We start from the raw sequence: 69,940 nt of genomic DNA, 5'->3' as shown, positions 1-69,940 counted from the left end.
TTCTTTCACAGGAAAAAAAAACAACATAGTTGCTTGGTTACTCTGGGAGCTTAGATAGGATTTGTAGAACAGAAATCTCAATAGCAACAGTGGATTGTAACCACTCCACAGCTTCCTCCTATTAGGTGTTCAAAGATGAACAGCTTCCGGAAACACGTACAGACTTGTGGGGAGATCTGAAAGACCAAAGAGGAAAATATCTCCTCATCATTTTTGTGAGTGACTGTTTCTTCTTCCTATACAGAGCTCTGTAGTTTCAAGTTTAAGATTTTTTCCTTTTTCTTTTTTTTTTTTTGAGATGGAGTCTCGATTTGTCGCCCAGGCTGGAATGCAGTGGCGAGACCTCAGCTCACTTCAAGCTCCGCCTCCCAGGTTCACGCCTTTCCGCCTCAGCCTCCCGAGTCGCTGGGACTACAGGCGCCCGCCACTACGCCCGGCTAATTTTTTGTATTTTTAGTAGAGACGGAGTTTCACCATGTTAGCCAGGATGGTCTCCATTTCCTGACCTTGTGATCTGCCTGCCTTGGCTTCCCAGAGTGCTGGGATTACAGGCGTGAGCCACTGTGCCTGGCCCTCAAGTTTAAGATTTTGTCTTAAGACAGGAGAACTTATTTTTCTGGATTCACTTAATTTTGGTACTGGAAGACTTTTGATGCCACCAGACCATTTGGAGATCTCTGTAAAACATTACTTGATAGTTCCAATGCAGTGATTTCCTTCAAAGTTTCCTTGAATTAGATCTTCAGGCAACAAGGTTCCTGGAATTTTTCAGATCTCTGGTTTTAATGGTCTTAGGAGTACCTGGGTTTCAGGGCATCTTTAATATAGCTAGGTCTGTGCTTTGCTGCTTACTGTGATAGGGTGTATCACTATTGGATGCGGTTGAGTTAGCTGGGCCACCTATTCACACTTTCTTCTCCAATATCAGGCTTAGAAACTTCCTGATACAGTTTGGTTATAATTGTATCAGATGGATTTTAAAATTTTGTACTTATTTTTATGTTATTTATATATTATTTTTTGAGACAGAGTCTCGTTCTGTTGTCCAGGCTGGAGTGCAGTGGTGAGATCTCAGCTCACTGCAGCCTCCGCCTCCTGGGTTCATGCAGTTCTCCTGCCTCAGCCTTTCAAGTAGCTGAGAATACAGGCCACCACACCTGACTAATTTTTGAATTTTTAGTGCAGACAGGGTTTCACTATGTTGGCCAGGCTGGTCTCGAACTCCTAACCTCAGGTGATCTGCCTGCCTCGGCCTCCCAAAGTATTGGGATTACAGGTGTGAGCCACCATGCCCAGCCTGGATTTTTAAATTTTTTGATCAGTTACACAACTCGTCTGGGCAGTCATTTGAATTGTACATGTGACACCTCAGTTTTCAATTTTCACCACTTGGTCTGAATAAAAACCACCTAAGGAGGGAAACAGACAATGGGATGTCCAAATGCTCTTGTAAGCCTGTGGAAGTTTTTGTCTCATTCTAGTGTCAGGAATCTGTGGATGGAATTATCTGGACTACTAGAATTGTTCCTTAATATTACCTCAGAATGTCTAGAGGCCCCTCCCCCGAACAAGTGCCTATGAGCTCCAGCAGCTCTCTGCTTCCTCTTCACTTTGGGCCTTTCTGCTTGCCATCTCCAGGTGGTTTTGCCATTTCTAAGGATTACCTCAGCCTCTGCTTTTATTTTTATTTTTTATGTAAAAATTTTAAAAAATATTTATTCATTCTTTTAGAGATAGGGTCTCGTTTTGTTGCTCAGGCCAGAGTGCAGTGGCATGATTGTGGCTCACTGTAGCCTTGACCTCCTGAGCTCAAGCCATCCTTCCACCTCAGTCTCTCAAAGTATTAGGATTACAGGAGGGAGCCACCATTCCTGGCCCAGCCTCTGCTTTTAAAGGGCTCTTAGGCCACATGCTAGTTTTTAGTTTTTTAGCTTACTGTACCCAAAGTGGAGATGAGAGATCACAGGACAACTCTAGTGCCTTATGGCTAGGCCGAAAGAAACACGTAGTTTTTCCCAGGTAGTAGATAAGGCTCTGGCCATGGGAGTGTTGAGGACAGAGTTGTGGTAATTCTTTTTTCTTTTTGAGACGGAGTTTCACCCTTTTTGCCCAGGCTGGAGTGCAGTGACGTGATCTTGACTCACTGCAACCGCTGCCTCCTGGGTTCAAGTGATTCTCCTGCCTCAGCCTCCTGAGTAGCTGGGATTACAGGCACATGCCACCACAGCCGGCTAGTTTTGTATTTTTAGTAAAGATGGGGTTTCACTGTGTTGGTCAGGCTGGTCTTGAACTCCTGACCTCAGATGGTCCGCCTGTCTCGGCCTCCCAAAGTGCTGAGATTATCGGCGTGAGCCACTGTGCCTGGCCTCATTTTGTTCTTTTATCATCTCTGCCAGGTTCTAGGTTTGCATGGCATTGTGTTTTGCTTGAGATGAAAGATAATATTCTATAGGGAAATAAACCTCTGGTTATTTCTAGGTTTGAATAGTCATAATTCCTTATTCTGTAGCTGTTTATGTCTTACAAGGCACTTCTGTCTTTTCTCTTGAACCTCTTAACTTTGAGGTAGGTAGGATAGATTTGTCGGAGGAAATAAGTGGTAAGTTTCTTTTTATTTTTTTTTGAGACGGAGTTTTGCTCTTGTCACCCAGGCTGGAGTACGGTGGCATGATCTTGGCTTACTACAACCTCCTTCTCTTTCTCCTGGGTTCAAGTGGTTCTCCTTCCTCAGCCTCCTGAGTAGCTGGGATTACAGGTGACTGCCACCACACCCGGGTAATTTTTGTATTTTTAGTAGAGACGTGGTTTCACCATGTTGGCCAGGCTGGTCTTGAACTCCTGACCTTGGGTGATCCACCCATCTGGGCTTCCTAAAGTGTTGGGATTACACGCATGAGCCACTGTGCTTGGCCAGTTTCTTTTCTTTTTTTTTCTTTTTCTTTTTTTTTTTTGAAATGGAGTCTTGCGGTGTCACCCAGGCTGGAGTACGGTGGTGCCATCTTGGCTCACTGCAACCTCCCAGGTTCAAGTGATTCTCCTGCCTCAGCCTCCCGAGTAGTTGGGATTATAGGTGTGCACCACCACACCTGGCTAATTTTTGTATTTTTAGGAGAGACGGGGTTTCACCACATTGGTCATGCTGGTCTTGAACTCCTGATCTCATGAGCCACCGCACCTGCCTAAATGGTAAGTTTCCTAAGATAACAAGTCAGTGATACCTGTATCTGGAACTGAGACCATTGAATTCTTTTTTTTTTTTTTTTTGAGACGGAGTCTCGCTGTGTCGCCCAGGCTGGAGTGCAGTGGCGCGATCTCGGCTCACTGCAAGCTCCGCCTCCCGGGTTCACGCCATTCTCCCGCCTCAGCCTCCGAGTAGCTGGGACTACAGGCGCCCGCCACCACGCCCGGCTAGTTTTTTGTATTTTTAGTAGAGACGGGGTTTCACCATGTTAGCCAGGATGGTCTCGATCTCCTGACCTCGTGATCCACCCGCCTCGGCCTCCCAAAGTGCTGGGATTACAGGCTTGAGCCACCGCGCCCGGCCTCTTAATTAAGGATCCCTTTTGTGCTGTGCCACGCTTCTGACTTCTACTTATTGATTGTATTTTTTTCCCATTATCCTGAGGTTTGTGTCATTGTCTTCAAATCCAGGGAAATGTCTTGTTCTGTAGGAGCAGCTAGATGGGCATCCCAGTACGAAAGTTTCTAAAAATGAGGACCCTTGTTTGGAGATTATTAAGAATGTTTCTTATCTTAGTATTGTCATCCAGGTAGCTCTTTGTTTCTTAAACTGATGTGACAGATAGCATCCTGGTACTTGGACGCTATCTGAGAGTAGCCACAGGTAGAGAATGGAGCTAAGCTCAGAACCCTATTTCCTAGGGGCAGGCTTCTCTCATTCAGATTCTGCCTGTGCTATTGTGCTTTGTGAGTGTGGACTTGAGAATTTCTCTCCACTCCTTCACTACCTGAAGTTTTATCCTTCTGTGTGGTGGATAAGTATATAATTTTGAGACCAACATCCTGTCTTCTCCTACCCTACCACAGCTTACTCAGATCATAATGAGAGCTGCAGGGTTAACCTGCTTAGCAGAGCCTGTTAGCTGCAGTAATTGCAGCTTCATGCCTTATAGGTGAGAAACCAGATATTTCCTGTAAGCAGTCTGCTCTGTGAACAGAAGCCGAAGGTATAAGGTATACCTCTGTCCCTTAAAGAGGAAACAGTGGAGGATGTAATGTGGTCTGGGACAGGGGGATTGGGCATGAACTCAGCCACTAGGCTTAGTTTCTATTCCCATACCTCGTTGGCTTACACAGGGTCCATGTTCTCTGCTTCTAAGCTTTAAGTTTTAGTCATTTGACACGGTCCTGCCTTATACCTTGACGTTTCAGGATTAGATTGTGTAGCAAAGGGGCACTGGAAGAGCTGTGATTCTGGTCCTGACTCTAACACACTTTGAGTGGGGCAAGCCATGTAAAAACTCTGAGCATGTATGTGTGTCCATCTGTTAAATGGAGATAACGATTCTTTGCCCTGCCTACCTCACAGGATTGTGAGGCCCAAATGAGGTCCTCCCGTACCTGAGAGTGCCTTGAAAACTTGGGAAGTACTGTGAAAAAGCAGAGAGATCATATTGGAACAATGTTGTGAACTGCTTGCTTGTTGCAGTCTAACTCTCTTGCCTTAATTGGACATGGGCTGAGAGATGGGTCATACCAAAACGTGAGTGGTGGTTTCCAGTGTTTGAGAGTTAGGCTTCAACAGTGAGCTAGGCTTCAAAGCTGTTTGGTGAGCTTGGGTTGAGAACATTGAAGAATTGAGTGATCTAGGAACCCTTTCTGCATTTTGTTCTGCTGGTTTGTACTTACAGGAGATGTGAAGATTTTTATCCTGTGTTGCAGTTCATCTCTGCTCCTCCTCTCACCAGGAAGTTGGGTGAGGTGGCAGGGTTTGTAAAGGGGAGAATGGGAAGAAGGCTGTAGGCAAAGATGACTGTTTGGGACAGTCAGAAGCTTTGTTATATGGGAGCTACATTTTATGACACACTCCTGGAGAGGAGGGTTTGGAGGCCCTGGAGGTAGCTGGCAACAGCTGGGTGCTGTTGTGTGTCCAGTTTGGGACCCATCAGGTAGCATGCCCTGCCCCCCTAATTGCTAACCCTCTGTCTGCTGCTTTATCAGACTACGCGTTTGTTCACATGGAGAAGGAAGCAGATGCCAAAGCCGCAATCGCGCAGCTCAACGGCAAAGAAGTGAAGGGCAAGCGCATCAACGTGGAACTCTCCACCAAGGGTCAGAAGAAGGGGCCTGGCCTGGCTGTCCAGTCTGGGGACAAGACCAAGAAACCAGGGGCTGGGGATACGGCCTTCCCTGGAACTGGTGGCTTCTCTGCCACCTTCGACTACCAGCAGGCTTTTGGCAACAGCACTGGTGGCTTTGATGGGCAAGCCCGTCAGCCCACACCACCCTTCTTTGGTCGCGACCGCAGCCCTCTGCGCCGTTCACCTCCCCGAGCCTCTTATGTGGCTCCTCTGACGGCCCAGCCAGCTACCTACCGGGCCCAGCCGTCAGTGTCACTGGGAGCTGCCTACAGGGCCCAGCCTTCTGCCTCTTTGGGTGTTGGCTATCGGACTCAGCCCATGACAGCCCAGGCAGCCTCTTACCGCGCTCAGCCCTCTGTCTCCCTTGGGGCCCCATACAGGGGCCAGCTGGCTAGTCCTAGCTCCCAGTCTGCTGCAGCTTCTTCACTTGGCCCCTATGGTGGAGCCCAGCCCTCGGCCTCGGCCCTTTCCTCCTATGGGGGTCAGGCAGCTGCGGCTTCTTCGCTCAACTCCTATGGGGCTCAGGGTTCCTCCCTTGCCTCCTATGGTAACCAGCCATCCTCTTACGGCGCCCAGGCTGCCTCTTCCTATGGGGTTCGTGCAGCTGCTTCTTCCTACAACACCCAGGGAGCAGCTTCCTCCTTAGGCTCCTACGGGGCTCAGGCAGCCTCCTATGGGGCCCAGTCTGCAGCCTCCTCACTAGCTTATGGAGCCCAGGCAGCTTCTTACAATGCCCAGCCCTCGGCCTCTTACAATGCCCAGTCTGCCCCATATGCTGCACAGCAGGCTGCTTCCTACTCTTCCCAACCTGCTGCCTATGTGGCGCAGCCAGCCACAGCTGCTGCCTATGCCAGCCAGCCAGCAGCCTACGCCGCACAAGCCACTACCCCAATGGCTGGCTCTTATGGGGCCCAGCCGGTTGTCCAGACCCAGCTGAATAGTTACGGGGCCCAAGCATCAATGGGCCTCTCAGGCTCCTATGGGGCTCAGTCGGCTGCTGCGGCCACTGGCTCCTATGGTGCCGCAGCAGCCTACGGGGCCCAACCTTCTGCCACCCTGGCAGCTCCTTACCGCACTCAGTCGTCAGCCTCATTGGCTGCTTCCTATGCTGCCCAGCAGCATCCCCAGGCTGCTGCCTCCTACCGCGGCCAGCCAGGCAATGCCTACGATGGGGCAGGTCAGCCGTCTGCAGCCTACCTGTCCATGTCCCAGGGGGCCGTTGCCAACGCCAACAGCACCCCGCCGCCCTATGAGCGTACCCGCCTCTCCCCACCCCGGGCCAGCTACGACGATCCCTACAAAAAGGCTGTCGCCATGTCGAAAAGGTACTGTATGCCCCCCCGCCTCTGCCCCCAGCTGGGGCTTAGGGCAAGGGGCTGAGGTTGGCATGGGAGGGAAACTGGAGGCATCGGCCCCTCCCTTGGTCTTCTCTTCTCTATTTTCGTGGGATGTCCAGAGGCCGAGGGGAGCAGTGTCAATGAACTTCTCTGGTCACCAGAGTTCAGGTGGAGCATAGTGCTCAGCCTGGGGTGGTAACTGCTAGTCAGACCAGGCACACTGTCACCTGTCTAGGCTAGCCCAAGTGTCATTGGAGCTACTGCCTGCAGGACTGTGGCCCATATCTTTTCCCACTGTCTCAAGGATCCTTAAGCCTATTACGTGGTTGTCCTGGCTTTGGCAGGGATGGGGGTTAAAGAGTAGTCCCTTTGGCACTCACTGGCTAAAGGCAAGTTTATGAGGTGCGTCCACTCTGGGAAGTTGGGGACCTTGCTTTCATCCGCCGTTCTGTTGATAAACAACCAAGGTCTTTCTCTGCAGGGCCCAGGGGTGGAGATAGTTTGCTGTGGTGTGGGAATGTAGACCAAAATCCACCTTGGCCAGTTCAGAGGGGAGGACTTCAGTGGAGGCTTTGGTTTCCCACTGAGTTGAAGCCAGGCTTGATTTTTTTGGCCTGGATAGGGTGATGAGCCTTCTGACTAAAGGAGACCAATCTCTTGGAGACCAGTGTGATCACACCCTCCCTTTCCCCATTGGCATCTCCCCAGTGCCCACCTGGAGTCCTCCCCTCAATTGTCTCATTCACCAACTGTCTTCTTCTCTCGACTAGGTATGGTTCCGACCGGCGTTTAGCCGAGCTCTCTGATTACCGCCGTTTATCAGAGTCGCAGCTTTCGTTCCGCCGCTCGCCGACAAAGTCCTCGCTGGATTACCGTCGCCTGCCCGATGCCCATTCTGATTACGCACGCTATTCGGGCTCCTATAATGATTACCTGCGGGCGGCTCAGATGCACTCTGGCTACCAGCGCCGCATGTAGGGCCATCCTGGGATGGGGCACCACAGGGCGGGAGGGAGAAAAGAGGTGGGTAGGGTTACAGATCCAGGTTATAACTACTCTGGCCCATACCTTTCCTGGTTGTGGTTTTTCATCCCCTCTACCATGTGGGCCTTCCCCAGGAGATGATCCTTTTGAGTGTTCGGCAGTAACCTACTTTGTTCCTTCGCCTCAGCAGCAAATCTTGCTACTGGCTCTAGATCTGCGGTTTTCCCTCTGCCCTGCCTCCCGTCTCCCCAGAATGGGAATTTCTTTTATGTTTTTATTTTTTTCCTGGCTCCTTTTTATTTTTGTGCGCGATATTTAAGGTCGTCTGGATGGGGAAGCAACCTGCAGCTGAGGTCGCCGGCGCCTTTTTCTTTTTAGATGGGAAGGAGGCCAGGAAAGGGTTAGCTTAACCATTTCCTATGTGCCAAGCTGTGCCAGCAGTCCAGGGTACCCTGACTGTCCCTCTGTAGACTGTTGAGACTGAGTTCCTGTTGGGACAGTCAGTTGGCATGTATCCAAGTCCCTGCTGACCGCTAATGTTCTAGCTGATGGTGAGCGGCACAGTCCCACTTCCCCATCTCCCCAAGTAGGTGGTGTTAGAAAACCTTAATTTTTTTTCCCTTTTGTATGGACTACAAATAAAACTTGGGGCAATTTGCAGTTTGGAAACCTGGTTGTCATTGTCTTGATTGCATTCAGTGTCAAAGCAGCCAATTTGACATCCAGGAATACATGATAGCTTAAGGGAAGGCAGTCAGAGAACCCAGGACTGGTGAGGAAAGGGGTTTGAATGTGGGAATTAGAAGGATTGCCCTGTGACCCAGAAGGATTTAGCTTATCGTCGTCCTGCTAGCCTGCCATCTTTCAGACTGGAGTCCAGAGCAAGTGGCCTGGTCCTCAGCCCTCAACTTGAGTTAGTCACACCAAAATGCAGTAAATAATGCCCATTTTCCTCTGCCTGTGCTTGATCATTTTCCCTCACTTTTCTCTAGTTCAGGAATAACCTGTGTTCCAATGGGATGGTTCTGGGGTTTGGCCTCTCAGGAAGTGGGGAGTGGGCTGCCGTGGTATTTACAGGCTAGTGGATCCTTTAGGCAGTAGGCTTAAATGAGTGCTGGGGCTGGAACCCAGAGAGGAACCAGTAGTGGAGTGGGGGTAATGGCATTGCCTGATACTGCCCTATGGTTGCAAGAAGGAAGGGCAGAGAAAACTTGAAGCAGGTATGGGGCATTCTGGTCGTATTTTGCCTGTTGAGCTGTTACCATGGAGCATCCTCCTGTGTCCTGCTAACCCCTGCCATTATAGTAACCGGAGACTCTTTTCCCTATTCCTATCTGTTAAGATTTTCAGATGTCCTCTCTCTGGGTTTATATTTGAAGGTATAGAATCTGGGAAGGGGTGGGGTGCAAGCATAACCAAGTAGGGATGCTAGGGTTGGGTGGGGAATTGAGGACTCTCTTTATACTTTTATTCTAGGGCTGGGGATTGAGGACCTGGGCAAAAAATAGGACATTTCCAACCAGGGACAAGATGGAGGCTTGGGCTTAATGCTGGGTAAACGGAAGACTGGTTGAGTGGGATAATGGGAGAACATACTGCTCCTTTGGGAAAAGGAGCTTTAAAGACTGGGTTTGGGAGCCTATTGGGGCAAAGCGACTTTGGGGAGGTGTGTGTGTCAGTCAGGTGGAGGTCAGGTGGGTTGTCTTACGCCTCCTCTACTGGCTTCATGTGAACTTGCCTGTGACAGTATCTTGCCCTAGATGTCCTCTTCCCTCTTGCCAATGTGCAAAAGCATTCAATCTTATGACTGTGAGTTCTTATTTGTGGATGCTAACTGGGGTAATCTCAGGGAGTACTGGGGGCCATGGCTCTTTGCCTTGCTTCTCTTTCTGCTCACTGCTTTGCTTTCAGGTGCTTAGCTGCTCCTTTTTATTTCTTTGCAGGACTGGGAAAGAATGGGAGGAGGATTTTGATAAGTTTCTTGTTTTCTGTGTGGTGATGGGGTGGTCTGAGGGTCAAGCTAATAAGCCTACCTTTGGTTATTACCCTGGAAAATGGAGGGTTGATGGTAGGGTTATGATTGTGGCCTGCATATTTGCAATTTTTCTTTGTCAATGTGGCTTTCTGTCATCTTCCTTTCTCTCCAGTGAGGGTTCTGCCACTGTCTCAATCCCTTGGTTCCTGCAAAAAACAGCTAAATGTGCTCTCAGGGCCCGTGGTGATGTTCTCTGTCGCAGCCCCAGGTCTTGAAAGTGACCTGGCCCAGATGAGCGCTCTGCCTGCTTGTCATCTTTAGGTCCTGCTGCCCCTGCTGCCTCAGCCCTCAGGCTCCTAACTGCTCAAGCCAGAAGGAGCTACAAAGCCAAATCATTTGTCATTTTTCTCTTGCAGATTGTTTTAAAATCTCCCTCCCCTCTTTTATTTTAATTATGTCACCTGTGTTAATCCTATAGCCTGCTTCTTTGGTTTGTGGATTGCTGATTTGAAGTTCTATAACTTGGGGAAAGTTGGGTCAAGTGAATGGGAGGACAGACATTGAATGTGTGTTCTGGAAAAATGGACTCTCTATCTTCAGATTATTCAACTTCTCCACCTATCACCTCTACAACTTGGCCTTCGTTGGAGAAGTTTTAGTTGGCTTATTCCTGGAACAAGACCACCTAGAAGCTTTTAGCCCTGTCACCCTGCTCTCTTCTGAGGTTTGGACCTTGTTTTAAATTCTGTGTGTGGTGGACTTGAGACCATCTCTTGTAATGGAGGTAGTGGGACTATCACTGAGGGGGTCAGCCTATCCAGGTAGGCTACTGTTGTAGTCAAACCCATCACTTAAATTCTGCCACAGTCTGTGCACAGACTGTTGGTTGATCCTCCAGGCATTTTGTCCTGTTAAGCCAAATAGGTGGATATCATGGGATGGATGAGGTCATAATGAAAACAGATTTACTAGATTTACGGACCTAGTATACTATGTACATATGGAAAACTGAATTTTACAATCTATAGGTACCTTTGAATGGTCATAAAGAGTAAAAGTCTATAGTTTTCTAGAAAATAATTCTTAAATCTGGGTTTCATGTCTAGATTTAAATCATATCATGTATCTGTAGTGCTTCAAATGTGGCCAGGTGTGGTAGCTGACACCTGTAATTCCCAGTGCTTTGGGAAGCTGAGGCAGGAGGATTGCTAGAGGCTAGGAGTTTGAGGCCAGCTTCGGCAATACAGTGGGACCTTGTCTCTACAAAAAAAAAAAAAAAAAAGGCCAGCTGTGGTGGCACGCACCTGTAGTCCTAGCCACTTGGGAGGCTGAAGCAAGAGGATTGCTTGAACTCAGGAGTTGGAGGTTATGATCACGCCACTGCACGTCAGCCTGTGTGACAGAGCAAGACCCTGTCTCAAGAAACAAATGCCTTGCTCAGCTAGCTGAGGCAGGCTTTGGGCTGACCTTGAGGGATTTATTGTCTGGGAGGCAGGACCTACCTCAGTGAGCTAGTTTATATGAATAATTATTGATAGGCAAGTGGTAGATAAGGAAGGAGAGAATGTGGCAGTAGTCGCAGGTAGTTAAAAATTTTTTTGGAGAAATGGTTTGATTTAAAAACCGACTTGGGGCAGGTGTCATGGCTCAGGTCTGTAATCTTAGCACTTTGGGAGGCCGAGGTGGTCGGGCCCCTTGAGTTCAGGAGTTAAGACCAGCCTGGTATACATGGGTAAACTTCATCTCTACAAAAAAAAAAAATTAGCCGTGGTGGTACGTACCAGTAGTGCCTGCAGTCCAGCCTCAGCTGGAGGATCTCTTGAACCTGGGAGATGGAGTTTGCATTGAGCTAACGTCATGCTGCCGCACTCCAGCCTGGGCAACAGAGTGAAACCCCATCTGAGGAAAACATAAAAACAACAACAAAAAAAGTAAACTGACTTGGTATAGACAAGAGTGACCGTTGTCTCTTTAATCAGGTTTTTAAGGTTTGTTTTTTTTTTTTTTGAGATGAGTGTCACCCAGGCTGTAGTGCAGTGGCGTGATCTCCACTCACTGCAAGCTTTGCCCCCCGGGTTCCTGCCATTCTCCTGCCTCAGCCTCCCGAGTAGCTGGGACCACAGGCACTCGCCACCATGCCTGGCTTTTTTGTTTTGTTTTGTTTTGTTTTTTTTGAGAGGGTCTCACTATGTTGCCTAGGCTACACTTGAACACATGGCTTAAGTGATCTTCCTACCTCGGGCTCCCAAGTAGCTGGGACTACAGGAGGTTTCCTGAATTTGAATCCTGGCTCTACCTCTTCTTGGCTGTGTGATCATATCAGGAGCACTGTCTCTGTTTTGTTACCTATAAAATGAGGATAATAGCTAACTACAATAAATTAATACAACAAACTAAATTTATATTAGTGTAGCCAACATAATTATATTAGTCTTCGTAGCAACTCACATGCGTTAGCTATTTTTTTTTTTTTTTTTTAAGATGGAGTCTTGCTCTTGTTGCCCAGGGGGGAGTGCAATGGCGTGATCTCGGCTCACTGCGACCTCTGCCTCCTGGGTTCAAGTGATTTTCCTGCCTCAGCCTCTCGAGTAGATGAGATTACAAGTGCCCGCCACCACATCCAGCTAATTTTTGTATTTTTAGTAGAGACAGGATTTCACCATGTTGGCCAGACTGGTCTTGAACTCCTGACCTCAGGTGATCCACTTGCCTTGGCCTCCCACAGTGCTGTGATTATGGGTGTGAGCCAACATCCCTGGCCAACATTAGCTTTTTTTTTTTTTTTTTTTTTTTTGGAGATGGAGTCTTGCTCTGTTGCCCAGGCTGGAGTGCAGTGGCACGATCTTGGCTTACACCAAGCTCTGCCTCCCGAGTTCACACCATTCTCCTGCCTCAGCCTCCTGAGTAGCTGGGACTACAGGTGCCCGCCACCTCGCCCGGCTAATTTTTTGTATTTTTAGTAGAGATGGGGTTTCACCGTGTTAGCCAGGATGGTCTCGATCTCCTGACCTTGTCATCCGCCCGCCTTGGCCTCCCAAAGTGCTGGGATTACAGTCGTGAGCCACCACGCCTGGCCAACATTAGCTATTTCTAAACCTATTTTGTAAATGTGGGAGTTGAGGTTGTTGGTTAAGTGACTATGTTTTTTTTTTTTTTTTTGATATGGAGGCTTGTATCACCCAGGCAGTAGTGCAGTGGCGTGATCTTGGCTCACTGCAACCTCATCCTGGGTTCAAGCAATTCTGCCTCAGCCTCCTGAGTAGCTGGAACTACAGGGATGCACCACCACACCCAGCTAATTTTTCTGTTTTTAGTAGCGGCAGGGTTTCATCACGTTGGCCAGGCCGGTCTCGAACTCCTGATCTCAAATGATCCTTCCACCTGGCCTTTCAGAGTGCCGGGATTACGGGTGTGAGCCACCATGCCTGGCCTTAAGGTACTATTCTTAAGATCAAATGGCTACAAAGTTGGTGGCTCAAGGAACTGAACCAGACATTGGAACCATCTAGGGCTTTGTTTATAATCGTTGTGCTGTACGACTGTTGGGAGAGTCAAATGAGAACATGTGACACGTATATATAGTCACTTCTCATGAAATGTTAGCCATCTCATATTAATGAGTTAGAACATTCTGGGGACACTGGGATGGCCTAGTGGAGCAGCACACAGCTGATCCAAAGATTTTGGATATAGGTGTGAGTACAGCACATACTTGTAATAGTGAAGGCAGTGAATTTTTGTAATTAGCGGTACCTAGAAGTGATTTGGCTACGGACCACATCAATTTTGGTCACCTCCAGTCTCTGGCAATACTATTTTGTGTCCTGGGAACAATTCTTGTGGATATGGAGAAGAAAGGTTATTGATAATGCAGGGGACTTTCAAAGACATTAAGGAAGGCTAAGAGGTGGTTGCTGGCAGTAGGATTGGCGCCTAGGAAGCCTTCTGCCTGATTACCATTGAATATCCCTGGAGAATACTGGCTTTTTAGTTTGCCCCCTTATCAGACTTGTAACTCATTTCTGGACCAGAAGCCAGAGTTATTTATTGGATGTATAAGTTATATTAAGATGTTTAAGTTATATATTCGTTCTTGAGCCTGTAAAACTCAGATTAGACTGGGCATGGTGGCTCACGCCTGTAACCCCAGCACTTTGGGAGGCTGAGGCAGGCGGATCACCTGAGGTCAGGAGTTCGAGACCAGCCTGGCCAACGTGGTGAAACCCTGTCTCTACTAAAAACACAAAAAATTAGCCAGGTGTGGTGGCGTGTGCCTGTAATCCCAGCTACACGGGAGGCTGAGGCATGAGAATCACTTGAACCTGGGAGGCAGAGGTTGCAGTGAGTCAAGATTGAGCCATTGTACTCCAGCCTAGGCGGCAGAGTGAGACTCCATTTTGAAAAAAGAAAAAAAAAAACAACTCATATAGATTACATTTTTATGTCTAAGTAGTTTTCACTGTCACCCGTGTTTACCCCTAAATTTGTATTTGTCCCTCATTTCCAAGAGTCTGATCTCTTATTTCTCATCTATATGCCTATATACACTGCCCTTTTTATTGAAGATTGGCAGCCAGAATACATATTTTTTCTTGGCTCTGAGAAAATGGCAGCTTTCTAGATGACTGGACAAGTCACTTAACCTCTGAAGAGCTTGGTAGCCTCTAGTCAGCAAATTAAGAATCACCAAAATAGCATCTACCATGTTCCAGACAAGGTGCTTTTATTTACTTATTTTAATTTTTTCAGATGGTCTCTGGTTGCTGAGGCTGAATGGAGTGCAGTGGCATGTTCTTGGCTCACTACAGCCTCTGCCTCCTGAGCTCAGGTGATTTTCCCACGTCAGCCTCCCAAGTGGCTGGAACTACAGGTGCGTACCACCACACCCAGCTAATTTTTTTGTATTTTTAGTAGAGACAGGGTTTCTCCATGTTGCCCAGGCTGGCCTCGAACTCCTGGACTCAAGCAGTCCACCCACCTTGACCTCCTAAAGTGCTGGGATTACAGGCCTGAGACACTGTGCCCGACCAACAAGGTGGTTTTAAAACATCCCTTTTGCCAGGTACAGTGGCTCACGCCTGTAATTCCAGCACTTTGGGAGGCTGAGGCGGGTGGATCACCAGAGGTCAGGAGTTTGAGACCAGCCTGGCCAACATGGTGAAACCTTGTCTCTACTAAAAATACAAAATTAGCTGGGCGTGGTGGCACATGCCTGTAATTTCAGCTACCTAGTAGGCTGAGGCAGGAGAATCCCTTGAACCCCGGAGGTGGAGGTTTTCTGTGAGCTGAGATTGTGCCATTGCACTCCAGCCTGGGCAACAAGTGCAAAACTCCTTCATAGATATAGATAGATAGATAGATAGATAGATAGATAGATAGATAGATAGATAGATAGATGATAGATAGATAGATAGATAGATAGATAGATTAGATAGATAGATAGAAGTGCAAAACTCCTTCTCAGATAGATAGATAAAACATCTCTTTTGATGTCATTCTCTGTAGTTCAGGTGGTAAGACAGAGGATTCGGATCAGATCTCTTTAATTGGCCTTTATGCTTTTTTTTTTTTTGAGACGGAGTTTTGCTCTTGTTGCCCAGGCTGGAGCAGCGTAGTGGCGCGATCTTGGCTCACCGCAACTTATGCCTCCTGGGTTCAAGTGATTCTTCTGCCTCAGACTCCCTAGTAGCTGGGATTATAGGCATGCGCCACCACGCCCAGCTAATTCTTTTTTTTTTTTTTTTTTTTAGTAGAGACGGGGTTTCTCCATGTTGGTCAGGCTGGTCTTGAACTCCCAACCTCAGGTGATCTGCCCGCCTTGGCCTCCCAAAGTGATGGGATTATAGGTGTGAGCCACTGTGCCCGGACTAATTGGCCTTTTAGTTGAAAATCTTTTATTTTTTTTAAGGGGCATTAAGTTCCTTTAGTACTCAGTAAAATACAGGTAGGTGTGTATCAGTATGAAGACACTTGAAGTACAAACTTCTCTACCTGAAGCTTCATTGTGTTCCAGTTGTCAAAGTGGTGATCAAAATCCGTTAGCTTGGTTTACCTCTGGCTGTTTGGTACCTGCTTTTCTGTTTGGGGAAGACTGGAACGTGTACTAGGTGATGAGTAAAGGTGCGTGTTTTCAGTACTAAGTGTTCAGGTTTTTAACCTGATATTGACTGAAAATCCGAAGTCATTTCCCTCCTTTGGGCTATCAAGAAGTTAACTCATACATTCATTCATTTACTTGTTAACTTAGTCAACAAATATTTGAGGGTGTTACCATGTGCCAAGTACAGTTCTAACACTGGGGATATAATATAGAATTAATAATATGCCTTTTTAAAATAAGTATAGGATTTCAAGTGGTAGTAAGTATTCAGAAAGACAACATGGAGTCATAGGATAGAGTTCCAAAGTAGGGTTGGAGTGAGTGATGTTAGATCGGTGGCAGTGAAGAACCTGAAGAAAGAATATTCCACTCTAAATGAGCTTGGGATAAGGCCAGTATGTCTGAAGGGAGCACAGTTGGTGGTCAAGGGCCGTGGTGGTTAGAAACATTGGGAAATTCTGGCAACAAGCAGATTGGGGTAAGGTCTTACAGTGCAAGGAGAGGAGTTTGAATTTTGTTTCAATTGCCTTTAAAAAGAAAAAAAAAACTAGGCCAGACGTGGTGGCCCACGCCTGCAATCTCAACACTTTGGGAGGCCAGGGTGGGTGGATCACGAGGTCAGGAGACCAGCCTGACCAACATGGTGAAACCCCGTCTCTACTAAAAATACAAAAATTAGCCAGCCATGGTGGTATGCGCCTGTAATCCCAGCTACTTGGGAGGCTGAGGCAGGAGAATCACTTGAACCTGGGAGGCGGAGATTGCAGTGAGCCGAGGCTGCACCCACTGCACTCCAGCCTTGGTGGCAGAGTGAGACTCCATCTTCAAAAAAAGTCAAAGCCAAGGCTGGGCATGTAATTTCAACACTTTTGAGAGGCTGAGGTGGGAGGATTATTTTTGGGCCCAGGAGTTTACTGAGACCAGCCTGAGCAACACAGAGACCTCATCTCCCAAAAATTAAAAAAAAAAAAAAAAAAATTGGCTATGTGTGGTGGCACACACCTGTAATCCCAGCTACTTGGGAGGCAGAGATAGGAGGAACACTTGAGCCCGGGAGATCAAGGCTGCAGTGCCTGTTATTGTGACACCGCACTCCAGCCTGGGTGACAGCATGACCTAGTCTCCTTAAAAAAAAAAAAAAAAAAAAAGGAAATTTATTGGCTATTATCCAGCCTACTTTCTAAATTAAACCACCCCAAATACTATTCTCATCATCCTTGCTTATTAAATGTTACAATTGCCATAGTTTTGTGGGTTTTGTTTGTTTTTGAGATGGAGTCTCACTCTGTCACCCAGGCTGGAGTGCAGTGGTGTGATCTCAGCTCACTGCAACCTCCCCCCACCCCCCGGGGTTCAAGCAATTCTCCTGCCTCAGCCTCCCCGGTAGCTGGGATTACAGGTGCGTGCCACCATGCCTGGTTAATTTTTTTGTGTTTTTAGTAGAGACGCGGTTTCACCATGTTGGCCAGGCTGGTTTCCAACTCCTCACCTCAGGTGATCTGCCCACCTCGGCATCCCAAAGTGCTGGGATTACAGGTGTGAGCCACTGTGCCCGGCCGAGAGGATTGCTTTTGAGTGCAGGCATTTCAGACCAGTCCGGGCAACAAAGACTTTTGTCTCTACAGTAAATTAAAAAAATAGCGAGGCCTGGTGGCACGCACCTGTAGTCCTAGCTACTTGGGAGGCTGAGGAGTTCCAGGCTGCAATGACCTATGGATAGTGCCACTGTACTGCAGTCTGGGTGACCTTGCAAGAACTGTCTCAAAAAAAGGCAGGGAGATTATTTAATGTGGTTCATTTAGGATGAGCTTGTAAAGTGTTATATAGCTAACTAGACCTAGTTGGGTTTCAGAAGTCAAATCAAGTAATTAGGTTTTGGGCTGCATGTGGAGGTGGTTAGTAGTTTTGATGTCTGCACACTGGGCTTGAACTGTGATTGAGAAGATTTATGTTCCCAGTCTCCTTCCAATCTGGAGAGATTATTAGTTACAATGAGTTGATCATTGATATACTTTGGTATTTTGGAAGAAAGTTTTATCCTCAGAGATGTTGAGACAAGAGATCTAACTGAAGGAGATGAGGATTTCTGTACCATACGCGTGACTTTTTGATGCTGGCCACCTCTGAAGGGCACGTGGCAGCTGACACAAAATTGATTTTCTTCATCACTGATCCTGTAAAGGCCACAGGCCCAGAGGTGCATCAGCATCCGCAATGAAGTGGACAAGATTAGTGACCAATATATCTGTAAATGTTATGTTTTCTTTTTTTAGTTCCTTACCTTTTTTACTTTGGGATAAATTGTTGACCAGTTTTCTACAGTCAGATTCCTGAATCATGTTGGGTTTTTTTAAGTTTCACTCTTGTCGCCAGGCTGGAGTGTAGTGGCACAATCTTGCCTCACTGCAACCTCTGCCTCCCGGGCTCAAGCGATTCTCCTACCTCAGCCTCCTGAGTAGCTGGGATTACAGGCACCTGCCACCACATTCGGCTAATTTTTGTATTTTTAGTAGAGACGGGTTTCACCATGTTGGCTAGGCTTGTCTTGAACTCCTGACCTCAGGGGATCCGCCTGCCTCGGCCTCCCAAAGTGCTGGGATTACAGGCGTGAGCCACCGCACGTGGCCCTCGTGTTGGGTTTTAAAACCCACTCTTTTTTTCCCCCCAAACTCTGACTTCACATTTCTCTTCATGAAACCTTTCTCTTTGGGGCATGGGTGGTGGTGAAGAAGCTGCTTTGGATGGTGGTGTGTGGTACTTGTGTCATCTTCATTCCTGATGATCACTTTCCTCATAAACTGCACTGCTTTTAGCCTGTTTTGTTCGTGTTTTAAGTTCTTCCATCCAGTCCCTGCATTCCACCTTTTAACCCTTTTCAAAAGCTGCTTTGCAGAGGGTCTTGACTAAAGTTACTTGCTTAATGAATATGGGATTATGTGAAGCAACCTAAGGATGAGAGAAAACAAGGCAGCAGCTGGACCCTCTGGAGAAGGTTACTTTGTATTTTCTTTACAGCTGGTTGTGACTAAGCTCTTCCCTCTAAAGTCAGTTCTAAGGGATTAAAACAGCCCTGGCTGATGGCGCCCAATAAAATAAAACAAAAAAACCTTTGCTGCTCCAGTTTTTTCTCAGGGTGGGGTCGGGGTATACTTTCAATCTCCATGGTCACAGAAAGGACTCTTCATCGCGGACCCTGGGAGGCTGGTTCCCAGAGGGAACTTGTCCTCAGCGTCTCCTGGACAGTGCAGCCTTCTGCCGGGCCTACTTCTGGGCCATTACAGAGGTCCTTTCACCACCTGTGAGAGGTTTGATTTTGGGGGAGCTCCGGGACTCTCAAGGCTACAGTGTGGACTACTGGCCCAAGGAGAAGGTTGGTTTCCTGAGGTGGTGATGGTGGTGGTGGTGGGCGGGAGGGGGGTGTTTTTCTTACCTGGCATGTGCCTGCATAAGCTATTTCCACAGCGTCCTGGCCGCAAGGGGGGTGGTGCTTGGGAGGTTAGAGGGAGACAACTAGAGTGAACGGCAGAATGGAGCGCGGAATAGTGTCTGGCTGTGCACGTGGAGGTGGCGAAATGTGGAAGCTTAACGAAGTTGGCGCCATGAAGCTAAAGACTGCTACCCCGGGGCTCTAGCTCGCTCCGCCTAATGGCGGGCCGCACCCCGCCGGCGAAGCCCACGTTTGTAGGTCCGCCCTCACGCTGATCTCTTGCCCAATCAATGAGTTCGGCTTCGCGAGGTTGGTGCTCATTGGCTTTCGTATAAAAGCTCCGAGGTTACAGACGTTTCCACCTCTTGCCGGCCTCTCAGGTAATAGGCGTCCGTGGTAACCAATCAGGAAGAGGATCTGCGGGACCGCCGGCCTTTTACTTTATTGAGTGGCCAATCCGGTTGTAGGCTCACCTCCCCCCTCTACCCAGAGCCACTGCTGCGGCCGCCGCCATTTTAGCGTTTTGTCAGAAGCGTCCGTGCCGCGAGGAGGAGGCCCTGCTGGTTTCCGTGCGGGTGAGACTGCGAGCCCTTCCATTGCCTTTCTTGTACTCTGTTAAATCTTCTCTCATTCCCTTGGGCTTCGGGGTGTACTGGTGGGGTCGCAGCCTCCACACCCGTCACTGAGAGCCGATCTCGGTCCTCGGCATTGCGCGGTAAGCCGGGAGCAGCCCTTCCCCCACCGCCCCCTGAGAATACCTTGCTTTTTTTTTCCCCCACCCTGCCCCGCGCCCGACGTGGCTCCTCTTGGAAGCCTCGAGATTTCCACTGGGAAAACCTCCTTTCCCTTATACCTGGCAATTACGTCCCTGTTTCGAGAATTGCTCGGGCTGTGAGACATCGTCTGGTTAATGAATCTGAAGCTCTCCTCCACGGCCACGCATTTCAGTGTTCCGCAGGAGCTCGGACGGTGCCCTGAGAGAGGCGTTCCCCAGTCCAGTACTTTCTTTATCCTCCACTCCTCGCTGTCTGATCCGAGTCGCGCGTTCACTACTTCCAAAGGAAACTCAAATGTAGCTATTGCAAGGCCTATTTCACCGGAAATGATGGCTGCTTTGGTTACTACTTGAGGAAAAGCCTGTTGATAATTTCAGGCAGGCAGCAAGCCTAGTAGACTTTGGTTTTCTGTTGCTTTCCTAATGGATAGAAAAGTCCAGTACCCCCATCCCTCCGTATGCTGTTTTTCATGCACATTTCTGTTGGAAGGTATCAGTTCTTACTAAATCCTTTGTCTACTAAGGACCTCCCTATTGCAGACGTCTTCTCATTCTTACAGGTTCATGGCGGCTACTATAGCAGGCCTTAGTTCACTCCCACTTCCCTTTGATTGTATTGTGTGGAGGTGTGTGTGCAGGCGGGTGAGAGAAAACTGGAAATATACATCAGAGTGAAAGTCGTTGTTTTTTATGAACTGATGTGGGCCTAAGGTCTTTTGTCAGAAATCTTGTTTTTCTCTCCCAGGCTCTTGTCAGGATGGTGAAGCTGTTCATCGGAAACCTGCCCCGGGAGGCTACAGAGCAGGAGATTCGCTCACTCTTCGAGCAGTATGGGAAGGTGCTGGAATGTGACATCATTAAGAATTACGGCTTTGTGCACATAGAAGATAAAACTGCAGCTGAAGATGCCATACGCAACCTGCACCATTACAAGCTTCATGGGGTGAACATCAACGTGGAAGCCAGCAAGAATAAGAGCAAAACCTCAACAAAGTTGCATGTGGGCAACATCAGTCCCACTTGCACCAATAAGGAGCTTCGAGCCAAGTTTGAGGAGTATGGTCCGGTCATCGAATGTGACATCGTGAAAGATTATGCCTTCGTACACATGGAGCGGGCAGAGGATGCAGTGGAGGCCATCAGGGGCCTTGATAACACAGAGTTTCAAGGTGAACCACCCTCTTTGGGTAGAGGGCTGAACACAAGGCTATGTGCAGAAAGTGGTTGGATGCGTAAAAGGAGAGGTTTGGTAAAGATAACAGCTGTTGGCTGGCTGGTGGTGAAGAATTAAGTATGGGTGATGGACTTCTTAAGATGTAGAATACATGGGACTTAGAGGCTTTACCTTAGGCAGCTGTCTCCTGGAGAAAAACCACTCAGCTTTTATTTGGAGCCCCTAAGGCTTTTGTGCTCATCAGTGCAGAAATCCTTTTCTCTGAAGGCTTTCTGAGTTACTGGGTTTTTTTGTTTTTTGTTTTTGCTTTTTTTGGTAGTAGAGCACAGTTCAGAGTTCCTCACTCTGAATTTACTGCCCTCAGCATAGGATCAGAATTACGCATTTTACATGAAGAACCTCGCAAAAACATGTCAAGCAACACTTTCATAGGAGCAGAATCCTTGTTAAGTTATCCTGCCTTACACAAACTCTTAAAAGAATTACAACTCTTGTTTTTTTTATTACTATTATATCTGTACCAAGGGGTTGTGTTTTGAGTATAAGGCCACTCTAGAATTAGAAGGCTGATTTTAGGACTACTTGGGGAGGAGGCACTGGGGTTTTAGGGGCAGTAATGACTGTCTTTTCATTGGTTTGGGGGGCTGGACTTTATAAAATTTTGGTGAATAGAGCACTTAGATTTGTGTTATCTTAGGAGTCTTAACCAAATGAATTTTTTGTGCCTGGAGGGCAGCATGGGTGATGATGTGGATTGTCACTTCATTTGGAAGCATCTCAAATCCCCAACATTTTGAATACCTACATGTTGCTCAAAGGAAATGCTTGTTAGAGCATTTTGGATTTTGAATTTTCAGATTTGGGATGCTCAACTGGTACGTATCACGCAAATATTCCAAAATCTGAGGTCTGAAGCAACAGTGGCAGTTCAGGGGTGGTAATCATGGTGAGTTGCTATCTGAACTCTTCTCTCACCTCCTTTGGTTTCCCCAGTATCAAAAAGAGCGGTGTCCTTTTTTAGCTTAATTAAGCAGGACTGAACAAAAATTTAAAAAATAAAAAGCTTTATCCAAATTATGGAGTATTCCTGTGACTCCTTGCTATATATTCCAAACCTGTGTTCTGACAGTGTAGTGGTCGATTCTGTTTCTGAGTACTCCCCTCGTTAAGAGTCATTATTGCTGCCTTTGGTGTCCATTTCCCTTAAATTGGGCTTTTTTAGAGCTGAAAGTCTGATCATTATTTCCGCTAGTAATGGGTACCCTGTGTCGTGGGCATTGCTGTGCATTAGTAAAGAAAAGTGACGCAGGTCTCTCAGGTCTAGTTTGCTTTCTTTTTTTCAATTTGCGTGTTGAGAATTATTTTGTCAACAACTTAATTGAGAGCAAAGGCTGCTCTTGTGGAGGGTTTGCGGTGTGATACCTAATTTTTGGACTATTTGCCACACTGTAGCCCAGTCAGAAGAGGTGGTGTCTGCTTGTAGCAATTAGGTTTAAGGAGAGGACAGTGTGGTCTTGATTCAGGACAAATTATCCTTATATAAAACTCTGGGTGTCTGAACCCAAGGTCCCCTGACACTAACCTTTGCTTAGTTTTTTATCTTATTTTATTTAATATTGGCGTTTTTTATTTCTTAATACTATTCTGTTAGAGTTATAGATGTATATTGATGAGTGGTATTAGGGTGGTCTTTTTTCCTTTCCGTTTCTTAGTGTTGGGTATCTTCTCTATTGCATGCCCACTTAAAATCTCTTTTAGATATTCTTAAAAAATTAACTTCTTTTTCTGGCATTGGAACCAAGAGATGCTTAGATCAAGGTATTTATTAATGATCTTTTTGTCTGGAATGTGCACAGTTGGTTTCTTAGTTGTTTTCACTGGTTTTGTTAGGTGCCAAAAGTGGCACTTTTGTTAGCACTTGTTTTCTCTGGTTTTGTTAGGTGCCAAAGTGGCCCACTGGGCAAATGCCAGAGACAGGCTAGCACTTTAAGGCACTTAAGTGCATAATTGCATATCTGCTCTCTTAGTAACTTGCAACCTAAACTTCCCAGCTGTGTAGACCTTGATACTTTGTTCCTTCCATCCCCATTTCCCTATTGTGTTTTCTGGTCTCCCAGAATCTAACATTAATTTTGCAGGTAAAATTGTGTGTTTACTATTTTCTCTAATGTTAGAGGATCCATCTGTTGACTTTCCCTTGCTTTTGACCATTTACTCCTTTGGCAGGTATATATTTAGGTGCATCATAACCAATTGCATTGGGAAGTTTTTGCAGGATTTGGATGTCTTCGGAAGTTTGCTTACCAGTAAGCTGATAGATCATGTTAGGTAGAAATTGCTTCTGTAGAGACTTACTAAAACTTAGTTTTAACTTTTCTAGAAAAGATTCTGCTTTTATTACATTTTCAGAAGTAATACTTTTCATTTCCAGAATGCAAATTTTAATTTTCAGGAAAAATATTAAGCGTATGTTCTTAGTTAGGCTTTCAGTTAGGTAGTTTCAGGAGAAGTACTTTAATTCTGCTTAAACTGAGCAGTTTGGTCCACCGACTAGTATAAGTAGTTAAACTATCAGATTGTAAAGAATCCATGTTAAAGCAATGATCAGAACCAGCAGTTTAAAGGGCCCAGTTAAGGGAGAAGGCTGTCCTTCAACTTGTGCCCCTCAGTCTCCCCAGTTCCTGAGGGTTTTTCCAGAGATGTACTTTGAGATTTGCTTGTCACATTCAGCTGTGGATTGAGTCTAGATCATTCTTTAATAGTGGTAATCATTGGAGTCTTTTATTCCATTCTTTTAAAGTTTTTGAGGAGGGTGGAGAGCTGGCCTTTACTTACATTCCCTTGCTTAATGAAAATCCATCTTGCTGGTAAGGATTGGAGGTGTCAGAAAAAAATTGGGCACTCTTTCTTACTTTGACTTCTTTTGACTTTGAGCCGCTGTTTGGAGATGATTTTTACTTGCAGTTACTTGGCAAAGGATGAGATTGTTTTGAGCAAGAGTAGTTTATTTCTTAAGCATTTAAACTATTGTTATAGCTGGCATATTTCGTCACCTAATTGATCTTTGCCTGAAATCAGGTCATTATACTGAATCTATAAGTTGAGTTTTTTTTTTCCTTTTTATCTTTTGGTAAAGATGAGTCCTGCATTAGAATTGCCTAGATAAAAGCCATTGCTATGACCAGTGTCTGGGGTAGGGGCTGGGGCTATGAGTAAGAGTGATAGCAACCCTTCTTGCGTCTGTTTCTTCAAGGCAAACGAATGCACGTGCAGTTGTCCACCAGCCGGCTTAGGACTGCGCCCGGGATGGGAGACCAGAGCGGCTGCTATCGGTGCGGGAAAGAGGGGCACTGGTCCAAAGAGTGTCCGATAGATCGTTCAGGCCGCGTGGCAGACTTGACCGAGCAATATAATGAGCAATACGGAGCAGTGCGTACGCCTTACACCATGAGCTATGGGGATTCATTGTATTACAACAACGCGTACGGAGCGCTCGATGCCTACTACAAGCGCTGCCGTGCTGCCCGGTCCTATGAGGCAGTGGCGGCTGCAGCTGCCTCCGTGTATAATTACGCAGAGCAGACCCTGTCCCAGCTGCCACAAGTCCAGAATACAGCCATGGCCAGTCACCTCACCTCCACCTCTCTCGATCCCTACGATAGACACCTGTTGCCGACCTCAGGAGCTGCTGCCACAGCTGCTGCTGCAGCAGCAGCCGCTGCTGCTGTTACTGCAGCTTCCACTTCATATTACGGGCGGGATCGGAGCCCCCTGCGTCGCGCTACAGCCCCAGTCCCCACTGTTGGAGAGGGCTACGGTTACGGGCATGAGAGTGAGTTGTCCCAAGCTTCAGCAGCCGCGCGGAATTCTCTGTACGACATGGCCCGGTATGAGCGGGAGCAGTATGCCGATCGGGCGCGGTACTCAGCCTTTTAAAGCTTGAGGTGAGAGGGGTGGGGTGTTCCCTCTTCTGGTTTTGCCATCCCTCCTGCAGCCTAAAGGGCTCCATTTAGGCTGCCCTGCTTGCTTGCTTTTGCAGGGTTAGGGTAAGGTTACTAGGGTGGCTCACAGGCTAGAGAGAAGTCCTACCTGTTTAACTTTAAAATATATAGAGTTCCTTGGCCCTCATGGCTATTTTTCAGGGCTTCTGGTAGTGAGAGTCAATTTGATTCTATTTGTGTCTAGAAAAATAAAGAATGATGTGCTGGTGAATCTTGGGTCACCTATGTACTATGCTATAATTGAACCTTACCTGGGGACCCACACGTTCAGGCTCAGGTGTTTTGTTTCTTAGAGCCTTTGTTAAGTTTCCTAGGTGTTCGACATTCCTAAGGTCTTCAAGTTTCCTGTTCTGTTTTGTGCTGTGTGAAAGTTCTGATATGATCCCTGATGATAAAGTCCATAACTGTAGTTAACTGGTCATCACTGCTCAGGTCCCAGTTACTAAGAAGACTACCAAAATGGCATCATCTTAATCTTGAAGCATATTTCTGACATTCCTGAACGGTTCAACCCTTATGAGTTTTATAGAACTTATTTTGATGGTAAGTTGGGGTAGAGAGAAATACAAAACTTATCTTTTATAAAGTTCCACAAGGAAGTCTGGGCATAGATGCTAACACCTACCTTCTTTGCCCAGCTCAGATTTATTCCCTGAATAGAGTGCCCACTCCATTGCTTTATCTTTCAGTCTGTCCTGTAACAGCCCAGCCTGTCACTTACTTACGTTTTTTTTTTTTTAAGTAACTATTCCCACAGTTCTAGTTTTGACATCATCTACTTTCTCAGGGTATATGTTTAAGTATGCATGCACACCTGTTAATTTTACTCCTTTGGTGAGGTTGAAATCCAGGGTTGGGAGCTTTGCCATAAGCAAATCGCTCCCTTCTTCATCTTCTCACTAGCTGTTTTGGGCATTTAATACTCTTGAGCCAGCAGCTCTACCCTGAGTCCCCTTGCTTTTTCCACTGTCATACATTTTGAGCCCCTTGATCCATTTGGCTCTACTTGAATATATTCTCTTCTGATACTTGCCAGCTTTGGGCTCTAGGTGTTTGGGATTATTGTACTTAAGGGTAAATCTCAATGCCCTTAGTTTTGAGTAGTTCCCAGTGTGTCCCAGACATTACCATTGATCCTTAATTATAGTAACTGTGTGAGTGATAGATAACTGTCATCTTTGCAGTTAGGGCAGAAGGTATGTGACTTTCCCAGGGTTATTGAGTAGGCAGTCACTGATTGGGCTGGAAAAGAGACTTCAGTGACTTGATGTGTAGCTTATACATGCCCTTCCACACCTTCTTTACAAAGTTAGTTTCTTCCCTAGTTGGAATTGGATGTCCTCAGGTCTTAAAACTTGCACAGTTGATGCTACTTTTATTTAGACTTTGAATGATTTTTAACTTGGACCTTGGCAGTAACTCCTAGATAGAAAATACTGTTGATTTTTTTTTTTTTTTTTAACCTCAGGGAGCTAATTGGAACCTTTCCATTTTTCCTGTCCTCTGCTGACAGCTTGTGATGTGGAATTACCTTCTCTAAGGAATGCTAATGTTAACATCATCAAGAGCAATGGAATGTCTCTTTGCCTACTTTTATGAAACAAGATTTGCTATTAATTTAAGACCTTAGTCTGAGATTGTTTAGACTCCCCAGTTACTCTCTGGCTTTCAAGCTCTTTCCATTGTTAAGAGATTACTGTGATACTGGGGAAGGGTACAAGTAAACTTAAAAGGAGTGTCAAGTTATCAGACTTTGTAAAGATGTTGAAGTTTTTAATGGGAAAGCCCTTTTGAGCTTTGCTGTAAAGCCGCTGTATTGTGCTCTCTTTCAGGTGGGATGTGTGTGGGCTGAAATTCCGAGCTGCGGTTGTGCATGAGAATACACCCTTCGTGGTACCCCATCTCCGGGACGTTCTCGGCTCTGTGCGTTCAGTCCCTCAGGAACCGTGGACCTTAATTTACCTTGCTAAGTTCAGACCTTCTCTTCCTTTCCTTTCCTTTCCTCTCCTGCCCATTTTCCTGTTCTTCTGTCCTTCAAAACTTCTGTAGCTTCCCATTCATGTTCTGTTCTCCCAGCAGGCCTCATTGTGTGCAGAAACTGTGGTGGGGGCTGTGCTGTCTCCTCCCTGCCTCCTGCCTCCTGCGGCTGTTGGATTTGGGAATGACCTTGGTGAGAGTCTCACTGCTCCAGGGTCTCTTTTTGGTCCAAAGGCTAGACCTATAGAGTTGGATCACTTTTTTTCTTTCCGGTGAAATAAATGGTTTTTCAACTTAGGGTATGTGTGCTTTGAGAGACTTCTTGCTTCGGCTTGTTTGGGGGTTCATTTGTACCTTGAAGGGGAGGGTATAAAGTTTTAAGATACTCAGCTTCGGGTGAACGTCACTGCAGTTATTTTGTTTATTGCAAATAGGACTTGTAGGTGCCAGAGGAAAGGGGTTATATAGAAGCCCAGGTAGGCAGCCTTATTCCAATGAAGACTTTTCCCACTGGTCCACCTTTGTTATAAAACCACCTACTTTTAGTTTAGAGATGTTGGTCTTCTCTTCTAGAGAAGCAGTCACTACCTTCCCTTAAGACTACCATTCCAATCACCCAGTCAGTGTATCTAGCTTAACTTAATTTCCGGGGATGAGGAAGTCAGCCTTCGCTCTTTGTGCCGTGTGAAAAAATGAAGCTGTGGCTCCAAGAATACTTTGCTAACTGTAGGCCAGTGACATGTGTTGATGCCTTTCACCATCTATTTGTTTAGCTCTGCCAAAATCCAAAGAATGCCTGAATGTCCCACTAGCACCTCATTACTTGGGTTTATAGCCTTTAAATCATAGGCATGGAGAAATGACCCAACATACGAACTTTAGATACCTTGTTGAATGATGAGGCTAAGTGCAAGAACTGCCGCCTCTTAGCCTCATGTTTTTCTTGAAAGAGTTACTTGTCTTCCATAGGTTTGGTCTGTACCTTCTTGCTCCAATTTCTACAGATACAGGACTATGTCTAGTTAGAGCATTTCTCAGAATCATTCAGCAAATACTGAGCACCTACTGTATGCCCGGCATTACCCTTTAGGGAAGTCGGGTTATGATGATGGGGAGATAAGCTGGTCTTTACTTAGATGGTGTCTTAGATTTTTTTTTTTTTTTTTAATAATTGCTTCCTCCTGTTGGATTCTTCCTAATCATAGATGGCCAAGATTTGAACAGCTCTATACAACATGTAATTTATTGAATATTTTTGTATGTGAAGCCTGTGCTGGGTGTTTGATGTGTTCTCATTTAATCTTCCCAGCAAATGTTTTTCTGTTAGTTTTTTCCTTTCCTGGCTGGGTTGGTTCTCTGCCATTTCTCTTGGATGGTCGTACATACCTACTTTGGTTTCTTTTTCTCTAAAGGACAGACCCACCACTGAACGCCATTTTTACTCTCTCAGTATACCCTTTGATCTGATGGGTAGGATTGGCAAATTTCAAACATTGGAGACTAACGGTATTTGTTGATTCAACAAATATTTTATTGAATGATACTCTGGAAGGTGGTGTTTTAAGTGTTGGGCATATATACGGTTCTGGAGCTTCTATTCTGAGGGAGGAGAAAATGCAGAAATGTCAAGCAAGAATTCTGTTTAGATGGGGATGGTCAGTGAAGGATTTTCAGAAGTGACATGGTAAACATGGATATGATACATTTTTGCATTACAAAACTAGTTAAAATTAGTTAACTAACTAGTTAAAATTAACTCAGGCATGGTGGCTCACGCTTGTAATCCCAGCACTTTGGGAGGCCGAGGCGGGTGGATCGCAAGGTCAGGAGTTCGAGATCAGCCTGACCAACATGGTGAAATCCTGTCTCTACTAAAAATACAAAAAATTAGCTGGGTGTGGCGGCGTGTGCCTGTAATCCCAGCTACTCAGGAGGTTGAGGCAGCAAAATCGCTTGAACCCAGGAGGCGGAGGTTGCAGTGAGCCAAGATTACGCCATTGCACTCCAGCCTGGGCAACAAGAGCAAAACTCCGTCTCAAAAAAATATTTTATAAAATAAAATATTAACTCCTTGGCTGGGTGCAGTGCCTCACACCCGTAATCCCAGCACTTTGGGAGGCTGAGGCAAGTGGGTTGCTTGAGCTCAGAAGTTCAAGACCAGCCTGGGCAACATGGGGAAGCCCTGTCTCTACAAAAAATTAAAAAATTACCTGGGCATAGTAGTGCGCGTTTGTGGTCTCAGCTACTCCAGAGGCTGAGGTGGGAGGATCACTTGAACCCAGGAAGTCAAGGCTGCAGTGAGGTAAGATCAGGCCACTGCACTACAGCCTGGGTGTCTCAAAAATTTTTTATCAGGCGCAGTGTCTCATGCCTGTAATCCCGGCACTTTGGGAGGCTGAGGCAGGCGGATCCCCTGAGGTCAGGAGTTCGAGACCAGCCTGGCCAACTTGGTGAAACCCAGTCTCTACTAAAAAATACAAAGGGAGGCAGAGGTTGCAGCGAGCCGAGATTGAGCCACTAACTCAAGCCTGGGGGAAAAGAGCGATACTTCTCTCAAAAAAAATTTTATTTTTAAATTTCTTGATTCTGTTAGAGGAAGTCATTGTTGCTTTCTGCTTTGAGATCCTGATCTCCCTGTAACAGACAACGTAAGTTTTTTCATAACTCAGAATCTGGCCTGGCTTAATGCTATATTCATACTAGATGCTTTTCCATTTTCTCTTTTAAACTATTGTTTGTGTGTGTGGGTTTTTTTTTTTTCCCCTTGAGACACAGTCTCTCTTGCCCAGACTGGAGTGCACTGGCATGATCTTGGCTCACTGCAGCCTGTGCCTTCCATGTTCAAGTGATTCTCCTGCCTCAGCCTCCTGAGTAACTGGGATTACAGGCGCCTGCCACCACACCTGGCTAATTTTTGTATTTTTAGTAGAGATGGAGTTTCACCATGGCCAATCTGGTCTCAAACTCCCAGACTCAAGTGATTCGCCTGCCTCCTAAAGTGCTGGAATTACAGGCATGAGCCACCACACCCAGCCTTAAACTATTGACTTGTTGAGAGGAAAAACTTTATCAAGAACAATGGCAGCCTAGGCAACATAGCAGGATCCCGTTTCTAAGACAATTTTAAAATTAGCTCTGTGTGGTGGATATGCAGCTGAAGTTCCAGCTACTAAGAGAGGCTGAAGCGGGAGGATAGTTTGAGCCCAGGAGTTTCAGGCTGTGGTGAGCCGATTGTGTCACTATACTCCAGCCCAGGTGACAGAGCAAGATGAATTATTTTTAAGAGGTGATTTGGAAAGATTGACTATAATTCACTGATTTTCAACATCGATGTATTATGAAGTTTTCTTTATGCTTCCAATCAAGTGTATCTTTGAGTTGAAGCCATGTAGTTGGCTCTTTGTAATTGACAAGGTTATGCTGTCACTCCTTACCTCAGGAGTAGTAAAGTACTTTTTCTTGCTTTTTGTTTAGCCATCTAGCTCTTTTTGTTTTTTAGACACGCAAGCTGCAGTGCTGTGGCATGATCATAGCTCACTGTAACTCTGATCTCTTGAGCTCAAGGGATCCTCCTGCCTTGGCCTCCTAAAGTTTTTGCGGAGATTATATGTGAGCCACTGCGCCTGGCCAAAATGTAGTTTTTCAAGAGTAATGCTTTAATAAACTGATTTTTCCCCGATAGCATTTCACTGTTCATGCTGTCTAGTAAATGTCTAGCTGGATTTCTATTTCGCTAGGTACTCCCTGATTACCTGCAATTAGGTTCGCATGTGGTGAATACAAAGATCAATAGGGCATTGTGCCTGTCCTCACTGTGCCTCCACAAGCAGCTGCTTGTCTGGGTCTTGGGTGTACAAATAATTGATACGTCCTTGGAAGTCAGGTTGGGGTGGGAATGGTCATACTACTTTGTATTGATGACATGTGGCCTGGCCTGGTTCTGCGTGAGTCAAAGGACCATGGAGGGCAGAGTTTTCAGGGTGATCTTGGAGTTTAACTTGATGTTAACCCTGTTAACTTTGCCTTAAAAGTTTTCCGGCCAGGAGTGGTGGCTTGACGCCTATAATCCCAGCACTTTGGGAGGTCAAGGCAGCAGATCGCCTGAGGTTGGGAGTTCAAGACCAGCCTGTCCAACATGGAGAAACCCCATCTCTACTAAAAACACAAAAAATTAGCCAGTCATGGTGGTAGGCGCCTGTAATCCCAGCTACTCGGGAGGCTGAGGCAGGAGAATCACTTGAACCCGGGAGGCAGAGGTTGCCGGGAGCTGAGATAGCGCCATTGAACTCCACCCTGGGCAATGAGAGTGAAAGTATGTCCTTAAAATAATTATAATAGGCCAGGCGCGGTGGCTCAAGCCGGTAATCCCAGCACTTTGGGAGGCTGAGACGGGCGGATCATAAGGTCAGGAGATCGAGACCATCCTGGCTAACACGGTGAAACCCCGTCTCTACTAAAAAATACAAAAAACTAGCTGGGCGAGGTGGCGGGCGCCTGTAGTCCCAGCTACTCGGGAGGCTGAGGCAGGAGAATGGCGTAAACCCGGGAGGCGGAGCTTGCAGTGAGCTGAGATCTGGCCACTGCACTCCAGCCTGGGCAACAGAGCGAGACTCAATAATAATAATAATAATAATAATTTAAAAATGAGCTGGTCATGGTGACTCATGCCTGTAGTTCCAGCTACTCAGGAGGCTGAGATGGGAGGATTGCTCGATGCCAGGGATAGAGGTTGCAGTGAACAGAGATGGTATCACTGGACTCCATCCTGGGTGACAGAGTGGGCCCCTGTCTCAAAAGTTCCAGGCATCCTCAAAATTGGGGTTTTCGGTGAATGCTAAATTAAACCAAGCTCTTACCCTAGAGCTACACATCAGTACTTAAAGTAGTCTCAGGGATGCAGTAGTGAGAGATCATTGGCACTGGTACTAAGTGCTGTTTCAAATTACCCAGGTCAGTTTGCTCTCAGTAGTTTTGTGTTTTTATACATCTCATTCTGAGGTAAAAGGAATTAATTCCCAGGATGATGGTGATGGGAAGTCCCAGGACTCCCTTTCTGCAGTGGATTTGGAGAACAGTAGTCCAGGTTGAAGCAAGAGAAAGTATACTTCTAAGAGGGGATGTCTCAGACAAAAAACTGTATTAGAATATACTGAGGAAATTTTTGCCTTACTTGGAGAGTTTCGAGCTGAATTACTGATGAAGTACAGAGAAAATGAAAAAATTAAGGTAAATATTAACTAGAACAAACAAAAACTTGTGAAGTATTATAACATGAGGATTTTCTTTTTTGAGACGGAGTCTTGCTCTGTCACCCAGGCCTGGAGTGCAGTGGCGTGATCTCGGCTTACTGCAAGCTCCACCTCTTGGGTTCATGCCATCCATTCTCCTGCCTCAGCCTCCTGAGTAGCTGGGACTACAGGCGCCCGCCACCACACCCGGCTGAGTTCTGAATTTTTTTAGTAGAGACGGGGTTTCACTGTGTTAGCCAGGATGGTCTCAATCTCCTGACCTTGTGATCCACCCCCCTTGGCCCCCCAAAGTGTTGGGATTACAGGCGTGAGCCACTGCGCCCGGCCAACATGAGGATTTTCTTACTCCATTTGAGCTACTGTAACAAAAGACCATAAACTGGATGGCTTATACACAACAGAATTTTATTTCTCAGCGTTTTGGAGCCTGGGAAGGCCAAGATCAAGGCTGTGGCAGACTTGGTGCCTGGATCCTGTCTTGAGTTTGCAAAGCAGGAAGGGTGAGGGATTTCTCTGGGGTTTCTTCTATATGAGGGCACAAATCCCATTGATGAGGGCTTTGTTCTGTGGTGTAATCACCTCTCAAAGGTGTACCTAATACTTTCACCTTGGGGATTCGGATTTTAACATGAATTTTCGGGGGACATAAACACTCAAACCATAGCAGGATTCAACTGTATGTGATATTTACCTAGTTACGATTGTTGTAGCTCTGAATATTGTAATAAAATAATAATCTGATGAAGTGGGGATGGGTGGGTAATATGTGTAAGAGCAAAACTCATAGAAATGAGGAATTTTTTTTTTTTTTTGGTCGCCCAGGCCGGAGCGCAGTGGTGTGATCTCGGCTTACTGCAAGCTCCGCCTCCCAGGTTCATGCCATTCTCCTGCCTCAGCCTCCTGAGTAGCTGGGACTACAGGCGCCCTCCACCATGCTTGGCTAATTTTTTTGTATTTTAGTAGAGATGGGGTTTCACCATGTTAGCCAGGATGGTCTCGATCTCCTGACCTTGTGATCTGCCCACCTTGGCCTCCCAAAGTGCTGGGATTACGGGCATAAGCCATCACGCCCAGCCAAAAGGAAATTTTTTAAAGTGGCAATTGGATTATGAACATCTTATTCAGAAATAAAGGTAAAGAACAGCTAAAAAGGCAAAAGCAGTTGGCTTCTGGGGAAGGTGGGGCAGGGGACTTTTTGAAGCCTTAATATTTGCTTTGTTAAACCATATTCTTGCATTATTAAGTTTTTTCATGCTAACAACTCTATTTTGTCAAGCCAGATTATGATGGCTTAACATGAGTGAACCTTCTAGCTTCTCATCAGATGCAAATCTGACAGGAATAGGGACTTGTGTTACTTTATGGCAGGTAAATAGCACCCTTGAGATACAAAATTGGGATGGTTTCGGGCCTGGTGGTGCCTGTCTAGTCTCAGCTACTAGGGAGGCTGAGGTGCAAAGATTGAGCGCAGGAGTTCCAAGGCCAGCCTGGCCAACATAGTGAGACCTGACCTGTCTGAAACATATACCCGCCCACCCCCACCAAAACAGGGATGGTTCTTCCTGTCCCCTTAAGGAGACACGACACCAAAGGAGAAAGTACTTGGATAGTGATGAGTGAATTGAGCATTTTATTACTGCTTTCATTTTTGTCTTGTCACAGCTAACAGGGAGGTTGAGTACTCTGTCCACTGGGGGCTGGTGCTTCCATTGAGGGTTGTGTGTGCCTGCTGATTTCTTTGAGTTCCTCTATCCAACATCAGAATTGTTTGTATTCAGATATGCGACAAGATGGGACTTCTGAGTTTCACAGTGTAAGGAAGATTGACACCTAACCGAGTTTGGGGCTTCCTTTGTACAGTTGACCATTGAACAACAAGGGTTTGAACTGTTGTGCAGGTTCACTTATACATGGACTTATAGATGGATTTTCTTCTGCCTCTGCTGCCCTGAGACAGCCAGACCAACCCCTCCTCCTACTTTTCCTCAGCCTATTCAACATAAATACTATCGGGATGAACACCTTTATGATGATTCACTTCTACTTAATTTTTTTTTTTTTTTTTTTTTTGAGAGGGAGTCTTGCTCTGTCACCCAGGCTGGAGTGCAGTGATGTGATCTCGGCTCACTGCAACCTCTGCCTCTTGGGTCCAAGCAAATCTCCTGTCTCAGCCTTCTGAGTAGCTGGAACTGTAGGCACATGCCAACCATGCCCAGGTAACTTTTGTATTTTTAGTAGAGACAGGGTTTCACCATATTGGTCAGGCTGTTCTCGAACTCTTGACCTCAGGTGATCCACCCACCTCAGCCTCCCAAAGTGTTAGGATTATAGGTGTGACCCACCGCGCCCAGCCTTTTGTTTAGCTTTTATTGCTAGAATACAGTATACATGTAACACATGAAATATGTTAATTGACTTATGACCTGTAAGGCTTCCAGTCAACAACAGGCTACTACGTTTTGGGAAATAAAAAATCATACATGGGTTTTCTTTTTTTCTTTTTTTTTTTTTTGTGACAGAGTCCTGCTCTGTCGCCCAGGATAGGGAATCACACTTTGAATACATGCCTCAATTAAAAAGGCAAAAAATAAGCAGGGCACAGTGGCATGCACCTGTAGTCTCAGGTACTTGGCAGGCCAAGGTGCAGGGATTGCTTGAGTAGCCCAGGAGTTCAAGCCCAGCGGGACAACAGCAAGACTCTCTCTAAAAATATTACTTATTTTAGAGACAGGGTCTTGCTCTGTCATCCAGGCTAGAGTGCCACGGTGTTATATCTCACTGCAGCCATAGCTCCGAGGCCCAAATGATCCTCCAGTCTCAGCCTCCCAAGTATTTAGGACTACAGGCGTATGCCACCAAGCCCTATTAACTTTTTAAAAAATTTTATTTTTGAGACAAGGTCTCACTTTGTTCTCTAGGCTGGAGTGCTGTGGTGCAAACATGTCTCACTGCAACCTTGACCTCCCAGGCTGAAGCTATCCTCTCGCCTCAGCCTCCTGAGTAGCTGGGACCACAGGCACGCACCACCACGCCCAGCTCAGTTTTGATTAATTTTTTTTTTTTTTTTTTTCTTTTAGAGACAAGGTTTTCCCCTGTAGCCCAGCCTGGTCTTGAACTCCTGGGCTTAAGTGATCCTCCTGCCTTAGCCTCCCAAAGTGCTGGGATTACAGGTGTGAGCCACTGTGCCCCACCTACAGATAATTTGTTTTTTTATTTTTTGAGATGGAGTCTCACTCTGTCGCCTAGGCTGGAGTCCAGTGGCGCCATCTCGGCTCACTACAGTGTCTGCCTCCCAGGTTCAAGCGATTCTCCTCCCTCAGCCTCCTGAGTAGCTAGGATTACAGGCGCATACCACCATGCCTAGCTAAATTTTTTTTTGTAGTTTTAGTAGAGACAAGGTTTCACCATGTTGGTCAGGGTGGTCTTGAACTTCTGACCTTGTGATCCGCCCGCCTCGGCCTCCCAAAAGTACTGGGATTATAGGCGTGAGCCACGGCGCCCAGCCTTCTTTTTACTTCTTTAAAATTTTGCTGGGCGTGGTAGCCCACACTTGTAATCCCAGCTACTCAGGAGGCTGAGGCAGGAGAATCGCTTGAACCTGGGAGGTGGAGGTTGCAGTGAGCCAAGATTGCACCACTGCACTCCAACCTGGGTGACAGAGTGAGACTGTCTCAAAAAAAAAAAAAAAAAAAAAAATGCCCATAAGTATAGTTTTTTTTTTTTAAAACAAAAAGGATAAGGTTATATTTAAACAATTCTTAGACATAATGTTTTAACATTTTTTGATGTGTCTGAAATTTGTGTCTTGCTTATCCATATGTCTCATAGTTCAATTGGCAGTGTTTAATTTTTTTTTTTTTTTTGAGACAGAGTCTTGCTCTGTTACCCAGGCAGGAATGCAGTGGCATGATCTCACTTTATAACCTCCACCTCCTGGGCTCAAGTGATCCTCCCACCTCAGCCTCCTGAATAGCTGGGACTACAAATGCACACCACCACGCCCGGCTAATTGTTTTTGTATTTTTTTTTTGTAGAGATGGGGTTTCGCCATGTTGAGTGGCTGGTCTTAAACTCCTCAGCTCAAGCGATCCGCCCACCTCAGCCTCCCAAAGTGCTGGGATTACAGGTGTGAGCCACTACGTCTGACTGGCAGTGTTTTAGTAGTGTATAAAATAATGTTGTACCTAGGCCGGGTGCGGTGGCTCACACCTGTAATCCCAGCACTGGGAAGCTGAGGCGGGCGGATCACGAGGTCAGGAGATCGAGACCATCCTGGCTAACATGGTGAAACCTTGTCTCTACTGAAAATACAAAAAATTAGCTGGGTGTGGTTGCTTGTGCCTGTAGTCCCAGCTACTAGGGAGGCTGAGGCAGGAGAATGGCGTGAACCTGGGAGGCGGAGCTTGTAGTGAGCCAAGATAGCACCACTGCACTCCAGCCTGCACGACAGAGCGACACTCTGTCTTCCAAAAAAAAAAAAAAAAGTTGTACCTGAAAGTTAGTGACATTTTGTATTAGATAAAAAATGGTTATTTGGTATGAGTGCAGGTATTTTAATAAGCTACATTCCTAGATATTGATGGGCAGTTTATATTTTGCTGTGTGTCAAATTGTCCTCAAGTCATTACAATGTATATTCCCACCAGTTAGATGTGAAAGGCTTCACCTAAAACCATTACCTTGTGGGGGTATTTCAACATTAATGGGGGGGTGGTGACACAAATATTCAGACCATAGCTGTCTTACTGTATTTATAATTAGTGTCTATTTTTGTAATGAGTGAGGTTTTAATTTTTCGTAGGGACAGGGTCTTGCCATGTTGCCCAGGCTGGTCCTCAAACTCCTGCCCTCAAGTGATCCTCCTGACTTGGCCTCCCAAAGTGTTGGTATTACAGGCTCAAGCCACTGTGTGATCTCGGCTCACCGCAACCTCCGCCTCCCAGGTCCCGGTTCAAGCGTTCAAGCAGTTCTGCTGCCTCAGCCTCCTGAGTAGCTGGGATTATAGGCACGCACCACCACACCCAGCTAATTTTTGTATTTTTTGTGTTTTTAGTAGAGATGAGGTTTCACCATGTTGGCCAGGCTGGTCTCGAACTGCTGACCTCGTGTGAGATCTGCCTACCTCGGCCTCCCAAAGTGCTGGGATTATAGGTGTGACCCACCACGCCATACCTGGAGTTTTGCTCTTGTTGCCCAGGCTGGAGTGCAATGGTATGGGTTTAAGTGATTCTCTTGCCTCAGACTCTTGATTAGCTGGGAATATAGGCATGTGCCACCACACCTGGCTAATTTTGTATTTTTAGTAGAGATGGGGTTTCTCCATGTTGGTCAGGCTGGTCTCCTGACCTCAGGTGATCTGCCCGCCTCAGCCTACCAAAGTGCTAGGATTACAAGCGTGAGCACCGCGCCTGGCAGCCCTTTATATTTTTAAGAGTCGTTTGTATTTCCTTTTTGTCTTTTTATATCTTTAGCACTTAGCTTTAAAAAAAAAAAATTAGGCTTTTGGGCGCCTGTAATTCCATCTACTCGGGAGGCTGAAGCAGGAGAATCATTTGAACCCAGGAGGTGGAGGTTGCAGTGAGCTGAGATCACACCACTGCACTCCAGCCTGGGTGATAAGAGCAAGACCCTGTCTCAACAACAAGAAGAAGAAATACCTGGGCATCAGCCAAGTCTTTTGATCCCAAGATGATTTCTTTAACAAGTTTCCTTTAGGTTTTACTGCTGGACATCCTTAAGATAAGAAATTGGGCTGGCAAGCCTGGGTAATATGTCAAAACTCTATCTCTACAAAAAATTTTTAAAAATAGCTGAGCATGGTGCTGTGTACCTGTAGTTCCAGCTACTCTTGAGTTTGAGGTAGGAGGGTTGTTTCAGCCCGGGACATTGAGGCTGCAGTGAGCCATGATCGTGCCACTGCACTCCAGCCTGGGCAACAGAGCAAGATACTGTCTCAAAAAAAAAAAAAAAAGAAAGAAACGGGGTTTGGCAGTGTTTTCCCCCATCACTTAGGGAGAATGGATAAATCATATCAGTGGTACAGTATTCTTACTTTGTTTTGTTTTCTCTTGTTTTGAGACAAGATCTCACTGTTGCTCAGGCTGGAGGGCAGTGTTGCAATCATGGTTCACTGGGGCTGTGAACTTCTGGGCTCAAGTGTCCTCTCACTTCAACCTCCTGAGTAGCTGGGGTTATAGGCATGAGCCACCATGGCCAGCTGGCACATCATTCTTAAACACCAACTAATGTGGAAGAGTCTTTGTTGTTTTGTTTTGGAGACATTCCATTCCAAAATGCCAACCTGTTAATTTCTTTAACTTCTTTTTTTGAGACGGAGTTTTGTTCTCACTACCCAGGCTGGAGTGCAATGGTGCGATCTCGGCTCCCTGCAAACTCTGCCACCTGTATTCAAGTGATTCTCCTGTCTTAGTCTCCCGAGTAGCTGGGATTACAGGCACGTGCAATCACGTCTGGCTAATTTTTGTATTTTTAGTAGAGATGGGGTTTCATCATATTGGTCAGGCTGGTCTTGAACTCCTGACCTCAGGTGATCCACCCTGAGGTGGATCGGCTCGGTCTCCTAAAGTGCTGGGATTACAGGCGTGAGCCACTGTGCCCAGCCTAATTTCTTGAACTTCTTTTTTTTTTTTTTTTTTTTCTGAGACGGAGTCTCGCTCTGCCGCCCAGGCTGGAGTGCAGTGGCCGGCTCTCGGCTCACTGCAAGCTCCGCCTCCCGGGTTTAGGCCATTCTCCTGCCTCAGCTCCCGAGTAGCTGGGACTACAGGCGCCCGCCACCTCGCCCGGCTAGTTTTTTGTATTTTTTAGTAGAGACGGGGTTTCACCATGTTAGCCAGGATGGTCTCGATCTCCTGACCTCGTGATCCGCCCGTCTCGGCCTCCCAAAGTGCTGGGATTACAGGCTTGAGCCACCGCGCCCGGCCTTGAACTTCTTACCTTGTGTTCCTTACCTCAATTCTTTACAGGTTGCTTTTTTTTTTTTTTTTTTTTTTTTGAGACAGTTTTGCTCTGTCACTCAGGCTGGAGTCCAGTGGCATGATCGCAGCCTCCTGCAACCTCTGCTTCCTGGGTTCAAGTGATTCTCCTGCCTCAGCCTCCCAAATAGCTGGGACTACATGTGTGCACCCCCACGCCTGGCTAATCTTTTTTATTTTTTGTAGAGTTGGGGTTTTGCCATGTTGACCAGGCTGGTCTCAAACTCCTGAATTCAGGTGATTCAGCCACCTTGGCTTCCCGAAGTGCTGGGATTTCAGGCATGAGCCACTGTGCCCGGCCCACTTTTCTGTTTAAAAGATTGTTCCTTGTTTCTGCTATATGTCCCTAATGGTTGTGTGGTAGTTTCTCCTCCATGTCATCTTCATGACCTAAACTAATGGAAGCTCCAACGTCTAAAACTTACATTCTAGTCCAAGACAAGTAATGAACATAGTAAATAACTAAATTATGTGTTAGGACGTAAGACCTTTGTATTAAAAAGGTTCAAGTTGAGTAGCGAGGATTGGGAGAGCTAGTGCAGCATATGTGTGTGCAGATTGCTGTGATAAATAGGGGGCCAGGCCTGTGTATTTAAAAATTTTTATAATTTTTAAAAAATATATTTCTTTTTTTTGTTTTTTTTTTTTGAGATGGAGTTTTGCTCTTGTCACCCAGGCTGGAATGCGATGGCGTGATCTTGGCTCACTGCAACTTCTGCCTCCCAGGTTCTAGCGATTCTTCTGCCTCAGCCTCCTCAGTAGCTGGGATTATAGTCATGCACCACCATGCCTGGCTAATTTTTGTATTTTAGTAGCGATGGTGTTTCACCATATTGACCCTGCTGATTTCGAACTCCTGACCTCAGGTGATCCACCTGCCTCGGCCTCCCAAAGTGCTGGGATTGTAGGAATGAGCCACTGCGCCCGGCTTGGGCCTCTTAAAAAAGTGAGATTTGAGCAATGAGTTGAATTAGATGTAAGTTAGCACCAGGTATCTGGGGGAAAAGTACTCCAGGTAGAGAGAATATCTTGAGCAAGGGTCTCAAGGTGGAAGTGTTCTAACAGTAAGGAGGCCAGTGGCAAGAGTGAGTGAGGGGAGAGAGGAGCAGAAGAGGTCAGGTAGTTAGCAGATCTAGTAGTTAATCTATGGCCTTTCTGGCCTTCATTCTGAGTAAACTAGTCTTGTGGGGTTTTTAAGCAGTGTCATAATGTGATGTACTTTTTACAAAAATTGGCTCTTCAGAGCTTTTTTTTTTTTTTTTTTGAAACCACTCTTTCAATCCAGGTTTTCCTGACTCTGGGAAGAACCAGGAAGAGATGGCCATGAAGTATTCTTTTTTTTTTTTTTTTGAGATGGAGTTTTGCTTTTGTTGTCCAGGCTGGAGTGCAATGATGTGATCTCAGCTCACCACACCCTCCGCCTCCTGGGTTCAAGTGATTCTCCTTCCTCCCGAGTAGCTGGGATTACAGGTGCCCACCACCATGCCCAGCTAATTTTATATATATATATATTTTTAGGTGGAGTCTTGCTCTGTTGCCCAGGCTGGAGTGCAGTGGCTCAATCTCAGCTCACTGCAAGCTCCGCCTCTTGGGTTCACGCCATTCTCCTGCCTCAGCCTCCCGAGTAGCTGGGACTACAGGCGCCTGCCACCACTCCCGGCTAATTTTTTTTTGTATTTTTAGTAGAAACGGGGTTTCACTGTGTTAGGATGGTCTCGATCTCCTGACCTTGTGATCCACCCGCCTCGGCCTCCCAAAGTGCTGAGATAACAGGTGTGAGCCACTGCGTCCAGCCTAATTTGGTATTTTTTTAGTAGAGACGGGGATTCTCCATGTCGGTCAGGCTGGTCTCGAACTCCCAACCTCGGTTGATCTCACCTTGGCCTCCCAAAGGGCTGAGGTTACAGGCGTGAGCCACCATGCCAGGCCTGAGTATTCTTTTCAAACAATAAAATACACGAGTTTTGAAAACAATTTGATACATTGTGACAATGTGCTTTATGGGGGTGGGGGGGCTTTTTTTTTTTCTTTTTAAAAGATGGTGTCTCACTCTATTGCCCAGGCTGGAGTACACTGGCATGATCTCTGCTCACTGCAGTCTCCACCTCCTGGGCTCAAGCGATTTTCGTGCCTCAGCCTTTTGAGTAACTGGGATTGTAGATGCATGCCACCACGCCCGGCTAATTTTTATATTTTTAATAGAGACAGAGTTTCACCATGTTGGCCAGGCTGGTCTCAAACTGCTGAGCTCAGGCGATCCACCACCTTGGCCGCCCAAAGTGCTGGGATTACAGGCACAGTCGTGAGCCACTGTGCCCACTCTGACAATATACTTTTGATAACTGATGGTTACAATGTTCCCATCGCTGCAATCAAAATACAGAACATTTTTGTCAGCCAAAAAGCCCTTGTTCCCCTTTGTAGTTAATCCTCAGGCCCTGATCAATTTTTTAGTCTTTTTTTTTTTTTTTTTTAGGTGCGGTCTTGCTCTGTTGCCTAGGCTGGAATACAGTGGTATGAGCATGGCTCAATGCAGCCTCGACCTTCTGAGCTGAAGCAGTCCTTCCATCTCAACCTCTCAAGAAGCTGGAACTACACAGGTATGCACCATTGCACCTGGCTAATTTATTTTTTATTTTTATCTTTTGGTAGAGATGGGGTCTCCCTATGTTGCCCAGGCTGGTTAGGAACTCCTGGCTCAAACTATACTCCTGCCTCAGCCTTCCAAAGTACTAAGATTAGGCCAGGTGCAGTGGCTCACACTTATAATCCCAGCACTTTGGGAGGGGGGCGGATCACTTGAGGTCAGGAGCTTGAGAGCAGCCTGGCCAACGTGATGAAACCCCATCTCTACTAAAAATATAAATATTAGCCAGTTGTCATCGTGTGCACCTATAGTCCCAGCTACTTCGGAGGCTGAGGCAGGAGAATCGCTTGAACCTGGGAGGTGGAGGTTGCAGTGAGATGAGATAGCGCCACTGCACTCTAGCCTGGGCTACAGAGCAAGATTCCATCTAAAACAAAAACAAAAACAAAACAAATAGGCATGAGCCACCTCGCCTGCCCCCTCCCCCACCTTTTTTTTGAGACAGGGTCTTCCTGTGTCACCCAAACTGGAGTGCGGTGTTCAACCTCTGCCTCCTCCCGGGCTCAAGCAATTTTCCCATCTCAGCCTCCCAAGTAGCTGGGACCACAGGCGCATGCCAGCATGCCCAACTTATTTCTGTATTTTTTTGTAGTCATGGTTTTGCCATGTTGCCCAAGCTGGTCTTGAACTGAGCTCTAGCCATTTGCTGCCTCAGCCTCCCAGAGTGCTGGGATTACAGGTGTGAGCCACCTAGCCTGACCCTTTTTTAATTTTTTTTTTTTTTTGAGATGGAGTTTTGCTCTTGTTGCCCAGGCTGCAATGCAGTGGCACGATCCTGGCTCAGTGCAACCTCTGCCTCCTGGATTCAAGCGATTCTCCTGCCTCAGCCTCCCTAGTAGCTGGCATTACAGGCACGCACCACCACGCCTCTCTAATTTTGTATTTTTAGTAGAGATGGGGTTTCTCGGTGGTGGTCAGGCTGGTCTTGAACTCCTGACTTCAGGTGATCCACGTGCCTTGGCCTCCCATAGTGCTGGGATTACAGATGTGAGCCACTGTGCCTGACCTAAGCTGACTTTTTTTTGTTTGTTTGTTTTAAATGGGCAACTAGAATAGGCTCAGAGATTCCCTGAAATCATTGTTAATTGTCACAATTTGGGGGGATTCTCCCCCCAGGGATGTGGCTAAACATCAGTAGTGCCAAGTTTGAAATCCTCTTTAAGACTTCATTCATTGCTTTGGCTTTGTATACCATCTGGAGTTGTGCTGTTCAGTGTGGTAGCCAGAGCCATATACAGTGATGTGAGTACCAAATACCTATGGGATTTAAAAAATTAATATGATAAGCCAGGTGCTGTGGCTCATGCCTGTAATCCCAGCACTTTGGGAGGCCAAGGCAGGCAGATCACTTGATGTCAGAAGTTTGAGACCAGCCTGGTCAAGATGGTGAAACCCCATCTCTACTAAAAACACAAAAATAAGCCAGGCGTGGTGGCATGTGCCTGTAATCCCAGCTACTTGGGAGGCTGAGACAGGAGAATCGCTTGAACCCGGGAGGCGGAGGATCTAGTGAGCCAAGATTGGGCCACTGCACTCTAGCCTGGGCGACAGAGCAAGAGTCTGTCTCTCAAAAAAAATAAAATAATATGAGAAAGAATATATTCATTTTTTAATGCTTATTATATGTTGGACTGATAATTTTTTTGCATATATTGGGTAAAAATACATTAAAATTGTTTTCGTTTTTTTCCTAACCACTAGACTATCTGGGGAAAATAAAATTAATACAACTTAATTTCACCTGTTTCAGTTCCCTATGTGGTTTGCATTTGTGGCTTACATTGTATTTCTGTTATTAACACTGATCCAGGTGCTAAAGACTTTTGATATCTCCAGTTCAAAACCTCTCTTCTGTGCTCAAGATTCAGGGATCTGGAGACCTAGTTGACATTTCTTCTTGGTTCTCTTTTTTTTTTTTTTTTGAGATGGAGTCTTACTCTGTTGCCCAGGCTGGAGTGCAGTGGCGTGATCTCGGCTCACTGCAACCTCCGCCTCCCGGGTTCAAACGATTCTTCTGCCTCAGTCTCCTGAGTAGCTGGGACTACAGGCGTGTGCCACTACACCTGGCTAATTTTTGTATTTTTAGTACAGATGGGATTTCACCATATTGGCCAGGCTAGTCTCGAACTACTGACCTCGGGTTCCTCCTGCCTTGGCCTCCCAACATGCTGGGATTGCAAGCATGAGCTACTGTGCCTGGCTGGTTCTCTTAATACACCTCCAACTTGGTACATCTGAGATAGAGCTCCGGAGACTTCTCACTCTAAAATCATTTCTCCTTCAGTCTTCCTTATCCCCTTCTCTTCCAGCCAGATTCCTGGTAGTCATTCTTACCCCCTCCCCAACCATCAGCAGCTCTTCACCATGTTTATATCACATGTTGCCTCTTTTCTCTATGTCTTTGCCACAGCCATAGTCTAGACCATGCTATCCTCTCCCACCAAGATGACTACAGTGACCTCCACGTCTGTCTTTTCCTTATCCTTGTGTCCTCTGTCACACTCTATTATCTCAGGCCCTTTTCCCTATTTATCTATCCTTTTCTGACCACACTGACTCTCCTTTCAGATCGTTGTATACACTGAGCTCTTTCCTGCCTCAGGGCCGTTTTTTTTTTTTTGAGACGGAGTCTCGCTCTGTCACCCAGGCTGGAGTGCGGTGGCCGGATCTCTGCTCACTGCAAGCTCCGCCTCCCGGGTTTATGCCATTCTCCTGCCTCAGCCTCCCGAGTAGCTGGGACTACAGGCGCTCGCCACCTCGCCCGGCTAGTTTTCTTTTGTATTTTTAGTAGAGACGGGGTTTCACCATGTTAGCCAGGATGGTCTCGATCTCCTGACCTCGTGATCCGTCCGTCTCGGCCTCCCAAAGTGCTGGGATTACAGGCTTGAGCCACCGCGCCCGAGGGCTGTTTTTTTGTTTGTTTGTTTTAATTAAATCTGGAAGGACCTTTCTCTTTACTGCTTTAGAGCTAACTTATCCTCAGATCTTAGCTTCAGGATCAAGTATCGGAATGCCCTCCTAAACCACCTGTAGCTTAGTAGATATGTCCTCCCATTATTCCCTGCCATTGGACCTATTTTGTGTAATTTGTGGTACTTGTCACAAATTCTTTTTCTTTTTTTTTCTTTTTGAGATGGAGTCTTTTTTTTTTTTTTTTGAGACGGAGTCTTGCTCTGTCAGCCAGGCTGGAGTGCAGTGGCAGGATCTTGGCTCACTACAACCTCCGCCTCCCGGGTTCAAGTGATTCTCCTACTTCAGCCTACCGAATAGGTAGAATTACGGGCTCCTGCCTAATTTTTTTGTATTTTTAGTAGAGACAGGGTTTTGCCATGTTGTCCAGGCTGGTCTCGAACTCCTGACCTCAGGTGATCTTCCCGCCTTGGCCTCCCAAAGTGCTGGGATTACAGGCATGAGCCACCGCACCAGGCCACTAATTTCTTTTTTGTTTTAGACGGAGTCTCGCTCTGTCGCCCAGGCTGAAGTACAGTGGCACGATCTCGGCTCACTGCAATCTCCACCTCCCGGATTCAAGCGATTCTCTGCCTCAGCCTCCTGAGTAGCTGGGATTACAGGTGCGTGCCACCACGCCTGGCTAATTTTTGTATTTTTAGTAGAGACAGGGTTTCACCATGTTGGTCAGGCTGGTCTCGAACTCCTGACCTCGTGATCCACCCGCCTCGACCTCCCAAAGTGCTGGGATTACAGGCGTAGGTAGACCACTGCGCCCAGCCTAAACTTTCTAAACCTCAGTTGCTTAATTGCTGGCAGAGCCAGGATGCTACCTCATTGGGTTCTTGTGGATTTGCAGAGGTGACAGATACGCAGTTTGAATTTGGCCTGGATTCTCAAAGGCCCTGCAAACCTAAGGCACTTCAGATTGAATTCATCTTGTCAGATTTTTCACTCTTCCCCCACAAGTCCTGGAGCTGATTCTATCATTTCTTGCATTTCATTCCTCCTCAGCAGTAGAGCCTAGCTCTGGTCTGAAGAAAGATGAGATTGATCTTCCAACAAACTGACAGCTCTTCCCAGGAATATTTACTTCTCCCCTCCTTCCTTTTCCTGAATCTCCTAGGCCAGGTGACTTCCTGAGGACCAGGTTTGTAAGCAAAATCCCGACAAGCTATGAAACCAATCTGGGGCAAGTTGCTTCCCTTTCCTGGTCCATCTTTCAGGCAGCTGACCTTTTTCTGCCCTTAGGACAAGTTCCTAACAGTGCATTGAGTACCCTGAGGGTCTAGTGTCTTTCTATGCCATGCCAGCTTCACTATGTATCTGGAAACCCGAGGAAGGGGGTAAATCTGAGGCTACAGAAACCACATATGCCTCATTCATCACCATGTTCCCACATCCTAGCTCATAGTAGGAATTCAAACAGCTGATAAATGAATTCAGGAGCTTTTAGTGTTGAGAGGCCTCATGGGACTCTGAAGTGGTCTATAGTGAGAAACTAGGAATTTTGTATTCACAATATGTAATTTCTCATATGAGAAGTAAGGTTTAGAAATAAAAACATTGGCCAGGTGCAGTGGCTCACGCCTGTAATCCCAGCATTTTGGGAGGCCGAGGCAGGTAGACCACCTGAGGTCAGGTGTTCAAGACCAGCCTGACCAACGAGGTGAAACTCCATCTCTACTAAAAATACAAAAATTCACCAGGCGTGGTGTCGTGCGACTGTAATCCCAGCTACTGGGAAGGTTGAGACAGGAGAATTGCTTGAACCTGGGAGGCAGAGGTTGCAGTGAGCCGAGATCATACCAGTGCACTCGAGCCTGGGCGACAGAGCGAGACTCCATCTTAAAGAAAGAAATACATTTGTCTTACTCAACAGTCCTCTTTTGGGGTGAAAGGTTTTCTAAAATAAAAACTACACAATACTGCAGGGCTTTTTCTCCACCTATGAGTAGCTTATTTTACTACCTAACCATATGGTAACTCATTTTACCACAGTAGCCACAAATTGGATAGCACAGATATGGAACACTTCCATCACTGCCAGAAGTGTTATTGGGCAGTGATGATACAGAACTCTTCTGCATAAAAAAAATTTTTTTTTTTGAGACGTCTTACTGTGTTGCCCGGGCTGGAGTACAGTGGCACGATCTCGGCTCATTACAAGCTCCGCCTCCTGGGTTCACGCCATTCTCCTGCCTCAGCCTCCTGAGTAACTGGGACTACAGGCGCCCGCCATCACACCCGGAAAATTTTTTGCATTTTTAGTAGAGATGGGGTTTCACCGTGTTAGCCAGCATGGTCTCGATCTCCTGACCTCGTGATCTGCCCGCCTCAGCCTCCCAAAGATTACAGGCGTGAGCCACTGCGCCCGGCCAGAAATTTTTTTTTCTTGTTCTGCCAATGAGATAGAAATCAAGATATGTTTATTATTTACTTATTTTTTTTGAGACAGAGTCTCACTGTCACCCAGGCTGGAGTGCAGTGGCGCATTATCAGCTCACTGTAACCTCTGCCTCCTGGGTTCAAGTGATTCTTGTGCCTCAGCCTCCCCAGTAGCTGGGATTACAGGTACACACCACCATGCCCAGCTAAATTTTTTGTATTTTTAGTAGAGATGGGGTTTCGCCATGTTGCCCAGGCTGGTCTCAATTCTTGAGCTCAGGAAATCCACTCACCTCAGCCTCCCAAAGTGTTAGGATTACAGGTGTGAGCCATGCACCCGGCATATGTTAAACTTCCTATGTTAAATTGGTTGAAACCTAGCACGGAGAACCATCAGAGATTTTGCCGAGGCCAGCAAAATCTGCAGATTTTTCTTGGCTCTGCATAGTGCCTTGCAGATCACAAGAAAATCCCAGCATCTTTGCCTTATTTTCTCTATTGTAAAACAGAGTCTTGCTTCCCTGGGGAATACTGAAGCTAACATGAGCCTTATGTACTTCACCACTGGTTGGAATGTGTGCATGGACAGGTTAACTTCTGTAGATTTGTCAGTCTGTTCCCCTAAGAAATGAGGGAAAATTTTTGCTTCACCTGTCAAGATTAAGTATAAAATATGTGAAGTAAATGCTATATTATTGTAGGTAAAATTTCACATGTAGTCAAAATTTACACATCAACATTTCCATATAAAGTACAATAAAGCTTAAGTAGGGTTGAGTCCATCATTAAATGTGTTCTATGGGGATCTAAACAAAGATAAATAAGATGTCCGTGATCTAGAAGACATACGTGACTGCAAAATGTCACTGCTAATCATTAATATGTGATTTGCTTTTCTGCTCGGATTTTATTTTAGCCAAAGCCTAATCCTAGCAGAATATTAGCACCTTGGGAAGAGAGACCTCTTTTAATAGCTCATAAGTGAATTTAATTATTTTTAAAAAATTAATAAAGGAGAAACACTGGAGAGGGGTGATAACTAAGCAAATTTTTTTTTTTAATATGAGCCAGAAAAATATGAAGTGAAATTGAGTTCACATGATAGGTCCTTGGAGAGAATCTGCTCAGCCTTTTTCTGATGCAGGGCTTATTCCTAGCACTACTAATCTGGATCTGTTAGCCTTTAAACTGGTTTAAGAGCAGCTCTGGTTAGAGAAAAGTAGCTTCACCACCAGCTGTAGCAAATTTAGAAATGTCTCAAGAATCTGGCTAACTTCCCATCACCTATTACTGAAGCCACAGCACTCACCTCACTAAATCCTTTTTTTTGTGGTTTTGGAGACAGGGTCTCCCATTGCCCAGAATGGAGTGCAGTGGCACGATCACAGCTCACTGCAGCCTCAACCTCCTGGGCTCAAGAGAATCTCCCACCTCAGCCTCTTGAGTAGCTGCGATTACAGGCGTGCACCACCATGCCCAGCTAATTTTTTTTTTTTTTCTTTTGAGATGGAGTATAGTGGTGCAATCTCGGCTTCCTGCGACCTCTGCCTCCTGGGTTCAAGCGATTCTCCTGCCTCAGCCTCCCAGGTAGCTGGGACTACAGGCACTTGCCACCATGCCTGCTTAATTTTTGTATTTTTAGTAGGGACGGGGTTTTGTCATGTTGGCCAGGCTGGTCTCAAACTCCTCAAGTGATCTGCCTGCCTCGGTCTCCCAAAATGCTGAGATTACAGGTGTGAGCCATTGCACCTGGCCAACTAATTTTGTTGTTTTTGTTTCTTTTGAGATGGAGTTTCGCTCTTGTTGCTCAGGCTGGAGTGCAATGGCGCAATCTTGGCTCACTGCAACCTCCGCCGCCTGGTTCAAGTGATTCTCCTGCCTCAGCCTCCTGAGTAGCTGGGATTACAGGCGCCTGCCACCATGCCCAGCTAATTTTTGTATTTTAGTAGAGATGGGGTTTCACCATGTTGGTCTCCCTGACCTCAGGTGATCCACCCACCTCGGCCTCCCAAAGTGCTGGGATTACAGCGTGAGCCACCATGCCCAGCCGGCCAACTAATTTTTATTTTTGGTAGAGACAGGGTTTCGACATGTTGCTTAGGCTGGTCTCGAACTTCAGTGGGCTTAAGTGATCCGCCCACCTCAACCTCCCAAGTGCTAAGATTACAGGTGTGAGCCACCACGCCTGGGCTTAAATTCTTCCTTCTATATGTAAATTTCTGACATCTATTAGTTTGAACTTTGTAGCTTAAGAACTAGGAGAGAATAAAAAGACTGTGGTGGTAAATAACAATCACAAACATAAAAAGATATTTAAGTGTTAGAAACGTTTATTTGTCAAAAAATTTTAAAAAAAAGGGAGGCGTGGAATAAAACAAGGGTAAATTTCAGCTAATGCTGTACCACGATCACAGGTCGGACATAAAAAAAACAAAACAAAACAACAAAACCCCCAATGGTCCTAGCAATTTTAGAAGAGTAACTTCAATGTTAGAGTCCAGAGCTAACAGAAGAGTAAAAGGCTGCTTGCCACTACATGGTCATTTTAAAGGGAAAGGAGATGCTGCAGGTAGGCAGGGACAAGGATTCAACTCCTAGGGAAAGCAAGATAAGAGGGGCTCCACTGCACAGGAAAAAGGGGATGCCAGCATAATTCTTACCTAGGGCTGCTCAGAGGCTGAGAATGTAAGGAACAGAGTGAAAGGCTACAGAGACTAGTTTCAGGAGGAAAGAAAAGTCAACTTAGAAGAATTAAATTAAGAAAGAAAACATAGTTGGTCACAAACTCCTTTTGTTTACTGAAACATGAAGCAATGGAAACATCCCGGCAAAGGGGACCGCGCGGAGCAAGTTCTCATATATGACCGCAGCCCGAGGGTTCAGTCCGCAATTATCCTACCTGAAAGAGAGCACAACACAAGAGGCTTACACAATGCCTGGAGAGCAGCCTGGCTCCGAGTACAAGCGCCCTGGGTCCCATCCTGTATTCCACGGGGGGGAAAAAAGAACAAAACAAAACCAAGTCAGACTGGATCTAACTCATATCTTATGTAATTACCTAGGAGTCTATTAATAGCTATATATAGGAATCTACTTATGGCTATATAGGAAAAGATGCAATCTAGCTGAAGAATGTGTTGGTGATAAAATACATCTTTCTTATCCATCTTTTAGGCAAGATAACCCCTGTGACAGAGGCTACTGTTGCTGCAACAAAGGGCATACATACATTTTCAAGAACTGCAATTTAATTTTGGGGTCCAGGAAAAGCAGAAGATGCTGAGATGTCATATATGGCGAACTGCACTATTCTAAATGTGTTGTTTTAATCTTTCACAGTAAACAAGCTTTCAGAAATGGTCACAAGGCGTAGGATATCAAGGAGCAGCCAGTCATTCACCCAATTCCAACACACCTACATGTCACACTGTCACAGAGTTAGAGCCACAGTTCCAGTAGTTCCCCTAATTGACCAAATCTCCCTTGCCAAATCAAAAGAAGAAATCACTCCTAAAATTCTCTAATCCTTCTATTGATGATGGGAACTCCAGACACCAATGGCTGGGGGAAAAAAAAAGTTAACTCACACCAAGTTCCTCTACTTATTACAGACAAAGGGCCAAATCTTGGTCTTGATCTGTGCCAATCGACTTCAAAAGTTGTGACGTTCTTGGATCAGTTCTGCTAGGGTGAGACCCGAATTTGTATCCCCAGCAGTTCTGGAGTATTTCATCCTGGCAGCCTCATTAACATCAGGCTCCTGGGACTGCAACCAACTCAGGGTTATTCAGTCCATTTGAGGTTCACACCTGGAAGGTAAGTTTCTTTAAAAGTCATCACTAAAAAGAGGTTAGTTGAACAACCACTGCTTGCAGTCAAAATTCATTTTAAAATGTCCTAGCAATACCTTTTGAAGACTACAATATATGAATTTAACATTTAACTTTGAAACATAAGAGAAACAGGTTATCTGATAGATTTATACCAGCTTACTTCAGAAGCATATCCCATCTCATGCTAGATCCAGCTGCATTAAAAGTAAAAATTAATGGCAAACTACAAATTTTAACATCATTTGCTTCACACATAAACACAGACTGGGCTGCACGGTGGTCTCGAGATTTCAAGACTTGTTTACATGCATATAGGAATACAACTTATTACAGGTTCGTAACATTTGCTTCTCAATTCACATAAAAAAGCAAATTCCTTTTTTAATTTTTTTTTTTTTTTTTTTTAAGAGAGAGAGGAGCCACTCTGTTGTCCAGGCTGGAATGCAGTGGCTAACTGCAGTCCCTCACTCCTGGGCTCAAGGGATCCTCCAGCCTCAGCCCCCTGAATAGTTGGGACTACAGGTGCGAGCCACTGTACACAGCTGCTTTGTTATCTTCTACATAAATACGAAAGGGATAAGTTAGGAACACCAGAAACTCAGTAGTAACTCACTTTAACCTTGCTTCTGGGGCTCCAAATGATGCTCATTTTCAAGGTACAAGAAAACCATGAGAATGTAAAGTTGTCATAATGCCATTTCCACTCAGATGAAAAGATTTATCTATCTTTAGATACTCAAAATTATTCCTGGCATTTTAGCACTTTTGGTGCACATTTCCTGATGTAGGAAATAGTAAAATTTCAGAGCCTATGGCATTGGCTTTCACCACCTATGCAATTTTCTACACATCTGAAAATTACCAGTTTATCTAACTTACCTAACTCCTGAAATGTTCCTCTCTTCAACAACAAAAAACACAAAACAAAAACTGCTGGAAGAAATGGGAACCATCCAGCTCTAAATGACAGCATAACAGGCTATGGAGAAATAGGGCTTAAGTGCCCATATAGAACAAGATGCTAGTCTAGATTACTAATAAGGACTCCATGGGGCAGAAGATCAAAACATTCAACTTTCAAGTAAATGTCTTAGAAGCGAACATTTGAAATTTATAGGACTTCCTCTGGCATGTAGGTATGATATTTGAAGAGTTTCCTTTGACAAAGGGTAATGACCCAAGAAGTAGTTTTTTTGCTTTTGTTTTTTTTAAAAAGGAGAGACAGGGTCTCACTCTGTTGCCCAGGCTAGAATACAGGGGTGTAATCATAGCTCACTGTGGCCTCTTTCAACTCCTGGGCTCAATTGATCCTTCCAACCTCAGCATTCTGAGTAGCTGGGATCACAGGTGCTCCCCATTACACCCTGCTAATTTAATTTTCTTTGTAGAGACAGGGTCTTGCTATGTTACCTAGGCTGGTCTTGAACTCCTGGGCTCAAGTGATCCTCCCGCCTCAGCCTCCCAGTGTTAGGAGTACAGGCGTGAGCCACTGCCTCTGCCCTCAAGTAGCAATTTTATTAGCAAACTGTAAGCCTAAAGTAATGGTTAAAATTCTCACTGTGATATTAATTACTAAGCCCTGAACCTGTGCCCTTCAGCTTTACCATGGCAGTACTTCTGTAGTAGAGCGAGCTTCGGAATCAGGCCTGTGTGTGAATTCTGACTCTATCTTCCATTTACCAAATGACTTTGGGCAAAATACTTAACCTCTCTGAGGTTCCCTTCTCTGTAAAAGAATAAAATATTTGTCTTATCGTATAGATGATATATAAGAGAGCACATAACAAATGTTAGATCTCTCAAATGTTTTTCTGTAACCCAAATATACTTACAACTGATTAAAGAATGTTCTATCAAATTGAATTTGTTGTTCTCTCAGAAGGAACAAGTTGGTTGGAGTCATACACTAATGCCTTGACAGGCCAAATGGAACTTGTGGCCTAAGCTAGAGAAATACTGAAGACTAACATGTAATTTGTACCTTTTGGATACTGTCCGGAGAGCAAACAGGTGGCTCTAGCCTCCTTTATGAAGCATGGGTCTCTTTCAAGGGAACTAAATGGAATCTTTTAACCATTCCCACCCATCTCTCACCTCCAGTTTTTAAAAGGCTGAGTACCGGGCTCGGTCCACATACTGCTCCCGTTCATACCGGGCCATGTCATACAGAGAATTCCGTGTAGCTGCTGAAGCCTGAGATAACTCACTCTCTGGCCCATAACCGTAGCCCTCTCCAACCGTGGGGAGCATGGCTGCAGCACGACGCAGTGGGCTCCTGTCCCTTCCATAGTAGGAGGAAGTGGTGGCCGCAGCAGCAGCCATAGCAGCTGAAGTGGCAGCAGCGCCAGAGTTTGGCAACAGGTGTCTGTCGTAGGGATCAACAGAAGTAGAGTTGAGGTGGCTGGTCACAGTTGTGCTTTGGACTTGAGGCAGATGGGACATGGTCTGCTCTGCGTAGTTGTATGCAGAAGCCGCTGCCGCTGCTGCTACTGCCTCATAAGAGCGGACCCGGTATCGCTTATAGTAGTCGAGTGCTCCATATGCATCGTTGTAATACATGGATTCCCCATAGCCCATGGTGTAAGGTGTGCGAACTGCTCCATATTGTTCATTATACTGCTCAGTAAAGTCTGCCACACGACCCGTACGATCTACTGGGCACTCTTTGGACCAGTGCCCTTCTTTCCCACACCGATAGCAGCCACTCTGGTCTCCCATCCCAGGGGCAGTCCGAAGCCGGCTTGTGGACAACTGCACATGCATTCTTTTGCCTTGAGGAAACAGATGTAAGATTTATTTTAACTCATTGACATTCTTTTTCCTCCCCTAAATGAAAGTAGATTAGTTGTCATACGACACACAGACACACACACCTGTGACCCTATTTCAGCAACCTCCTTTAAAAAGTAGTTGAAATTTTTTCTTTTCTTTTTTTTAAGACGGAGTTTCGCTCTTGTTGTCCAGGCTGGAGTGCAATGGTGCAACCTCCACCTCCTAGATTCAAGCAATTCTTCTGCCTCAGCCTCCCGAGTAGCTGGGATTAGAGGCATGCACTGCCATGCCTGGCTAATTTTGTATTTTTGGTAGAGACAGGGTTTCTCCATGTTGTTCAGGCTGGTCTCAAACTCCCGACCTCAGGTGATCCGCCTGTCTCGGCCTCCCAGAGTGTTGGGATTACAGGCATGAGCCACCGTGCCTGGCCAGCAGTTGAAGTTTTAATACAGATGAGAGCTAGAAAATTTGATTTTTCAGAGACTAGTCAATACTTTCTACTTAGGCCAGGAGTAGACCAGACTCACTCCTGCTTCTGTCTCCACAACTTTCCTTTTTCCCCTTAAACACAACAATTGGAAAAGTTTCAACTTCTCACTGCTAAGACTGTTATTACTTGTAATGATTCAAACTCTACCAATACTTTCAAAATCAACCAACAAAACCTCAGTTAAGTCAGATTTGGAAGGCATCTTGCCCATCTCTCACTGACTGACTGAGGATCTCGTAAGGCCTGAGCATTTACTATTGCTTAAAAACCACATCAGTCATCTGTCCATCTTGTTTCCTCCAGCTATTTTTGCAGATGTCACCAGAAGGCTCCCAATCATGGGCACATGAACCATACCTGGCTTGTCATCTGCTTCATCTCTAGTATCTCTGGGAATTATAAGACCTTCCAGATGTCAACTCAGCCCCACCCCCACAAGGCTACTGTGGAAAGCTACCTGACCAAGGTCTCTCAACAACAAGAATTAGATCTTAAAACAGTACTGGTTTCTTAGGGACAGTGTGTTGACATGTAATGAAATGACTGGCATTTCATCCTGCCATGTAACTTCAATTCTTTATAGGGATTAACTACTAGTTAGAAAAATGCAGCATTTGCCTAGAGACCTTAAGAACACATACAAATGGGCCACATCCATTTTGGCTTCCAGGAAATGACCAGCAGTGAGGAACAGCTAAGAGAAGAAACAATCTTTGCTCAGGGATTGTGAACCACCAAACCCAGGGACCCTTACTGATGAAAGCATCTGAAGTCTTTAAAAGCAGTTAAAGAAAAAGAGTAGTCCCAGGTTGCACAAGACTCTCCTGGAGATCAAGTCAGTGCTTTCCAAATTGTAGCCAAAAGAAAATGCAAGGGAGGCTGAGGCAGGAGAATCACTTGAACCCGGGAGGTGGAAGTTGCAGTGAGTGGAGATCGTGCCACTGCACTCCAGCCTGGGCAACAGTGTGAGACTCCATCTCAAAAAAAAAAGAAGAAAGAAAACGCAGTCAGCACAGATACAGAGAACAGGGGCTTCTCATTACTCTTAAGGACTGCTCAGAACAAATCCCGCCCCCTGCAATCAGCAAGTTGCTCTCTCTTTAACAGACCTTGTTCTGGATGCAGCTATGTGAGAGGAAGCCTTGTGCTCCACCATCCTGTTGGAAATAGCCCGATTCAGGACGGCAGCAGAACAGTGCCATGCACTGACCCTGAGAGGGGAGTGGGTTAGTGCAGTAATATAACTTTAGTCAAATTCATTTTGCCCAATGTCAAAGAGTCCTATCACTCCAGTTTCTAGCAGAAACAAAAGTGCTCAGGCTTTATACCTCCAACTGCTAGCACACAGGCAGCAACCACTATCACCGATAGCAGACACCCAAAAAGGCACTAAATATCTAAAAGCATTTTGCCATCCCATTGTTTTCAGAGATTTAAATACTTCTAATTGTTCGAAGTTAGGGGCCACAATGCTACGATTTGAACAGAAACACAGATTTCTGCCACCATTTATATCTCAAATGCAGAGTTCCCTATAATTTAGACTAAAAGATTATAAATGACTTGGCTTTCAAATACACGATGACATTAAGCTATGTGACAGACACAAACTATGCTCCAATTGCGAAGTCAGAGTGACCATGACAGTCTAAAAAAGAGTCAATCCAGAGACCTAAAAGTAACATTTTTAACAAAAAAATTCAATTAAATTTGCACTTTACTTTTATAGATTCTGGGTCCATTTTTTGGAGAAACAAAATCCAGCAACTTTACCTTGATGTTTTTTAACTAAATCCAATCTTCATTCCTGCATTTATTTAGAGGGTGGGAACTCAAGTTTCTATCTGTGGCAAAATCTACCTCTGTGTAGTTGTGAAAAGGATGCAGGTATCAATTTTTTGTTTGTTTTTTGAGACATAGTCTTGCTCTGTCACCCAGGCTGGAGTGCAGTGGCGCAATCTCGGCTCACTGCAACCTCCACCTCCCGGGTTCAAGCAATTCCCTGCCTCAGCCTCCTGAGTAGCTGGGATCACAGGCACCCATCACCACTGGTGTGATTCTTAAGCAATTTTTGTATTTTTTTTTTTTTTGAGATGGAGTCTCGCGCTGTGTCACCCAGGCTGGAGTGCAGTGGCGCGATCTCGGCTCACTGCAAGCTCCGCCTCCCAGGTTCAGGCCATTCTCCTGCCTCAGCCTCCGAGTAGCTGGGACTACAGGCGCCCGCCACCACGCCCGGCTAGTTTTTTGTATTTTTAGTAGAGACGGGGTTTCACCATGTTAGCCAGGATGGTCTCGATCTCCTGACCTCGTGATCCGCCCGCCTCGGCCTCCCAAAGTGCTGGGATTACAGGCTTGAGCCACCGCGCCCGGCCAGCAATTTTTGTATTTTTAGCAGCGATGGGGTTTCACCATGCTGGCCAGGCTGGTCTTGAACTCGACTTCGTGATCCACTCGCCTCAGCCTCCCAAAGTGCTGGGATTACAGGCATGAGCCACTGCGCCCGGCCCAATTTTTCAACCTAGAACTAAAAAAATCTGTAATAGAGGTGACAGGTTTAAAAAAAAATTTTCAAACAGTTTCTCCAAGCTGGGTGCGGTAGCTCATACATGTAATCCCAGCACTTTGGGAGGCCGAGGTGGGCCAATCACCTGAGGCCAGAAGTTTGAGACCAGCCTGGCCAACATGGTGAAATCCTGTCTCTACTAAAAAAATATAAAACATTAGCTGGGCTTGGTGGCACATGCCTGCAGTCCCAGCTACTTAGGAGGCTGAGGCACAAGAATCACTTGAACCTGGGAGGCGGAGGCTGCAGTGAGCTGAGATTGTGCCACTGCACTCCAGCCTAAGCAACAGAGCAAGACTGTCTCAAAAAAAAAAAAAAAAAAAAAAAAACCCACAAAAAAACCCAAAACAACCACAGTCTTTCCAATGGTTATAATTTGTTTTTATTAATTATTATTATTATTATTACTTTTTGAGACAAGTATCTTGCTCTGTTGCCCAGACTGGAGTGCAGTGGCGCAATCTCGGCTCACTGCAACTTCTGCCTCCTGGGCTCAAGCAATTCTCCTGCGTCAGTCTCCTAAGTAGCTGGGACTGCAGGTGCACGCTACCACACCTGGCTAGTTTTTTCTATTTTTAGTGGAGACAAGGTTTCACCATGTTGGCCAGGCTGGTCTCAAACTCCTGAGCTCAGGTGATCCGCCTGCCTCGGCCTCCCAAAGGGCTGGGATTACAGGTATAAGCCACTGCATCCAGCCTAGCCTTTTAATTTAAATACCCTAAAGTTTTAAAAATAATTGAAAAAGACTATGCTTCTCTATTATTATACCTTAAGGAACCAGGGCAAAGAAAAATGAAAGATTAATTCTTCTACTCTACTACACTTGGACAGGCCAAAAGCTTAAAGATTTCCTGAGACTTCCAAAAGTTACTGAAGTTTGTTGCCAACATTTTCCAGAAAACCAGCCCAATAATAGTGTTTTATTTTGAAAGCTGTAACAGAAAAGAGCATTAAAATGCTGAGAAGTGGGAAACCTGGGGTCTTAATTTCTAAGCGCCTATCAAGTGCCATGATCCAGAAAATATTGGGGATGTAGCTAATACAGAGTAGCATTCTGACTTAATGCTTGTTTACATATAGGGGAAAAAAAACAAGACACCTGAACTCTCACATATTCTTCCCAATTAAGCTGCCTGATTGTTATTTGGGAATAGCTTCTTTAGGTCTTCCAATACCAACCGTGTGTGCTAAGGAAGTAAGTTGAGTTCACTGCTGGCTGTAGAAAGGAAACAGATCCTGAAAGAGTAAGGTAAACTCAGATTCTGCTACTTCCTTTTAGAAGTCATACAATGCAAAAAGCCTCAATGGCAGCCATTAACATATAGAAATAAAGGTTCAAAAGAACTTTTTTGTTGGTTCGTTTGAGACTGAGTCTTGCTCTGCTGCCCAGGCTAGAGTGCGGTGGCGCGGTCTCGGCTCACTGCAATGTCCGCCTCTAGGTTCAAGTGAGTCTCCTGCCTCAGCCTCCTGAGTAGCTGGGATTACAGGCGTGTTTGTATTTTTAGTAGAGACAGGGTTTCACCATGTTGACCATGCTAGTCTCCAACTCCTGACCTCAGGTGATCCCCCTGCCTCGGCCTCCCAGAGTGCTGCGATTACAGGTGTGAGCCACCTCACCCGGGCTCAAATGGCCCTTTAAGAGGCCATGTTCATTGGTAGACAACTGAAAAGAACTTAAATTGAAACGTGTCAAACTGGTATCCAGATTGCATTTTCTGTAAAACTACAACTTACTATCCAATGCTAAGCTTGCTTTTGTCATCTGGGAGAAAAAAACCAGAGCTGGTTATAAAAATGTCTCTATCTATAACTAGGAGGAGAGTGCTCTCTCCAGAGGAGCCAAGTTAAGAACATGAAAACCAAATACAGGATTTTTCTTTTCCTATTCATTTTAGTGTCTGCACTTTCTAAGGAAGTGATGTTTTAAAAAATCTTATAGATCCATTGCATTATTCAGATACTCACTTGCTAATTATACCTGCCTTATTAAAATACATATTCATCCTAAGCCAACTCCCCCAAGGTAACTGATTTTTTTCTTTTTTTTTTTTTAAATTCAGGTAGCTTTTCTTTTTTTTTTTTTTTTTTTGAGACGGCGTCTTGCTTTGTCGCTGAGGCTGGAGTGCAGTGCCGCGATCTCAGCTCACTGCAAACTCCGCCTCCCGGGTTCACGCCATTCTCCTGCCTCAGCCTCCCATGTAGCTGGGACTACAGGCACCCGCCACCATGCCCAGCTAATTTTTTTTTTTTTTGTATTTTCAGTAGAGACGGGGTTTCACCGTGTTAGCCAGGATGGTCTCGATCTCCTGACCTCGTGATCCGCCCACCTCGGCCTCCCAAACTGCTGGGATTACAGGCGTGAGTCACTGCATCTGGCCCTAACTTCAGGTAGCTTTTCTTTCATTAAGATAGTTTGGCCTGTAATCTTAGCACTTTGGGAGGCCAAGTAACTGATTTTTCTTACACATATTTTTGTCCTTTTCCTTTTTTTTTTTGTTTTTGTTTTTGTTTTGTTTTGAGATGGAGTCTTGCTCTGTCGCCAGGCTGGAGTGTAGTGGCACAATCTCAGCTCACCGCAACCTCTGCCTCCCAGGTTCAAGCGATTCTGCTGGCTCAGCCTCCCAAGTAGCTGGGACTACAGGCATGCACCACCACGCCCAGCTAATTTTTGTATTTTAGTAGAGACGGGGTTTCACCATGTTGGCCAGGATGGTCTCGATCTCTTGACCTTGTGATCCCCCTGCCTTGGCCTCCCAAAGTGCTGGGATTACAGGCGTAAGCCACGGCGCCCGGCCTGTCCTTTTCCTTTTATTCAGTTGTATTAAATATATATATGTATATATATATTTTTTTCTTTTTCTTTTTTGAGAAGGAGTCTCTCTGTTGCCCAGACTGGAGTACAGTGGCATGATCTCGGTTCACTGCAACCTCTACCTCCCAGGTTCAAGCGATTCTCCTGTCTCAGCCTCCTGAGTAGCTGGGATTACAGGCACACACTACCACGCCTGGATAGTTTTTCTGTATTTTTAGTAAGTGATGGGATTTCACCATGTTGGCCAGGCTGGTCTCGAACTCCAGAATTAACTGTATTAAATATATTTAAAAGGCAAGGGCATTCTGTATTACATTACTAGAATACCTCTGCAGTTTGTACCCAACTTTACATTCTTTTACATTTTGCTCATTACCTGTCAGGAGAAAACCCTCCTTCCCCAGTCTCCACTGTCCATCATGATGATCTCCCCCATCAAATGAAAATAATTAAGAATACTTTTAAAAGCTGAAAATGCAACAACATTCCAAAATAAGAAAAAGAAAAACAAATGTAAGAAAAGCAAATAAGGAAAGCTTCACTATCACTTTCAATAATTTTCTAACCAGAAGAGAAACACTCATGGTTGCAAACAGCAATCACCTGTCATCATATAGCGCTTTTACTGTCAAAACACTTTCACATCTATTCATTCTAGCTCCACTACAATCCTGTGAGGGAGGTACAGTAGGGATCATTAACTCTATAAGTGGGGACAATACTAGTGAGGAAAATGAAGCAGAGAGATGTTAAAACACTTGTCCAAGGTCACACACTAGTTAATGGTAGCAAGTATCTGCAACCTTTGCCCTATGCTTTAAAGAGCAGCTAAAGGCCAAGGCATTACTGGCTGAAGCCAGAGATACCTGATGGTGCTCTGATCTCCACTATGCAAACTTTCTTACCCTTCTCTGGTCAACTTTTCCTCTTCTCCCATTATTTATTTTCTCATTCTGTTTTTCAGGTTTAACAGAGGATCCAAAAGTACTTCTTAACAACCCCTTTAATGACACTCAGGGCAAAAAAGGTGTTGACTTAGGAACCGCAAAAGTGGCTATGAACATGAGGTCCAAGACGATACTATTACCAAAACACTTGTAGAACAGTGCTATCCAAAAGAATGTTCTATGATGATGGAAATGTTCTGTGTCTCTATTAACACGGTAGCCACAGGCATCATGACTACTGAGTGCGTGAAACGTGTCTGGTATACACCTGAAAAATTGAATTTTAAATTTTATCTAATCTTAGTTAATTTCAATTTACTAAATCACGTGTAGTTACCATATTAGCACAGTTCTAGAGTCTTCTGACAACCTCTTGTGGTATTAGTGACAACATATGTACCTTTATCATCAGTATAAATAGTATGATGCTTTTACTGGAATTTCTTCAGAAGCGGGACTATCATTCTCATTTAGTCTGATATATTTAGAAATTTCTTTTTCTTAGGGTTAAATAATAGTAGGTGGAGCAGAACACTCCACGGCATGTTTTTTGGCTCTGCTTGAATGGATCGCACAAATCTAGCAACCAAAAGATACTCCCGCAGATCGACCTGCCGCCCAGATGTATAATACAGGGCTTCCTCTAGATGTCTTTTTTCTTCTTTCCCACCAGTATCCATCACCCAAAGCAATAAAGAATATAAATCTTAAGCACTTAAACCCTCAAATATAAGGCTTCCCGATCATAACTAAAGACGCAGGTAAGCCACAGACCTTTATCTTCCCTTCTCTCATGAGGTACTCGTTTCCCCAAGCAGATTACACCTCCAACAGCACTCGAATGAATGCAAGAATCTCGCAGGATAAAGTAACCCACAGTCTGCGATTCTATGCAGTCGGTGAGCAACATCTTAGCAAACCTGAAAAGGGGAAGTGTTTGCTTCCCCAGAGGTAAACTATGCTTAAGAGCGGAAAACATAATCTATTATTTCCAGCTAAAACAGAATGGAAGAGACCACCCTGCCAGTTCTATAGTCTTGTGTTCTTGCCTGTCTTGAGCTAGACCCCACTCGGCTCTACTACCCAGGCCCAGAGCAGTTCACCTTGAAACTCTGTGTTGTCAAGGCCCCTGATGGCCTCCACTGCATCCTCTGCCCGCTCCATGTGTACGAAGGCATAATCTTTCACGATGTCACATTCGATGACCGGACCATACTCCTCAAACTTGGCTCGAAGCTCTTGGTTGGTACAAGTGGGGCTGATGTTACCCACGTGTAACTTGGTTGAAGCTTTGCTCTTATTCTTGCTGGCTTCCACGTTGATGTTCACCCCATGAAGCTTGTAATGGTGCAGGTTGCGTATGGCATCCTCAGCTGCCGTCTTGTCTTCTATGTGCACAAAGCCATAGTTCTTAATGATGTCACATTCCAGCACCTTCCCATACTGTTCGAAAAGAGAGCGAATCTCCTGCTCTGTGGCCTCCCGGGGCAGGTTTCCGATGAACAGCTTCACCATCCTGACAAGAGCCTGGGAGAGAAAAACAAGATTTCAAAAGTCAGGGGTGTGGTGGGAAATTTCGGTGCACTGCAGCATTTTCATCTAATCCTCCAAAGTTCTTGCACCTTCAGAGACCCTCGCATAGACATTCATTATTCTTCCTCAGTAGAAGGGCGGTTTGTTCTTGAGAAGTGCGAGCTATGTGTGACATGGAAACAGGAGGTCGAGGGTCAGCATGCATAGCACAGGCTATCACCTCTGTGAAATGGAGCGCAATGAAATACCAGAATTAGCTGTTTAATGTCTTAAAATGAGGAAAGAGAAAAGCCCAAGCAAAGGCAAGGGGTATCTATCGCAGTGCGCCTGGTAGCAAGGTTTTGGAGGGAAATCTGTGTACCTCTCCTCCACGCACTAGCACCTTTCAAGATACACTAAAAGGAAAAAAGTCCCCTTTCCCTCTAACCGGGACCAACCACCCGCCCCCCAGCGGCCCACCCTCCAGCTTCTTCGCTCCAACAAAGACTCGACCCGACCCCTGCCCCGCCTCCTTCCGGAGACCCGGTCCCGCCTCCTCCCGTTGTCTCCCCGGACCTCCCGCAGCAAAATGAGAAACCCAAATCCCCGCCATGCCTTCTGCAGGAGGCCCGGCCCGGCCCGCCCCGCCCCGCCCCCGAGCTCCCCACATCACACACACAAGACCCCCTCGCACCTCCGGGTGGCGGCGGCGGCGGCGGCGGCTCCCGCGTCAGGGAGAACCCTACAAAATGGCGACGGGCGCTCGAGCCTCGACGCGACCGGGCCCTTTCTCGCGCGCCAGCTCACGCACCAGCTCACGCACGCGCGAGTACGCGCTGCTTCCCTCCCCTTCCCCTCGCGGGAGCCGAGTGACCAATCGCGAGGCTGCATACAAATGACCTCGCAGCACGGGGGCGGGGCCTCTTGGTGGCGGCACAGCGCCGCGGAGGTCAGTCCACCCCCAGTCCCAGCCAGCCAGTCATCACCCTGGAAAGGGTCGCCACTCCTGCGTCAGAGGGGCTCTGGACGCAACCACTGCCTAGAAAAGCGGAGGCCCCGGGGAGTCACTCACCATCACAATGGGTCCTGCTATTGGGCCCTCTGAGGAGGCCGGAGAGCTAATGACAAAGGGGAATCTCCCCGAGGGCCCTAAAAAGGGGCTTTCGTAGCGGGCTGGCCGGCCTCTGTGGCAGCTTGGGGCAACATTTCAGAAATACAGGCGCGCCACATTTTAAGCAAAACTAGTCATTGTTTTGTAGCGCTTTAAACATTATTTTAGTGTTTCATTACAGACGTGTTATTTATTGGTACGGAAACTGAGAACGAAGGGGCAGAAGGATAACCTGGCAAAACTAGGACAGGCCTAAGAGGCAATGCTACCCAGGCTACGCTTAGTCATGTTTTGTTTGCTCGTGAGTATCCGTGGTCTGGTTCTCTCTCATTGTGTGTCCATCACAGTCCTGGTCTGTGGTGAACACACGAGAGGAATACTTGGTGGAGAGGCCCAGCGAGGTCTCTAGTTCAGGGGTGGGACAGGGTCTCCTCGTCCACACCACGCTGGAAGTCTAGGCTACTGTGAGTTTCCCAACTGTCTAGCATTGAGAATTCAGCTGTGGTCCAAGGGCACCTCCTGGCGGTAAAAACAAGCTTAGGCGGGCCGGGCGCGGCGGCTCACGCCTATAATCCCAGCACTTTGGGAGGTTGAGGCGGGCCGATCACGAGTTCAGTAGTTCGACACCAGCTTGGCCAACATGGTGAAATCCCGTCTCTACTAAAAATACAAAAAATAGCCGGGCATGGCGGCGGGCGCCTGTAATCCCAGCTACTCGGGAGCCTGAGGCAGGAGAATCGTTGGAACCCGGGAGGCGGAGGTTGCAGTGAGCCGAGATGGTGTCACTGCACTCCAGCCTGGGTGACAGAGCAAGACTCGGTCTGGAAAAAAAAAAAAGTTTAGGCGGATTCCCCAACTGTCACCTTCCAACAAAGAGTAGCCTTTTATGGAGATTGATGGATTGGGTTTATCTCGTAGAGCCTGCCAGGGAGATTGTCAGCCACCATTCCTTATTGTAGTGGCTCCATAATGGCTTGTTTGATACCATCAGGCACACATTCCCCAGGCTGCCTTCTTCCACCCCAGCTACTTGGATATATTCTTTCCCTGAGTTCTTTTTGTTTCTCAGCCATTTCAGAAGAGGCACTGTCCTTCCGATTTTATTTTATTTTATCTATTTTTATTTTTCAAATTTTTAAAGACAGAGTATCGCTGTGTCACCCAGGCTGGAGGGCAGTGGTGCGATCTCGGCTTACTGCAACCTCCACCTCCCGCGTTCAAGCCATTTTCCTGCTTCAGCCTCCCCAGTAGCTGGGACTACAGGTGTGCGCTACCACACCCAGCTAATTTTTGTATTTTTAGTAGAGACGGGGTTTCACCATGTTGGCCAGGCTGGTGTCCACTGGCCTTGGCATCCCAAAGTGCTGGGATTACAGGCATGAGCCACCACGCCCGGCCCTTAACTGTTACTACTATTATTTTGGAGTCAGGGTGTCACTTTGTTTTCCAGGCTAGAGTGCAGTGGCACCATTATGGCTCACTGTAGCCTCAACCTCCCAGGCGCAAGTGATCCTCCTATCTTAGCCTCTGGAGCAGCTGGGACCACAGGTGTGGGCCACCCCATCCAGCTAATTTTTAAAATGTTTTTGTAGTGATGGGGGTCTCCCTGTGTTGCCCAGCCTGGTCTCAAACTTCTGGGCTCAAGATGGTTCCACTGCAGTCTCACAAAATGCTGATTACAGGTGTGATCCACTGCACCCGGCTTACTATGTGCTTCTAATTTAAAACAGCACTATCCTATGTTAATATCATCTACTGTTTATGCCCAAATTTCTCCTGGATTGTTACAAATGTCTTTTTACAGTTGATTTCTTCTAATCTGGACTTAAACGTTGTACATTTGTATAAATTATGTAAATGGTGTGTTTTGAGTTGTATAGCTCACTGTGCCTTACTATTTTTCCACTAAGGGCTGTGTCGCCGCATGATACCTCACTAGTGAGTAATGCAGTCCTTCGTGGTGTACAGTCACAGATTGTACCTGTTCATCTCTGGGCATAGGACGCTCAGCTTGCTTCCAGCTCTCTGTCATTATAAACAGGGCTGCAGTGAACATGCTTAAGTATGTGCCCTAATTCTGTGTGAGAATTTGGGGGGATATAAACCCAGAGGTGGACTTGCTGGGTCATAGAGTATACGTAGAACTCACCTGTCTAAGTAGCGCCGAATTGTTCTCCGGAAAAGCTGCACCAGCAAACTCTTCCACCTGCAGCATATGAGGGGCCTTGTATCTCTGCGTCCCTCCTGTGATGACATTATCTGCTTTTCTAATTTTTGTCAGTCTGATGGATATAAAGTGATATTTCATTGTTGCTTTAATTTGTATTTCTCTGGTTACTAATGATTTTAAGCATCGCTTCTTGTCTGTTTTTTTTTGAGATGGAGTCACACTCTGTCGCTCAAGCTGGAGTGCAGTGGTACTATCTCGGCTCACTGCAACCTCTGCCTGCAGGGTTCAAGCGATTCTCCTGCCTCAGCCTCCTGAGTAGCTGGGATTACAGGCATGCGCCACCACCACACCCAGCTAATTTTTGTATTTTTAGTAGAGATGAGGTTTCACCATATTGGTCAGGCTGGTCTTGAACTCCTGACCTTGTAATTTGCCCACCTTGGCCTCCCAAAGGGCTGGGATTACAGGCGTGAGCCATCACGCACAGCCTTTTCTTTTCTTTTTTTTTTTTTTTTTGAGACGGAGTCTTGCTCTGTCGCCCAGGCTGGAGTGCAGTGGCACAATCTCAGCTCACTGCAACCTCCGCCTCCCAGAGTTCAAGCAGTTCTCCTGTCTCAGCCTCCCGAGTAGCTGGGACTACAGGCACGCATCACCATGCTTGGCTAATTTTTGTATTTTTAGTAGAGGCGGGGTTTCACCACATTGGTCAGGCTGGTCTCGAACTCCTGACCTTAGGTGATCCACCCACCTTGGCCTCCCAAATCGCTGGGGTTAAAGGCATGAACCACTGCGCCCAGACTTGTTTTTTGTGAAAGGGTTTTGCTTTATCATGCAGGCTGAAGTGCAGTGACACAATCATAGCTCACTGTAGCCTTGAGCTCCTGGGCTCAAATAATCCTCCTGCTTCAGGAGGCTGAAGCCCTCAGGCCTCAGCCTCCCAAGTAGCTAGGACTATATGCCCAGCTAAATTTTTTGTTTTTGGTAGAAACGAGGTCTCGCTATGTTGCCTGGGCTATTCGAACTCCTGGCCTCAAGTGATCCTCCCACTTCAGCCTCCCAAATCACTAGGGTTACAGGTGTGAGGCACTACACCTGGCCTCTTGAATTTTCGAGTTTATGCTTCTGTAAATTTCCTGTTCATATCTTTTGCCCATCTTTCTTTTCAGGTTGCAGGCTCCTTTTTTGTTGTTGATTTGTAGGGCTTTTTCGTATATTCTAATCTCTTATTGGTCTCAAATACCATCTCTCATTCCACTAATTATTAACTCTGTCCATGGTGTCCTTCACTGAACAGAAATCCTTATTTCTTGTGCAATGAAATTAATTTTTATCTTAAAGCTGTGCTTTTGAACTTTTTTTTTTTTTTTTTTGAGACAGCCTGTTGCCCAGGCTAGAGTGCAGTGGTGTGATCATGGCTCACTGCAGCCTCAACCTCCCGGGCTCAAGCAATCCTTCCACCTCAACCTCCCAAGTAGCTGGGACTACAGTTGGGTGCCACCATGCCTGGCTAATTAAAAAATTTTTTTGTAGAGATGAGGTTTCGCTGTGTTGCCCAGGCTGGTCTTGAACTTCTGAGCTCCAGTGATCCTCCCATCTCGCCTCCCAAAGTGCTGAGATTGCAGGTGTGATCCACTGCACCTGGCCTGCTTTTGAACTTTTGTATAAGATGTTCTGTAGCCTCCTTAGTCACAAGATATTCTCCTACATTTTAGTCTATTAACGTTATGTTTGTTTTTGTTTTTTGGGGGATGGAGTTTCGCTCTTGTTGCCCAAGCTGGAGTGCAGTGGTGTGATCTGGGCTCACTGCAACCTCTGCCTCCAGGGTTCAAGCCATTCTCCTTTCTCAGCCTCCCGAGTAGCTGGGACTACAGGTGTGCGCCACCACGCCCGGCTAATTTTTGTATTTTTAGTAGAGATGGGGTTTCACCATATTGGCCAGGCTGGTCTCGAACTCCTGACCTCATGTGATCCACCCTCCTTGGCCTCCCAAAGTGCTGGGATCACAGGCGTGAGCCACCGTACCCGGCCTATTAACATTATATTTTTTACCTTTTGCATTTAGATCTGGAGCCCATTTACAGCAGTGCTATCCAATAAAAATACAATGTTAGCTATGCATGTAATTTAAAAATTTCCAGCAAACACATTAAAAAAGTAACCAAAATAGTTGAAACTCACTTTAATGATACTTTTGAAACCCAATATATCTAAAATATTATTAAAACACATAATCAATATAAAAATTAAGGTATTTAAAGTTGTCCTCTTCCATGCTTGATGTCTGGTGTTTCAGAGCCACGGCACACTTGGTTTGGCTACATCTCAGTAGCCACACGTGGCTGGTGGCTGCTGCTGTGGACAGCATGGACCTAAAGTCCACTCTTGTAGGTGATGTTAAAAATGCAAATATATTTTTCACTACATAATTAATCCTTTTTTTTTTTTTGAGACAGGGTCTCACTTTATTGCCCAGACTGGAGTGCAGTGGCATGATCTCGGCTCACCGTAACCTCTACTTCCAAGGTTCAAGCAATGCTCCTGCCTCAGCCTCCCAAGTAGCTGGGACTACAGGTACGTGCCACTACACCTGGCTAATTTTTGTAGAGATGGGGTTTCACCATGTTGCCCAGGCTGGTCTTGAACTCCTGAGCTCAAGTGACCCACTCACCTTAGCTTCCCAAAGTGTTGGGATTATAAGCGTGAACCACCATGCCTGGCCAAGTAATCCATTTTTATCTGCCATCTCTCTCCATTGATTTGTGGTGCCTGCATTTATTGTATTTTTGTGTTTAACTTGTCTCCTGTCACTCACCGCCTCATTCCATCCTGTTGCCTTTCCTGGAAGTTTTTCTTTCTTCCACTCACAGCTGAAGGTGTTTTCTGACTTAATTCCTGACACTGTGCTTCCCCTCTTCTATGTCCTGTTCTTAAGGAATCATGCCCTGAAGTGCTTCTGCTGCCACATTTGCAGATGCTGCTCGGAGCCTTCAGTCTCACCTCTGTGTTCACAATACCTGCCCCTTCTGAGGGACTGCTTCAGCTGGCTGTCCTATTTACACTTACATATCACATTAAAATAATCATTTCTCCATTAATTTCTCCATATACATTTCCTTCTAACATTTCCAAGTATTGTTTCCCTTCAACCCCCCCGCAGGCTTGCCACCTTGGAGTGCAAATACCTAGATTCCCTGAGCACCCCCAAGGTATGACTGTCTCTTCAAACAGTGGAGAGTTTACAGTTGTATTTGAAGAAAAGATGCCTGTGTAATGCTGATGGATTCTTCCACTTAGTCCCATGACAGATTGTTCTAGTTACATGTATCTACCTGTTGGCTGTGGAACAGTAAATCTGCCCATCTTAAGGGGGAAATTATCCTGCAGGCTCTCTAGTCTACCAGATCTCAGGTTTGGAGCCCACTCTGGGGCTATGATGGGCTAGTTCTGGGCCTGCACACACCTGACTCGGTCTTCGTCATGGCTGATGATAGTCAGGCCCGCAGTCAATGACGCTGAAGGCGGGGCTGCCTTCCTGGAAAAACGGTTGTCTGTGTGTATAGAACCAATGAGAGAACACACTCTTCCTGCTGGAGGCCACCAAGGAGTGGCCACTTCCGTCAACATCGGGAGACAAACACCCTGCCCTGAAAGCTCCGATTGCCAAGCCAGAGACAAAGGAGAAGCCACCAGCTCCTTTTTAATACTTCACCAGATCCAGAAGGTAGTCTCAGCTGGGCATGGTGGCTCACTGAGAGGCCAAGGTGGGCCCAGGAATTCGAGACTGACCTGGGCAACATAGTGAGACCCCGTCTCTACAAAAAATAAACAAACTTAGTTGGGTGTGATGGCATGTGCCTGTGATTCAGGCTACTCGGGAGGCTGAGGTGGGAGGATTGCTTGAACCTGGGAGGTGGAGGTTGCAGTGAGCTTTGATTGCACCACTGCAGTCCAGCTTGGCTGACAGAGTGAGACTCTGTCTCAAAAAAAAAAATATATATATATATATATGTGTGTGTGTGTGTGTATGTGTGTGTGTATATATATATATATAAAATCCTCTGTGTGTGTATTTACACATTTGGGCTGTAAAGTTACCTCATGGCTTCCCAGAGTGACTTCATTCTGTTGGTCAGTTTATTGGAACCTGCCACTTCTCTGATCCCTGTCTGAGCTCCCTTGATCTACTGGAGAGCAGACAGCAAGTGGGGGCAGTAAGCACCCGCTATGTGCTCAGCTTTCCACCACTGGGCTGAGCAGTGGCTGAGACTGGCTGGGGGCTGTAGCAATGCTTCCCAGTCTTCCAATTTGAAAACAGTTTAGAGACTCACAAGTGAAGAAAATTGTGCACCAGGGAAGGAGTCCTCATTGCTTTTTAACATAAATACTGCTTGGTGACATCATCCCAACCCATGGGGAACTACTTTGGTCTAAAAA

General features: G+C 46.0%; 3 protein-coding genes across 14 annotated transcripts in view; 2 read left to right on the top strand and 1 right to left on the bottom strand.

Moving 5' to 3' along the window:
* RBM14 (RNA binding motif protein 14) overlaps positions 1 to 8,311 on the top strand; it is an 11,140-nt gene extending 2,829 nt beyond the window's left edge. The window contains exons 2-3 of one of the 3 annotated variants that reach the window (XM_025357146.1): positions 5,182 to 5,292; positions 7,429 to 8,311. In XM_025357146.1, coding sequence (XP_025212931.1) covers positions 5,182 to 5,292; positions 7,429 to 7,451 — 134 coding nt within the window. In that variant the 3' untranslated portion in view covers positions 7,452 to 8,311. Of the gene's footprint in view, positions 1 to 5,181; positions 6,647 to 7,428 lie in introns of all 3 variants that reach the window. The other 2 variants (XM_025357145.1, XM_025357147.1) reach the window with 2 other exon arrangements.
* A 10,872-nt stretch (positions 8,312 to 19,183) lies between these two features.
* On the top strand, positions 19,184 to 52,992 carry LOC112606553 (RNA-binding protein 4). Of its 8 annotated transcripts, none has more exons than XM_025357148.1 (4): positions 19,583 to 19,719; positions 20,665 to 21,088; positions 24,347 to 25,037; positions 26,927 to 27,372. In XM_025357148.1, exons 2-3 carry the CDS (start codon positions 20,677 to 20,679, stop codon positions 25,027 to 25,029), a joined length of 1,095 nt encoding a protein of 364 aa, XP_025212933.1. In that variant the 5' UTR covers positions 19,583 to 19,719; positions 20,665 to 20,676; the 3' UTR covers positions 25,030 to 25,037; positions 26,927 to 27,372. The 8 variants fall into 8 exon arrangements, with proteins under 8 accessions (XP_025212936.1, XP_025212939.1, XP_025212937.1 ...); XM_025357149.1 differs by having other exon boundaries at positions 19,639 to 19,859; positions 26,927 to 27,369; XM_025357151.1 differs by lacking the exons at positions 24,347 to 25,037; positions 26,927 to 27,372 and adding an exon at positions 50,471 to 52,992 and having other exon boundaries at positions 19,184 to 19,719.
* On the bottom strand, positions 49,609 to 64,094 carry LOC112606554 (RNA-binding protein 4B). Of its 3 annotated transcripts, none has more exons than XM_025357158.1 (4): positions 62,920 to 64,094; positions 61,817 to 62,240; positions 53,224 to 53,900; positions 49,609 to 51,105 (listed from the first exon to the last, which is right to left on the bottom strand). In XM_025357158.1, the coding sequence occupies exons 2-3, from the start codon at positions 62,226 to 62,228 to the stop codon at positions 53,233 to 53,235; spliced, it is 1,080 nt and encodes a 359-aa protein (XP_025212943.1). In that variant the 5' UTR covers positions 62,229 to 62,240; positions 62,920 to 64,094; the 3' UTR covers positions 49,609 to 51,105; positions 53,224 to 53,232. The 3 variants fall into 3 exon arrangements, with proteins under 3 accessions (XP_025212943.1, XP_025212942.1, XP_025212944.1); XM_025357157.1 differs by having other exon boundaries at positions 49,609 to 50,195; XM_025357159.1 differs by lacking the exon at positions 53,224 to 53,900 and having other exon boundaries at positions 49,609 to 50,195.
* Between the last annotated feature and the right edge of the window lie 5,846 nt (positions 64,095 to 69,940).

Source organism: Theropithecus gelada, chromosome 14 (assembly GCF_003255815.1).
Source record: "Theropithecus gelada isolate Dixy chromosome 14, Tgel_1.0, whole genome shotgun sequence".
NCBI classification, from domain to species: domain Eukaryota; kingdom Metazoa; phylum Chordata; class Mammalia; order Primates; family Cercopithecidae; genus Theropithecus; species Theropithecus gelada.
The sequence above is the reverse complement of the archived record's forward strand: the minus strand, read 5'-3'. Positions and strand labels throughout refer to the sequence as shown.

Coding starts and splice junctions, on each gene's coding strand:
- LOC112606553 (XM_025357148.1), top strand. CDS start 20,677: ATGGTGAAGCTGTTCATCGGAAACCTGCCCCGGGAGGCTACAGAGCAG. Junction 21,089..24,346: donor TGATAACACAGAGTTTCAAG/GTGAACCACCCT, acceptor TGTTTCTTCAAG/GCAAACGAATGCACGTGCAG.
- LOC112606554 (XM_025357158.1), bottom strand. CDS start 62,228: ATGGTGAAGCTGTTCATCGGAAACCTGCCCCGGGAGGCCACAGAGCAG. Junction 53,901..61,816: donor TGACAACACAGAGTTTCAAG/GTGAACTGCTCT, acceptor TGTTTCCTCAAG/GCAAAAGAATGCATGTGCAG.